This window comes from Fundulus heteroclitus, chromosome 19, assembly GCF_011125445.2.
Source record: "Fundulus heteroclitus isolate FHET01 chromosome 19, MU-UCD_Fhet_4.1, whole genome shotgun sequence".
Lineage (NCBI taxonomy): Eukaryota > Metazoa > Chordata > Actinopteri > Cyprinodontiformes > Fundulidae > Fundulus > Fundulus heteroclitus.
Genome location: NC_046379.1, coordinates 8034056 through 8095003, shown reverse-complemented (window position 1 = coordinate 8095003; position 60948 = coordinate 8034056). Strand labels below are relative to the sequence as shown.

The window sequence follows — 60948 nt, the reverse complement described above, 5'->3', positions numbered from 1 at the left end:
CTGCATGACTGAATCAATAATTAATGTTTAGGAGACTGTAAACGGCAGGGATTTATTGAAAATAGTCAAAAAGAAACAAGTCTAATTATTTTTAAGTTCACATCAAAAAATTAACATTTAATTGATAAATTATATATCTTTTTAAATAAAACGTCCATGTGATGCCGTGTTTCCTCGGAAGTTAAACGGGAACTGTTCATGATTTTGGTAAAAATTCCACCTTTTTAAAAACTACTAGATCTGTGTGAGTCTTCCTCCAAACAGTTTGAATTTAAAGCAGCAGTTCTATTTTGACAGTTTATTGCTCCTACTTTATGAATCTGTAAATGTACATATTTTGACTTCATTGTTCCCATAAAAGCTGAATGTTCTTTCCTAGAATAACACCACTTTTTTTCACAAAAGTAAAACAAAAACAAAATGAATTACGTCTGTAAGGAAGAATAAAAAGCCTTCATTTAAGCAGGAGTGCAGTCAGTGATGAAGAGGAGGGTGGCAGCTCAGCTCTGACTCTGTGTCGGAGTTGTTGATGCGTGTTTTACTGAGTGAGTGAGTGAGTGAGTGAGTGAGTGAGTGAGTGAGTGAGTGAGTGAGTGAGTGAGTGAGTGAGTGAGTGAGTGAGTGAGTGAGTGAGTGAGTGAGTGAGTGAGTGAGTGAGTATGTGTGTGTGTGTGTGTGTGTGTTTTCATTGGTTGAGCAACAGGCTCGGCAGCGTCTTCAGGTCCATCTGAGGAAGAACCATGAAGGAGTAGAGCAGCAGCCACAGCAGCAGAAGCACGCACAGCTCCCAGTTCTCCCTCCACCTGCAAACACACAAAGAAATACTTCATCAGGACCAGAGTTTCAACAAAATCAGAGAAAAGAGGTTAGGAATATAAAATCAACAGAGATTCCCAGAGGATTTCACTGAAATAAATTATCCTTCTAACATGTAAAGCCCTTAATAATCAAGCTCCATCATATATCAGAGCTCTGATTACCCCGTATGTTCCTAACAGAGCACTTCGCTCTCAGACTGCAGGTCTGCTGGTGGTTCCTAGAGTCTCTAAAAGTAGAATGGGAGGCAGATCCTTTAGCTATCAGGCTCCTCTCCTGTGGAACCAACTCCCAGTTTTGGTCTGTGAGGCTGACACCCCGTCTACTTTTAAGACTAATCTTAAAACTTTCCTTTTTGATAAAGCTCAGAGTTAGAGTTGCTTATGTTACCCTGAGCTATCTCTGTAGTTATGCTGCTATAGGCTTAGGCTACTGGAGGACATCAGGGTCTATTTCTCTCACTCTGCTGAGTTCTACTGTTCTCCAATTTGCATTGCTTGTTGTTATTTCAACTTTTACCTTTTTGTTCTCTGTCATTTTTATTTCTTCATAGAAGGTACGCCTGGTCTGGCGTTCTGTTAGCTGTGACATCATCCAGGGGAGGCAGATCATCCGCTATTACCATATAACATAGAAACTACTCCTGGGTCAATGTGAGCTTCTTTGCTTTCTGTGTCTCTGCTCTGTCTTCTTTAACCCCCAGTGGGTCGAGGCAGATGACAGTTCACACTGAGCCTGGTTCTGGTTCTGCTGGAGGTTTTCCTCCCTGTTAAAGGGGAGTTTTCCTCTCCACTGTCGCTTCATGGATGCTCAGTATGAGGGATTGCTGCAAAGCCATCAACAATGCAGACGACTGTCCACTGTGGCTCTACGCTCTTTCAGGAGGAGTGAATGCTGCTTGGAGAGACTTGATGCAATCAACTGGGTTTCCTTAGAGAAGAAACTTTCTGACCAACCTGGAGGATCTGATTGATTTTGACTTTGTAAAGAGCCTTGAGATGACACGTCTCATGAATTGCCGCTATATAAATAAAATTTAATTTAAATGAAAACTCTCAGACCAGGTAGTGGGGCTGTTGTTAAAAATATCAGTGTTCAGACAGCTTCATTTTGCCCAATCTCAGATCCTAAAGAGGAAGACATTGTTCTAAATGTTTAAACTCAAAGGAAAGCGCTCATAGGGGCAGGAAAACAACTGAACCAAGGGATCATTAATTAAAGTGGCTAGTAGGGTAAGCATGGCTGATAGTCTTAGGGTACATTTCTATCACCAGGTATCTTAGTTGTTTCATGCAATGCTTGGTGTTTCCTGCAAGAAGCTAACAGCCTTGATCTGTGATCCAGTGTTAAGTTGAGGATCCTTGGAAAATCAGACTAAAACATCCCACAGCTCCCCTTTTTCCAGCCACACCTCTGCTCCTTCCTTTCAGCTAACCCATTACAGAAGCTTGTTCACCTGATCAACAATCCAACATGCTCTATGCTGCTCTGCATGGCGTTTAAAACCCTTCAGATGACTGCAGATGAACAGCGCGGCGCAAATGAGTGTGAAAAAGATGTCCTCACCATAAATCACAGTCTTCAGGTTCCGCCGTTCTAGATGCAGCTTTAGTTTTCTCCTGTCGGACGTAAATAATCATTGTTATTTATAAGACAACACTGCAGCAGAAAGGTCCACACAGGGGCAGTCAGGGGATCAAACTCACTGGGGACTCCGTTAGGTGGGCTCCCTTCCTGTGTCGGAGAACCGGAGGGATGTGGATCTCATCTGGTCTGATGGAGTCCATCCTGAAAGACAGAATTTGTGGGTTCAGCTCTCGGAGAGAGAGAGACGAGAGTGTCAGAAAATCCTGAAATCTTTAATGAGAAGTCTCTTTTATTAACTTCACTGCCTGTTCTGTTTATTTCCCTGCAGAACTACAGCAGCCTGATGGTTGTCAGAGGGTTTAATTCAGGTCTACTCAGTTTCAATTAGACCTGTGATGCTGGGGAATTGAGTTCACTGTTATTTCTGCCTCTGGAGGAATGATCCTTTGACACCTGCGAGTCTCTTTAAAACCTCAGAAAATCAATAAACTCCCTAACACTTCTAATACAAGGCTTCTTCTTTTCTTTTTTTTTTACAAAAGTTACAGGTATAGACATTTCTTCTTCCATTACTTTATTCTAATTTTGAATCCCCCACAAAAAAGAAAATCATTAAACCTTACATGCATAAATCCCCCTGCATCCTGTAAGACATGCAATTGTATTCATGCATTATATTGCTGCATTTCCAAGCCTCCTGACTGTACGCAGACTGAATTCCTCTCGGAGCAGAACCCAAAAGGCTGCAGCAGAAACACTACAGAGCCCTAACAGAATCAGAAAAAGAGGTCTGCTGTCTGACAGCCTGCAGGATTATAAACCTAAATCCGACCGAAGATGAGGAACCCGGTTAATCTGTGATGTAAGAATTAATTGAAGCACATTAACGTCTATAATCCTCATCTCCTGTCTTTAAGCTGTGGTGATTCATTCCTGCGGCCCTCTCGCATATCAGCTCGCAGCACATTCATGGGAACTTGTGAGCAGCAGACACAGAAGATTTGGGTCAGAACGGTCCCCACTGCCGTCCCTCGGGTCCGGTCTGGTTCTCACAGTACCAGAATAGAAGCCCTACCTAAGAGGGCTTCCTTCGCTGTCTGCTTCTGAAGCGTCGGTGCCCTGCGGCGCTCCGATCGTCACTCCGCACATCACGCACTGCTCCTGGGACAGAGGCGAGTCGGAGGGCGTCTGATTGGTCGGACCGATCACCTGATCAGAGACAGTGAAGAAAGACAATGACTAAAAAGAAGAAATCAGAGGAGACAGAGTCAGAAAAGCTCAGCAAAACATTTCATGGAGAACTTCTATTGAAAATCTTTTCAATGATAAGTGATATCAGAGAGACGGTTGATTTACCGCTGTTTTCTTCTCTGTCAGATTTAAACATGTCCACCAGGTTCAGTGAACCCACTGTGTTACCAAACTAACTCACGGCTCCCTGTACAACGCGGACACACCCGCACAGTCATTTGCAAACATTTGAATGTGGGCCAGCAACTAAACAAACTGCAAAGTTGACCTGGGAGCTCAAATCGTTGTCATAATAATTAAACATTGGTGTTCTTTGAATGCTACAGACATTCAGAACATCTCTTTCAGGAGCAACGTGATCCAAACTCAGGGAAGGGCTCTGAACCCGTCAGGAAAAGAAAAAAAAGGGAAATCTCACGTGATCATGCTCTCCTCCACTCAGGAAGTCTTCACCCAGCAGGTCCTCTGGTCCGTCTGAAGGCGGCGCCGGTTGGAGAGCGGAGACGCTCAGGACCGAAGGCCACCTCTGCATTTCGGTGTCAGGAGGTTCTGGAAGGATGGACTCCTCCTTGTCGGGGTAGAACAGATCCATGGGTTCTATTCTGTCTCCGACCAGGTCGTCTGTTGGAAAACTTCTGTCAAAGTCAGAGGAAAACCGGTCCAAGTGTCTGGGTAAATCTGCCGGTCCAGAACAAGGCACCCCTATCTGACCGTTCAGCTTCTGTGAATCTGGATCCAGGATGTTCTGAGAGATATCAGAGGAATCCGGGAGGTTCTCTGTCTCCCTTTGAGTCGGTTTTTCCTGGTGTCCATCTGAGTGATTCCTGCCGTCTCCGTCAGGGTTCTGAGGCTGGTCGTCGGTGCTGACCAAAGGACACCGAGCGGAAACGTCTCCATCTTCCAGGGCCTCGATCCCAGGAAACCGTTCCTCCTGTTTGTCTCTGTTATCCCTGTGGTTACCCTCTGAATGCGTCCCATGGCTGCCATCCTGCTGACCAGGATCATTCCCAGACTCCCTTTCTGGGTCTCCCAGTGTTATAGTGTTTTCTGGTATCAAACTGGACGGGAACTCTGGAGGTTCTTGTCCATCATCCTTACTGCAAACACTGTTTGGTGGATCTGGACCTTGAGAACTCTCCCGACCTTCATGCTCGTCCTGACCAAGTGCTCCTGGGTCAGATTCTATCTCTTCGTCCGGTTCCTCTGGCTCACTGGTGATGGAGATCAGAGGAATGGTCAGACTTGGTTTGAATGCTGTGCCACTGTTGGCTGCATGTCTATGTAAAGTTTCTGACCCGCTGCTTTCTTTACGCTCTGAGGAGTCTCTTTCGACTGCTGGGTCTTTTAAACTCTCTGACTTATTTCTAAACTCCTCTACTTCCTCCCCTGGAGCTCCAGTTTCCCCCCGATGCCTCTGCTCCAGACTTTCCGTTTGCCCGTTAAACGTCCCGCCCCGGTAACTTCCTTCTCTGCCCACTTCTTTCAGAGGGGTCTCTTCAGGGGGTTCAGTGGAGAAGATGGGCTCAAAGTGGTTCTGCCGATCAGGTTTCTGAACGAGGTCTCCAGAACCATAGCTCTCCAGTCCTTCTGCTTCACAACGTTCATCCAAAGTTTTCTGTTCTGTAGGAACTTTGTCCGTTTGAAGTGGAGTTTCATCTGCACGGTTGGTTTCTCTAGGACCAGTTGCCACGTCTGGTTCTGGGTCCCGGTACTGCTTCTCAGTGTCCTCCTGTTTCTCCTTCCCGTCTTCCTCTTGGTCTCTCTCAATCTGCGTATCAGTTCTGTCCAGAGAGCTCATGTGGTCATCAATGTACGTCTCGATAATGGACTCATCGGGAGCTCGGTCCTCCACGGAGGAGACAAATCCCTCATCGTATGGCGTCACCTCCACCGGCGTGGCCCGGTAAACGTCCCAGGCCATCCCGCTGTCGCAGAAAGAACTGTCACTGCGACTCTCACAGAACCTGTCCGGGTTCAGCTCACCCTCCATCCAGGAGTCCGGAGAGTTGATGGCAGAGTCTCCAATCAGCGACTCCGGTACCGATGAGGGTGAGTGGGTGAAGGACTGCTGAGGGGAACCAAAGTCCTGTAGGACATCGCTGCCCGGCGCTCTGGTGTTTACGTCCACCATGTTGGAGACGTCGACGGTTTGGGGGGAGTCCGATAAAATGTCCTCACTGGACCACGATCGAGTTGCAGCCGCCCTGAAACGCGGCTCCAGCACACTCCTGTCTTCCGACACCGAGGACATCAAGACTTTGGGTGAAGGTTTGGTTGAGTCTTTCTGGAACATGTAGGAACGGTGCTTCACTCTGCTGTAAGGAGCCCCATTCCTCATGTGCTCCTGCTCAACGTCTCGAAAGTTGAGCCTGCCCATGGAGACACTACGCTCAATCACCTGCGAGGGCTCCTCGGACTGTCAGGGGGACAGAGGCGTTAGCAGAGAAGTCTTCTTCAGTCAGAATCAGAACCTGTCAGAATCTGGAGTGACATTTTTCTTACCTCCTGTATGCCGGGGAAGTGCTCCAGGAACTGGGAAACATACATGATGATGGACTGCTCAACCGGTGGGCTTATAGCCAAGTCTACACAGGAAAAGAAAGAAATCAGAAGGTTTTTGTAAATTGTTTTTTACAAAAGATAAAAACAACGCCAAATAATGTCCAAATAATGTTTGTCCGGCCATCACAGATTCAATATAGAACAGATTTACCAATTTTTCACACCAGCAGAGTCACTTTTTTACTTGTGGAGCCTAAATGACTACTAAGGATCTGTTGGTAGATGAAAACTTCAGCAACACTTGAAGGTTCAGGAGCAGACTTTATTGACAGACCTAAGATTTCTCCCAAAATGACAAACTTTTGGGAAAAATCTTGGGAAAAATCTGTCAATAAAATCTGCTCCTGAATCTTCAAGTGCTGCTGAAGTTTTCATCTACCAGTTCTTAGACCCTCTTCATGCACCTTGAAAGTTGGTGAACTTATGCCAGAAACTTTAGGATCTCTACTAAGGATCCACTGAAAGACAATTACATTCAAACTCTTACATAAAAGCAAGCTTTAGCATTTAAAGTACGGGACACATTAATGGTGCTGTACAGTACTACTAACCAGGAAGTTACTATCAGAGACTGAAACTGTCTGAAAACCTTTCTGAACATTAAAGAAACCTTCTAAATGCAATTTGATTAATCATTTCTCATCAACAGTTCCTGATCTAACCAGTTTTTATTGCACCCGTAAAACATTCCTGTTTATGCATCACCAGATTCTTGCCCTGCGACGGACGCTGCAGCCGGGAGGAAACTGGTTCTGTTTCCAGCGAAGGAATACACTGATTTAGCTCCAAATGATTGATTTATCAGCAAGGATCCAGGTTTGACTAAAGTTTTTATCTTCAAGGACTTCTTCAGAGGTTCTTATTGAAGCCAGTCTGGTGAAACGTAGAAATACAACCTCTCGTTGATCCTTGCCCTATGAATACAACCTGCAGATTTCTTTTTTTTTTTTTTTTTTCCCCAGTGTCCTGTCTAGCAATATGGCAATAGGAATTGATGTCTCAATGCCAGATAGAGCTCGACAGATTTTGCTTTTACAAGTGGAGCGAACAGCTTTCGCCATAGTGCTCCACTTGATTTATGCTTGTAAATAGCTTTATTATGATTCCTGCAAGGAGAATTTCAAATTATATGGACATGACAATGGGAGAGTAAAGGAAGAACAAAAAGTGAAAGAAAAGAAAAAAAAGAGTAGAGGTGAAAGAAAGAGGAGATAAAAGGGAGAGAATGATAAAACCTTCTTTGTCTGCTCCATCACCTGGAAAGAGACACAAAAAGAACAGCACAACCAACAGTCATAAAGCAACAGATACACTCGAATAACACCTAGATGCCATTGCTAAATCATATATATTATTATGTAAGCTGACATGTGTAATGTGATATTTGAAAAAAGAAAGTGAAAGAACATAAATAAATAAATAAATAAATTATAAGATTACTGTATATAAGTGAACACTTAATACCTGGGACCCAGCACCTGTGGGAGATGTGAAAGTGCACTAGTTTAGGTGAAGATTATCCAGATCTCTGCAGCTGATTTCTGATAAAGCTGCAGAGATAGCAGCTCCTCTCTCGGACTCTTCAAACTGTGCCAACAAGACGACGCATTCAGGGACTCTGTTTTGGTTATCATGGGAATCTCATAAACACATAGCGTCATAGAAGTATAACCTGTTTCATCATCGTTTTGGCACTAAATTGAACCGAGAATGGAAACACTTTCTGACTAGCTTTAGTTGCCTTCAATGGTCCGGACCAACCAGCTGAAGAAACACAGAAACTGTGCGGGTTTGTTGTGACTGAGCCAGCGTTTTTGTTCTTGTTGGGATTTTGACTCCATCTTTTCATAGCATCAGGAATGTGTCACGGCGGGGGATTCAGGGATCAGATATGTAAAACTAGGATTTTTTTTTTTTTTTTTTTTTTACCTTCAGGCTCCAGTAGTCGCGGTATTCCCAAACTGTAGTGAGCTATCCTGAAGGCGTCCTCCAGGTTCTCTCTGGGAGTCCTCAGCAGGGCCTTCCTCATGTCCACCAGACTGGAGTCAATGGATTTAATGACGGCCAGGAAGGCCAGGCCGCTGGTCCAGCTTTTCCCAAAGTCCTGCACGGCCACCCCGTACCTACAACACAACAAGAGACCAACTCATTCAGTTTCCTCATCAGTCTGGGTTTTCTTCAGTCACAAAGGTTCACGGCCAGCTCACTTCCGAGTTCTCCTCTGGATCCACTGCAGCAGCTTCTTGATGGCCTTGCTGTTCTCCCTCATGGTGACGGCCGCAGACTGTCGCTCCTCTGAGGGCGTGCTGCCGAAGGACGTGTCGGAGTCGGAGCTGGTGGGGATGGATGACAAGCTGGAAGAGGAGGGGAACTGGCTCCGGATGTTTCCCGTCAGCTCTTTGATCTTGGTGGAGATGGAAAAGTTGGATTAGATAAAAAAAATTATGTCAAATCTGACCATGATCCAGCTTAAAGTTTCTTTTTTCCCTCTGCTTCTCACACCTAACTGGAAAGAACAGGTCAGAGGAGGAGAAGATGGGCCAGATGCCGGTGGGTGGAAAGACAGGAAATACCTGGAAAAAGAGGATAATGTTCCAGATGAGTCCAAGGATGATGGAGGAGTTTCCATCAGCGATGTCGGCTGCATCGATGCTCACCAGCTTCACCTGGGAACAGGCACAGATCCAGCTTTCACAAGACGACACACCAGACAGTAATCGGGTTAAGGACAGCTGAGTGTGGGACTCACGTTTCTCTCCTCCAAGAAGGAAAGCACCTTGGCGATGTTGTTGAGTCGGAATATTCGATGGGCGGACCTCTTGAAGCCGTGGAGCTATGAGACAGAGCGCAGTTACACAGCTGCTCAGGACAGGGCGGGTTTACATGTGAATGATTGCGAACATCAGAGTCTGACCAATTTGCAGCCAGAGAGCTCCTCGAGCAGAGCCATGAGGACGTGTCCATCCTGGATGTCCTGGAACAGATCCTGGATCTGCAGGGGCGGGTCACACTGTGGAAAGAGGGAGGAAAGAAGGGAGTTTTATTAAGTATTTGATGTCAAATCTAAACCTCTTCACATGTGTCCCAAATTCCAGTTTAATTACTGCAAAAACGTAACTAGAAATAAGTAAAATGTTCTTAAAATGAGTGTATTTGTCCTTGATTTGAGCAGGTAAATAAGATGATTTGTCAATGGAATAAGATTTTTGCACTTAAAACAGGAACAATTCATCTCCATCATCCTTTTTCAAGTGCAAGATGTCTAATTATCTTATTTTAGGGGTTAAAATACTCATTCCATTGGCAGATAATCTTATTTACATGTTCAAATCAAGAATAAATAGTTTTATTTTGCAGTTATGTCAGAGATCAGAAAAATCTGCCATTTTAATCTATTCAATTCAATTCAGTTTTATTTATATAGCGCCAACTTATGAAACATGTCATCTCAAGGCACTTTACAAAGTCAATTTCAATCAAACTATACAGATTGGTCAGAAAGTTTCCTCTCTAAGGAAACCCAGCAGGTTGCATCAAGTCTCTCCAAGCAGCATTCACTCCTCCTGAAAGAGCGTAGAGCCACAGTGGACAGTCGTCTGCATTGTTGATGGCTTTGCAGCAATCCCTCATACTGAGCAAGCATGAAGCGACAGTGGAGAGGAAAACTCCCCTTTAACAGGGAGGAAAACCTCCAGCAGAACCAGAACCAGGCTCACTGTGAACGCTCATCTGCCTCAACCGACTGGGGGTTAGAGAAGACAGAGCAGAGACACAAAAAAGCACAGAAACACACATTGACCCAGTAATCCTTTTGGATTAGCTGAAGACATGAAATTGCATTTTGTGGACTTCCTGATAGTAAAGATCTCCACTGTTTCAACAGGAAAATCATCTCAAATTGATAAAGTAAACAGCCACCTTGTTGTTAATCCAAACCTATCAATTAAAGCTACTTAAACTCACTCTCCCTCAGACGAGGAATGTGTTTACTGTTTTATATCCACCCCGAATCTACTTGTTAAAGTTTTTGTTTTTGTGTTTGTTTAGGGTTTTAAAAGATCCAACGGCATATCATCAGTTAGCACCAACCACCTTATTAGATACACTGCTCCGGTTCCTTTTTTCCGATCACATGGTAGCAGCACAATCCAATTAGGCATCTAGTTATGATTAAGACAACTTGCTAAAGTTCAGAAACAGCCGATCTATCCACGCACCCCCTTACTCTCAGCTGTGCATGATTTAAACCCTGCAGCCTGCCTAAGTAATTTTGCCCACCGTGTCCATCCATTTACGATCATACTGAACCCATCTACCAATGGCTGTCTCTTGGAAGTAGTTGGCTACTTCGAGGAAGGGTTATGCACATGGACACAAAGCTCAGACCACCTCGAACTGAATCACTAGATCTAAATGCTTTAGAGCTGGAAGGGGCTTTTAGACATCATGAATGTGCCCTGAACAGTCTGCAGCAACTTTCAGTATAGAGCAAAACCTCTGAATGTTTCTATACCATGAAGAATCAAGTAGGTTTTAATGGCAACAGGGGGGTCCCAACTTGGTGCCAGCAATAGATCTAATCAAGTGGCCAATACATAATTTAAACAACTCTAGATTTTAAAACATGAACCAAGCTCAGAGCAGCTGGAGTTGCTGCTACGCCCAGAGTTTATGGAGGCGCCACGTGACTCTATGCTAATGTCATTTGGACTTGTCTAAGCTGCAATTCATAACCCTGCACCTTAGACATCAAGAGTGAATAATTAAACATCATCACTGCCGAAGAACCAGCAGCTCAGCAGCTCTCAGAACCTGGCATTAAATCATCCCGCTCAGAAACATCCAGAAGCAGCTGATGGAGCAGCCCTGAATTATACAAACAGGAGACAGGGTGAGGCAACGATGGCTGCGGATTTATCACCGCATCAGAGAGGAGGAGGCCAGGACAACCCTCAGCCCTCACATGAACCTGCTGGGACACGGATGCCATTCGTGGTGAGGGGGGGGGGGAGGCGGGTTTGAGAGGCTGGAACGTTCCACGACGGCTGAAAACAAGTGTTTGACTGTTTAATTAGTGGGTCAGAGCTCTGACAGCAGGCCAGACACACAGAAGGGGAGAGAAGAGAGGATTGTTGTGCTACAAGAGACAAAAGAGACAATCAGACGCTGAGACTCAGTGTTCACACACTAAATGGGGGACAGAGACTGGAGAGGCCCGACGGCTCCTATTAATAACAGCAACACAGCGTAGCACAGCCCAAAACAAGCCACCATACGGGACAAGAAGAGACAGAAACTAAACTGTGGGTGGTGACTGCAGAGAATCAATACAACAAACACTATGTGACTCCACAGCTGGTCAGCAGGCAGTGGCATCTTCAGTTTTATCTTATCGGTTTTGCCTGAACGCAGCGCTTCACCCAACATTTCCTTCACAGCTAGACTGTATTTACAGAGAGGCAATTTTTCTGACTGTTGCAGATGTTAGAAAATGTGGTTGCAGCTCTTCCAAATACAAATTTGTCTGTTTATTACCTATTATGCTGTTTGTACTACTTATATATTTTTATACTTCTAATCCATTGTATTAAATTTCATTGTTCCAAGCAGTATAACTCTACATGAACATTTAAGAAGCCAGACTGTGTCAGTCTTTTCTTTTGGTTGGAAGGTCATTTCTATTAGATTCCTAAGACAACTCAAGTCCAGCCCAAAAATGCTGGACTTTGGAGTTAAATCGATGACATGCAGTTAATGTTTGTCAGAACTAATTCATCGGGACCAATTTTGGACAATGTTGCTGTGTTGGATGAATAAGTGCCCACATCTCTGCTCCCCTGTAACTTCTGCCTCCATCCAGACGGGCATTGTTCAGTTCTGGGTCGGTAACAATGTTCTGTTGTGACTCTGTTGACCTCTGTGTTTACAGTGGGGGGGGGGGGGAAATCTCAAACTTGGACCGTATTAACGATCAAAGTCTCCAGAACGACTGAGGTTTAAAACGAGCCATCATGGTATTAGTGTTTGTATCTGTAATAATAATCTGATTATTGATTATCCTAGATATGATTCAATTGAAGTTAATGTATGAACAGCAGATTGTGCTTCAGAAATAGATTTTAACCTGATTAACGTCAGCATGTAAATGCAGCCACAGATACAGCTGATAGGAAAACAAGGAAATCATTTTCCCCAGTGAGTTTGATGCTAGCCCGGAGTTTGACCCTCAGATATCTGCTGCAAAGAGTTAAGTCCTAATTTACAAGGTTTTTTTTTTCTGCTGCCAATTCCCCATTTTAAGTGTGTTATGTTTACTTCAGTCCATCATCTGGGTTAGGAAATGTAGGCCCTAAAAAAGGAAGCAGGGCAGAAACATGAATGTTGTGAAACATTAACACGGATCATCCTGGTTGAATTCATCTCCTGTCCTGTTGGTGCCATTTGTGCAGTTTCCCCACCACACCGACCTGCCTTTGCATGTTTGCATTTCCCCTTTTTAACAGGTCAGACAACGAAACCCAAATGGGCTGCAGGTGTCGGGTTACAGGCGACGCAGCCTGAACGGATCATTTTCAGCAGTTGGTCATTATGATGTCTGTAGAGGAGTTTCATGGTCCCCATGGCCGTCAGAGGGTCCCTACGCCAGCAGAGAGGGGGCGCTGCTTTTGCTGCTACGCTCAGATCTGGGAAGTTTCAGGACGGATTAACATAAAACAAAGCTCCCCTCGAGGTGGAGAGCGAAGCAGCGGAAACTGAACAGACCTTCTCTAAGTGCAGATTCATCCATCGTGTGAACGTCCTCTTCTGCACCACCTCTCTTTCCACTGAAACACACAAACAGGAAGAGGATAAGATGCTGCAGAAAGACAGAAGTAATACAGAGATGATGAGAATAAACAGAATTACAATAAATCAGCCACTTATAATAGATTTCCATTCCATTAAATCCATCTTAGAAAGTATACACGTGGAATCATTTGTATGTATTACTCAGAGACAGGATGTTTAAAAACGGGGTCACCGGCAGCCTCATTTTATGTAACTTTATTAGGAGTATATTGGTTGACTTGCATTCATAGCTCACTGTTACACTCACACATGAACAAATGCCTGTGAAATAAAACAACAGACGCTGTGGATTCACACAACAACCAATTACTTCTGCATCTGAGGACTGTAGTCTTTATTTTCTTTGCGTTTTAGAGATAAAATCAGACTTCCAGTGAATTTCCTTTGAGATAAACTCATTCCGACACGATGCAGCATTTCTGTTTAAAACAGCATTTCATCACTGAAATATAACTGCAGAAAAAAAAAAACGTTGGTTGAAATATTCATAAAATAGAAACATTTACATTAAAAGCAGGAGGAGAAGCATTTTAGAGGATTTTATTTTCATGTTTCCTGTGAGAAACTATAGGTCTCCCTGGTTTTTAGATCATTAAGGTCTACAGCGGGTGCGTCTTCACATTTAATAATGCCAGATGGTCGACCCAGGAGGAAAGCTTAAGTCATCAAAAATCTTCACACAGTATAAAAACAAAACATATTTTTTATCTAAAAGGCAACTTGGGGAGGAAGGAGCTATTACTCCAACAGCAACATCACAAGGTCAGATTTTATTTTGGAAATGTACACAGAAAGACTTTTTGGAGACATGTCCTCTGGTCTGATTAAACTAAAATGGAATTGACTGATCACCATAAATACTGTAATATGTAGAGAGAAAAGCCTGATAACGCCATCACAGCTGGGAAGTAAGGGGGTGGCAGCACCATGCTGTGGATGCTTCGCTGCTGGAGAGACTGGTGCACTTCACAGAACAGATGGGAACACGAAAAAAAAAAAACAGAATAGGTGGAAAGATTAAAGCAAAGTCTGAAGACGTCAGACAGGAAGTCAAAGCTTGGACACAAATGGCTGTTCCATTTGGACAATGACCCTAATCTTACCTTCAAATTAGTAAAAAGAGGCTTATGGACAACAAAGTCAATATTTGCTGAGCTGAAAAGTGCCTGAGCAAAGTGGTCAAGAAACCAGACTCATTCCCGTCAGTTCTATTAAGAGGAATGGGCCAAAAAAATATAATTTTTTTCAATGTTAGGAAAAAAGAATGACCTCAGAAATGTTTGATTAATTTATTTTTGGCACAAAATCTTGGAAATTAGCCCTTTCTTTGCAGTCTTGAAGCACTACTACAGAGCAGCTTGTCTTCTTTTAAAATCACTCTCCAGCAAGCTGTTTTTAGAAGCTTATGGTTGGATAACCAAGATGTTTTACCCAAGTAATACAGTTTAAAAGGCAATTCTTCTAAATATAAAGGAAGTGGACATTAAGGAAACTTCAGGCTTTCAAGAAAGTGACTAAAATCCTCTCATTATTGTGACATTTAGCAAACAAAAATAAGCGTAGTAATTCTAATTTATCTAACTAACAGAAAAAGTTGAGTCAAATTCAATGCAAGACAGTGAAACAAAAGTTTTGTCTTTTTATACAGTGAATGTAAATGCCTATTATCATATCAGGGAGATTTCCAATTTCCCAGAGCTTCAAACAGCAGCTGATGTGTTTTTCAGAAACATTCGCCCTCCTCTTTTATCTCTGGGAAGATGAATCAGTGCTACAGGAGGCCGGCTCATAAAACCAGAGTCCCTTCAGGACAAACTGAATAATCAGAGCACAGTTTATGTTTTAGTTTTAATGTAAAATCTGTGTTTATGGATCCTGGGAGCTACAAGGATGTATTTTTTTTTATTTTATTTAATTTTTTATCTCTGTCAGGGTGAGAAACCTGAAGCTCCGCAGAGCAGGAAGCGATGGGAGGAGCTCTGAAGCATCACCATGGCTGCACAGTCAGCTGTTCATTTTTCATAACTCCCCCCTCCCTAACACACACACACACACACACACACACACACACACACACACACACACACACACACACACATACACACACATACACACCAGGTGATAGGAGCTGTGGGCGTTGTAACGACGTTAGCGGCATCCTGAGCGATGGAGGAGCTTCTCTACTCTCCTGAGACAAAGATGCAGAGGGCAGGAAGGCGGCTGATGAAGTAGCGAGGACAGAACCGGAGGGCGGCTGACTAAAGTGACAGATGAAATCAGGAATAAGTTCGGTGATGAGATTCTCATGGCTTCCAGCTGACTCCGATACAGCCGGGGGAAATAAACCAGAATCACGCAGGACGACGACCCCGCTGTCACACAGAAACTGCAAACAGATGCAGGCTTTCAAACGGAAGCTGCAAAGAACCTGAACGCCTCCCCATAATCTGCAGCAACAGATCCAACTTTCTGGCTCTGTGGAAATGTCCAGTTTCTTACAGCAGGAACATTCAGAAAGGATCCAGCACACACCCTTCGCTTATCTGACCCAAATTCAACTCCAGGTTCTGCCCAAAAATCTGAAAATAAATCAGATTTTTAGAAATCAGAAACAAAAGGAAAAATCAGTTCTGCGTTCAAAACTTTGAAAAATCACTGCTGATATGAACAAGTCGAAGGTACCTTTATAGACAGTTTAGCTCCTATTTAAAAGACAGTTAACTTAGTCTCCTTTTGGGAAGCTTTCATTTGCTGTGGAGAACCTCAGGGTTGTTTACTGGGGACCATTTTAATATAAAGTTTTTATAAAGTTACGCCCAAGTCATACATTTAAACTTTGACATCCAGTTCAATGATCATGGGATGAACCGACAGAAGAGACTCATAAATAACTTGTTTTATTTGTCCTGTAATCAGTTCAAATCTGTCCTGAACCTTTCAGATCAGAAGAGACCTCCTCTACCCAGGTGCACGCAGGTTTCTAAAGCTAGCAGGTTCCCCGACCCTCAGCCAGACAGTCGATTGTGTTGCGGATTAAAGCCGGACACGAATAAAAATGTAATTCCTGCTCAGAAACACGTGATGTTTTTGCTTCACACACAGATAAGGTGGAGTGAGAACCTGAGAGCTGCTGCGGCTCATTTGTTTGCCATGCAAACATCGGAGTGCACATTTCTTTACGGCGCAGCAGGACTGCTGGCTTTTACAGCTCTGGACACAGAGGCTGAAACAAGGAGTAAAACGGCATGAGGAGGCGATAAACTGGGAGCAGGTCACACATCAGCAGGAGCGGAAACGCTTCCAGAGGTCCAGACCTCTGCAGCATGTCTCAGTGTAGATGCTGACTTCAAATAGGACCAACACGGGACAGCAACCAACACGTCAGGTCTTACAGAGACTTCCACGTGTTTGCCTTGTGTTATCAGATCTGATAAAGGAAGCTATTTATTAGCCCTCAGACAGGAACAGGTGCAGCTCTACAGCAAGGAGCGCAACAGTGTCGATCAATCACATCAACAATCTGACCCTGATCAGTTTAGATCAGTGAAGCCTAATTTAATCGGAGGAACCATGATTTGTATAATAAAACAGCAGAAATGCAGCCAGCTGTTCCCTAACAGACTGTTTAATCAGTCTGACTGTGAGCTAACAAGGCGAGTCAGAGTCTTCCCAACATATTTAACCCAGAAAGAGCCCCTAAGCGTCTGATTCTGGTGAAAGATTCTCCCTGAACGCCAGCATCCCCGCTGGTTTTCAGTTTATGTGGTGCCGAGGTGCGATTCCTCTGATTACAGTCTCTGCGAGCCACGTTTCAGCCTGGCGTCCCTGATTACAGGGCTCTCCCTCCTCGTTCCTGCCTACACGGGGACAATCCGACTCCCCGCCGCAGAGCTTCTCCTGCCGGGTGCCAATTAGAGCCGAGCGGTCGACTTCTTCCCGCCGTCCCCCCCCCACACAGAGACGAACCGAGTCTGAACGCCGACTAAGAGATGAAAGATGACGAGCGACACCGCTGGGAAGCGATCAGAGCGGAGGTGTGAATGTGGCTGCAGGAAGAGCTGCGGCGATGTTAAAATATTCATGAAGGATGGGGGTGGGGGGGTGGGGGTGGGGGGGTTGTTCCTGAACACTGCAGTGCTGCGTCGCCTCACAGTTATGTAATATCACACAGTTCACAGGGAGGCTGAGAGTCTTCATCACTCCATCTGCTCACATGTTACACTGAGTTCCTTCAGTCAGAGAAGGCTGAAATAATCATGTTCTAAACATGATAAAGTTTAAATCAGAGGAGGATAAGTTGCTACTTCCCCTCCAACACTCCCACACATCTCATACGGGTTTCTAATTCCCAGGCCTGTTCCTTTTAACACTTTATGTGATGCTCTTGAGTCAGAGCCTAAGCTGCAGACTACATGAATGTATGTTAAATCAGAGAAATTTTGATTTTTTTTAAATAATTCTATATTTTAATATAAATTACCGTTAATCTGCTGAGGCCCTGATCATTAAGTATCCACAGAATAAATTGGTCCATTGATGCACTGCTAAAAATGTCGACCAGCTTTTAAAGCCCAGAGTCAGAACAAAGTCTGCTTCAAGCTGAAAAACCTGCTCAGAGCCAGCAATCGATACAGAGAGTGGAATCTGTTCAGGAGTCAGAAATCATTAGAATCAATCATCTGATGTTTGCAGGATGTTTATAAAGAATCAGAATCTGTTTAGAAGAAGACAATTGTTCAGGATCCAGAATTTATGCAGGGCAAAGAATCAGTTCAGCATCAGGAATCGGTTCAGGAGCCAGCTCAGAGTCTCCAATCTAGGGTCTGTTTAGAATCAGGGAATCTCAGACTGGTGACATTTTTACTTTATTATTTGCATACATATAAGAAGTGGACCAAATGTTGTTGTTTTTTAAAATTCCTGTAGAAAAGATGGGCAACCAGAAAAACTGAAAAAAAAAAGGAAACCATAAACAGCAAACAGAGACACGGGTCAGTAACTGCGTTTAGGGATTATGGAAATGTTGTAAAGACGAACAGACGGAAAAAAACTGATGTTGAACTGATCGGCGGGTGACGCAGCAGATTTTCCCTCCTGCAGCCGGTCAGTAACGAACAGAAAGGCTCAGTCACTGCACTCCCCGCCCATATAAACACGTTTCAGTGTGGAAACATTGATGTGACACACTTTTAGCTCTTTAACCTCAGTCGATCAAACGAGTTGAGATCAGTTTGCGTCAGTCAGACCGTCAACAGAGACATGGCAGAAACCACGCAGAAACATCTGGAGCTGCTTCTCCCTCACCTCCACAGAAACTGTTTAAAAAGCCTGACTCCTGTCTTCTGTGTCCGTGCTCAGAGTTCAGCGAGCGGATAAAACAAACTGCGCTGGAGGTCTTTGACACGCTGTTCCCTCTCAGAGTCCAGGACCGAGTCTCTGCAGCAGCAGCTTTTTCTTTTTTGTTGGGGTCAGGTTGTGGCTTCATCCCGTCAGCTGACAGCAGCCTCGCTCTGCAGCTGCAGACTTGCGAGTTAATCCTGATCACATTTTAATGGACTTTTATCGCCACCGTAAACGCGTGCAGGAGTCCTGCAACGGAACCATAAACTCATGAAGCATAAACAGGGAGCAGAGCTGAACGCGGGACAGATAACGGCCCCTGCAGAAGCTTCCACGCCGATAATTAGAGTTACCATGTGGGAGGGCTGTTTATGCATTAGTTTTATGTTATGGCACGAAAATCTGCACAGAGATGATTCAAGGAAAAAACCCACGTCTAGGACATCAAACCTTGAGATCAAAGATGAGACAACCACCAGATTTAATGTCTAAAAATCATCTCATTAGCAGAAATAAACCTTCAGGAATAACCCGGACTGTCCTTCCTTAACTGCTCCTTTAGCGTCACCAGAGAGATCAGACAGGAAACCAGCTAACGAACCTGAAGTGTCTCCTGGACGCAGCTCAGAAACAAAGCTGAGCTGCTTCAGCCCAATTTCAGTCACCGTAAGACGACGGTTTGATCCGTCACATCAGACCAGATCAGAGAGGGCGCTCCGTCCTAAAGCGGCGGAAATCATCCCGGAGATTATTAGAGAGCAGCTGCAGCTGCTCGTTACAGCGATTAAAGAGGAAGCTAGGAGACAGGAGGGGATGAGATCCAGCGCGTTTGAATCAGCTGCTCCCAGGTGAACTTTCTCTGCAGACTCAAAGTCAGCATCTCAGGCTGACGAGAAGCAGAGCTGGTGGTGAAGGTTTATCTAAGCTGCAGGTCAGGCTTGGAGCATCTCCTCGAAAACACAGCATGGGATAGAATGCCTGAAAAAGTCTCAGAGTTAAGTTTCAGAGTCAGTATTAGGGATGCACCAATCATACTTTTAATGAATTATTTTAATGCATCTTGTCCAGTTCTTGTTGAGTTCTAAACTGTTGATAATGATTTTGACCGACTAGGATATTTGTTTTTAAGTACTATAAAGACATAAAAGAGAAAAGGAAAGCAGAGAAACATGAAGACAAGTTAGAAGATTACAAGATCATAGAAAAAATTTCAACTTCTGGCTGATTTGCTGGTGAATCTCTCATCAGTATTGGGGCTGGGCGACACAGTCGATAAACTGAGCTTTCTTCCACATATGTAAAATGATAGCATTGTGACTATGCAAATATTAATTCATATTGCAACCGTTACCAGTCTGCACCTAATTTGTTCTGTTTCTATTAGCACTTCTGAACACACATTTCAGGCATATTATACATTATATATTATTATAAACCGGTGTTCAAAGGAAGAATTACCTGAATATGACACGTTTGAACTGTGTGTTTGCAAAATGCAAAGCGTTTAGACAATGAATAACAGAATAACAAAAAATTAAGCCCAGTCGACCTTATCCACACCTGAAACCCAGTTAAATACCGAGCTGTTGAGCAACGTAAAAAGCGCCACATTCCAGGCAACCGTGAAACTAACACAACCCGCATCACACACAGCGCCCGAACTCAACATCTACACACTGGCACAAACACAACGTGGCCGACGCAGAAGGTTTTCATTTGTTTCTGGCTCGTAAGAAATGTTTTTTTTTTTTTTTCCCCAAAACCAAAACGGAAATTAAATTTCAGCTGAGACCAAAAATGGAACAAAACGAGTCTATTAAAAAAAAAAAAGGGGGGGGGGAGGGGGCAGGCTTTAAAACGTTATTTCTCACAAGGTAAGCTTCACCTGAGAACTCATCAGTCGCCTGAAGTGCTGGCAGGTTTTTCTATCGGAGACACGCACCGACGAACAGATAGCAGAAAATGAGCAAAGCTGGTTCATCGTATTCTAATTAAGATGTCTTGTCAAGATATTGTTGTCATGGAAACAAAAGTAAGAAACATTGACAGACACACAAGAAGTGCTCACCGACGCGCCGCCATATTTTTCTTCTCAGAGTAAAGAGTCACTGAGCTTTGAGCGTGTGTGTGTGTGTGTGTGTGTGTGTGTGTGTGTGTGTGTGTGTGTGTGCTCAAGTCTCATTGAAACCACCTGCTTCTCATAAAAAGCAGCATTCCAGTCCAGCCGTGAGCTCAGGGGCCTGACATCAGACACAAAGAGAGCAGCGACCTTTCCGAAAAGGCCGAGGTATTTTTAGAGTAGGAAATCAGGAAATGAAGTCATCGTCACATAGTCAGCACACTTTAATTCTGCGAAAGTCCGTCAAGCAGCAGGAGTTCGGGGGTACGAATCCGGACTGCCCGCAGCAGGACCAGTTTAGCTTGGAGGGACTCTTTACTTGAGCTGTTTGAAAACCGATTCCAGGTGTTTGAGATGCAGCGTCTGAACTTTTTGTCTGATCCGAGCCCAACATGTCCGCTGCTTAGCTTTAACCCGATGCGTTTGTGTTTGGTTGCTTCAGACTGATGTTGCCGGGAGAACCTGAAATCCTGGAAGGCATTTTTTTTTTTGGGCTGGTGCAGAATCACTGGCAAGATCAGAGTCCGAGACAGGTGAGATCATCACAGGTGTGTTGTCATCTTTCCCTTCCGCACATGCTCAGATGATCTGACCCGCTGAACGGCGCAGGAATCCTGAAATGTTTCTGTTTGGACATGCAGGATGTGCGCAGGCTGCACACAAAACAGCAGAAACAAAAACAAAACTCGCGCGTTTCGGCCTCTGAACCCGATCAACGTGTTCTTCTTATTTATGGCAGAGGAAAAAGCCCCTAGCTGAGGCTCCACGTGTCGGATCAGGTCTCATCGGGTTCCTAAAATAAAGGTTGGTTGTTCAGTTTCTGACAGATACCAGGCTAATAAGAAAGAAACTGGAACAGCTGCAGGAGAATTTAAGACCGGATGTAATAATATCTGCTTCGAAACTGATTGAGGTGTTAAACAGTGAACCTTCCCATTCATTCATTCATTCATTCATTCATTCATTCATTCGTTGTCTTCCACATATCTTTTTTAGGACAATTCCAAGAGGGAAACCCAGCCATCCCTCTTACCAAGGCCAGCTTCAAACTCATTCTGGGGGATCCTACACTGTTTCCAGAATATCCAACAGTGAGTTTCAGTTCAGTTTCCCCAGATAACAGAGCTTCTCATTTTATCTCTAAGGGTAAGTCTGGTACCCAATAGGAAAGCAGCTCATTTCAGCTGCTTGTATGCAGGATATTTTTCTTTCAGTCATGATTCATGACAGAATGGCCACCTTTAACAATGCAGGGGTCACCAACATGGTGCCCGCAGGCACCAGGTAGCGTCCAAGGACCATATGTGGGGCCCTGAAGCCTGTTCAAAAAAATAGCACAACCCTCCAGTGAGCTGCAATTAAAAGGCTATTTTATTCAGTCGCTCTTCCTTCTTAATCATACTTATATTTACATAGATTTAAAGATGACAAATGGATTAAAAACATATTTATATTCTGTAAAGTTAAGGTGAGCTTGGACTCTAGCAGTTCAGAGGTCAGTACTGGTAGCCTTCCGTGTGACACAGTACTGATGAAGTAGCTCTCAGTTTGAAAAAGGTTGGTGACCCCTGATCTAGAGGATGTGCCTCGAGGTTATTTTCAACACCATTCAGTTAAACAGGAGAACAGGGGTAAAAAATTCAGCTCAACCTTCAACAAAGCAAAATCCCTTCTTTGGAGGTGCTGTAACAATGTCAGAAATGCTCTAAAGGAGCAATGTAACAACTCATCTACAGAAGGATTGAAATAATGTAACTCCAAGAGCAGAAGGTTACAATGTAACATCTTCCTAAGGAAACAATTTAACAGTGGGACAACTCCTCTAAGCAGACCATATAACTATGTGTCTAAAGAAACAATATACCAATGTAACAACTCATCCCAGTAAACAATCTAACATCTATCACAAAAATATATAACAACTTGTCTTAAGAAAAAACATAAAATTGTGCTAACTTCTCTAAGGCAAAAATGTGAGAAAAATAACAAGTTCTCCAAATTAAAGCAACAAATCCCCTAACATATCTTACAAAACATTATAACAACTCTTCCAAAGAGACAATGCACAAACTCCTCTGTAGAAGAAAAAAAAGTTATAGCAGTCATGCTAATACCCTAAATCCTAAACTTAAAGCCTAAAAAACAATAGAGACAATACGTCAGTCAGAGACCTTCTGAAAAAATAAATCTACATCCCTGACATAGGAGCTGAAAATAAACACTGAGTGTGTTTTTACTGAACCAGATTTGTAACTACAGTGATAACAGTAATAACAATAACAGGTAAAAAGATAAAGATCTGTCTCAGGAGCTCACATGGACTATTAACTCCTGCTGTGGCGGAACGGGAAGAAAATCCAACGGCTCCGAGTTCATGAAGTTCAACAGAAACACGGCGAGCGAGAGCAATGTGCTCAGTTACAGAAGTTTATTCAGATCTTTTCATCATAATGTCACCATTGTCAGGGAACTTTTGTTTTATACACCATTAGTTAACTGACCCAGAAAAGGGGCAGTAAGCAGCTGATATGCATTCATATTGCACTTAACTGGTTGGTTAAATTTTTTTTTTATGATTTATTAAATCTGAAAGAGATTAAACAACAGCTGTTTATCACTGTCAATTTGTGTAGCTCCCAGAATGAAAAATGAAGCAGTTTAGACTTGAACCTTTCTTTTTTCTCTCTCCTGGATCATATTTTCTCTGCTAAACACTTTGTGTGCTTCAAATCGCTCGTTAACGGCGGTGATATTTTTGTGGAAGAAAGGTAAAACAGATTAATGTTTCTCCTGACTGCTATTCTCTGAACATTACGCTGTACGAGCTTCAGCCTGGATGCCGAGCGCTCCGCTGCTTCCTCCGGCTCCGGAGGTGGGAGGCAGATCTGCGTGGGATGCGTGATGCGTTCAGCTCTGATCTTTTCTTCGACTCGCTGTGTTACGCAACGAGTCCCCCGGTCAGTGTTCTCGCTGCTTCCACTCGTCAGATGCTTCAGCCCACAGAGCTGCAGAAAAACACGCTGCGAGGAGCTGTCGAAGAGTCCGCGTTCGCAGGAACGGGTCGGGGAATGTTCGGATCAAACGGGCCCGCGATCTGACACATCCCGAGCTTGATCTGAAACAAATCGCAGAATCTCGCTGCCTCGCCACATTTGGTGCTACAGGTGATGAATGAAACTGGTCTATGGACGCGGCTTAACCCCGCAGATCAGACAAAGATGGTAAACAGCCATTACTCATCAGCGCTGACCAGCTAGAAGTGTTGTTTTATCACCTCGCCGAGTGAACACGTCATGATGGTGATGAAGGGGAAACAGGAACAGAGAAAGCACAAACAACCAGAGTCTTAAGGTCTTAATATGTGCTAACATCACTGCACAGACTCCTGGGTTAATTTATATGAACCATCAATCAGTCAGTAACTTAAACCTTGCTCCTTCCTCCAATCCAATCCAGCTCTCAGCCCCAGCCCATCCACCATAAAACATGCTATGATTTTGCATATAAAGCATTGTGACTGTAAATGTGCACCCCACAACGCAACATGTTCAATGAGCGATGGTGATCCATCAGATTTAACGTCTAGAAATCATTTGGATTTTTAAGACAGTAGTCAAACGTCTTGGTTCTAAATTGCTGAGAACTGATCACTAGTCTACAGATGCTGAAAAAGCAGGACAGGAACAATTTACACTAGGCCGACTGGAGAACCGAAGACCTGCAAAGCAAATGCAGGAACCGCTTGATGAACTGACGAAGTTGGACAGGCTTACACTGCAAAAAGGGAACTAAAAGTAAGTAAGATTTTTTTTTAAATAAATGTATTTCTCCTTGATTTGAGCAGCAAAATGAGACTATTTGCCAATGGAATGAGTATGTTTACCCCTAAAATAAGATAATTATTTATCTTGCACTTGAAATAAGATGATGGAGAAGAACTGTTCTTATTTTAAGTGCAAAAATCTTATTCCATTGGCAAATAATCTTATTTACCTGCTTAAATTAAGGAAAAATTTACTCATTTCAAGAACATTGTACTTACTTTTAGCTCAATTTTGCAGTGTAGCGCAGAAGGACAGCTTTGGTCATATGATGAAGATGCTGGAGCTGCAACTAAATCTGAGTAAGACTGAAAAATCTTTACACCCTTTTACTAGTGTCCCATTTTGCCACAATACAACCATAAACATAAACAAATTGTATTACTTTTAAGTGAAAGACCAACACAAAGTAATGCATAAATGAGCAAAAAAAGAAAAGGTCAGGGAGAAAGTTAAAGCTGCCTTTGATCATCAAACAATATCCCAAGCTTTTCCCAAACACCTGAAAGAGCTCTGTTCAATCTATACTCTGAGAACGGAAAGAATACGGCATAACTGCAGACCCACCAAGACATGGCCGTCTAAGGAGAGCATTAAACTGAAGAGCAGCCATGATGCCCATGCATACTCTGGAGGAGCTACACTGATCCACGGCTCAGGTGGACAGAATCCGTTAACAGGACCGGCATTATTCATACACTCCACAAAATCTGGTCTTTAAAAAGAACGTCATAGAAATTCCTGTGGTAAAAAAAGCCATGTAGGGAACACCACCAATGTGGACAAAGGTGCTCTAGTCAAAGAAGAACAGAACTACACAAAACGAACAAACTAACTGAACACACTATCCCAACATTTTAAGAGAGATTGTGGCAGCATTGTGCTGTGGAGATGTTGTTCATCAGAGAGGAGTTTGTCAAAGTTGATAGAAATATGTATGGAGTTAAATCTATGAAAACCTTTGAAGAAAACCGGCTAGTCTTTAGACTGGAACAGACGTTTACCTAGCAGAAGGACAATGGCCTTAAATAACAAAAAGGTTTAGACCAAAACATATTTATGAATGGCCCAGTCAAAGTCTAGACCTAAATACAATTGAGAATCGGTGGCAGGACTTAAGATACTCTCATCCTCTCCAACTGAGCTTGAGCTGTTTTGCAAAGGAGAATGCAAAAAAGAAAATTGCATCCTCTAAATATGCAAAGCTGGTAGAGACATACCCCCAAAAGGCTTGCTGCTGTAATTGGAGCACAAGGTTGTTTTACAGAGTGTTGACGCAGGAAGACGGAACATAAATGCACATCACACTTCTTAAAATTACAGTTGTCCAAACATTTCAAACCCTGTGCACTCTCTTCCTCCCATATCACAACGGTGAGCTACTTTGTGTATCACTTAAAATCCTGACAAAATACATTCAGTTTTATGGTTGTAAAGTAAACAAAAATATTTGAAGTATGAATACTTTTGCACCGTACATATCAGCAGTATTGTCCGTTTTCGAGGCTGTTTAATTCTTGAGGAATCTGACTACTGGGCTTTTTTTTTTAGAGACGTCAACTACCTTCTATTCTAACAACCACATCTCTGCACTCTGATTTTCATTCTGCCGCTACAAACTTCTCCTGACCATGCAACCTGTAAGCACAGTCAGAATAACAGTGCACTATTATGCTTAGATTATATAAGTGGGACATTTTTCAGCTGATGTTGTTTGAAATAAAAGATTTACTATAGAAAAGCATCTGGCTCTGAGTATTTTCAGAGAGGTGTTTTAGTCCAAACTGCACAAAACACAAAGTCATGACCTACATCTCCAGACATAGAAGAAATTAGCCCTCCAAACCTGGTAAGAGAGAGAGAGAGAGAGACCAACTTTCCTTTATTTCCCAAATTGCTAAGCACCAGAGATGTTATCACCTCCGTGCAGATTTTCTGCACCATTTGAACTTTACAGCTTGAAATCTGAGGCAGGGGTGGGGTGAGGTGAGGTGTAACCCCAGCCTTTCGGCACACAGCACGGCACAGGTAACATCTACAAACAAGATGTCCGGGTAAAAGAAGGCTCCAGATTAATCCCACGGTTATCTCTAGATGATCCAGAACTTTCTAACGACTCAAGAGTGTGTGTCGGCTCTCGGTTTGGGGGGGGGGGGGTTTCCATGCCAACGGTTGCTCGGTGTAACGCTCATCAAAGCTTGTTGTGTTTTCTATGAAGCAAACTTCATCCCTGCCAACGTGGGAGTGTTATTTTTAATAAGGAAATCAGATTCCGGAGGGTTTTTTTTTTTCTCCCTCCCCTAAATCGGCCTGTGTTTGTTCAGAGAGGATCAAGTGTCTCCAGCTGAAATGTGTCTGAAATGATCATGTAGAGCAGGATTTATCTGTATAATCAAGTTGCCACAGATCAGAGATAAACTGGGATTCCCACAAAAGTTTCATATCGGTTTGTGTTTATTGAGCTGCGGGAACCACTGTACACTGACGCTCAGTGACAGAGACCTGTGAAAACTGAAACCCAACCACCTCTTCAGCTGCCTATACCTGACAGCTGTTAACCTGAGCACTAAAATCGGAACTTTTTGACCAACTTAACCTTTTATTCTGAAAGGAACGCAGCTTTATTTTGAAGGAAGCTAAGATTACTTGTATTTATGAAGTTAACGGGCTCTATACCTTGTCTAATTAAGATTTTGTTCAATTAACTTATGCAAAATACAATATTAGATTCATTTCACTTTATTATTAATCTAATATAAGGCAATTACATCAAATTCAAAGTTAAAATAGTTAAAATAAAAATGAATAGTATTTAAACAATTACAAAATGACCTTCTGCAGTTTGTTTAACTGTAGCATTAATCACAGGTATTTTGTTTTCTTTATCATAACAGAATTATTTTGTTCTCTGAGCTTTTGTTTTTATTCCTAAAACTAAACGTGGTGTAAATAGTCCCTCCGCCCATGGGCTGCGGAGGGATATCTCCAGTCCACGCTGGTGGTCGCAGATCGATCTGTGGGCTCATAAATTAGTAAACAGGTCACGTGCGGCGGATTATGGTTATGGGACCCTTGGTCGTCTGCTCCGGTCCTTGGTCCAAGTCCATTTCTCTGATCTGGACCCGCAGGGGGTGCTCAGTCCGAACAAATCAGCAGAACTCCTCCATCACTGAGCCGAACCTCTAAACTTTGTCACGCACGGTGCACGGTGAGCTGCGCGCTCCTGGGGGAGGAGGAGGAGGAGGAGGAGAAGAAGGAGGCTCCTAAAGCTCCTGTGTTGGTCCCCCTGCTCCATCCCGAACTAAACTTCCACATGCACGTTTTTATTTTTTTTTTATTTTTTATTTCACTGCGCACGGTGTCCCGGTACAGACCCAGATGCTCCTACCTTGCAGGTTCTGCACTCGGATGTCGCTGATCTGTCCGATAAACTCCTCCCGCTCGAACCAGTCCTCCCAGTGGTGTCCAGCCATCCGGACAGCGCCTTGGGAATCCGGGAGGGGACACGGAGCTCCGCGGCTGGAGGAGGACGCGGCTGCAGTCTGTTGTCCGGCCGGCCCACAGAAACGCAGCGGACTCGTTCCGTCAGCGCGCCCACATCTCTGCTCCACACTGCGGCTTCTTCCGTCTCTGCACCGCGCTCAGAGCCACCGAGCTCCGGGAGGGAGGAGGAGGAAGGAGCCGCTGCACCTGGTTGGTGTTCCCGAGGTGGGATGGAGCTGGTCCAGGGACCGCCCCCAGATCCTCCACCTCCGCCTTCCTGCACACGCACACGCGCAGCATGAGCCACACGTACACATGCACTGAACCAGAAGATGCGCTCACACGCACACAATGCTGGCTGCTGCAGGATTCTGACTTATTGACATATTTTCCCCAGCCAGCGATGGACATTTATCAGTCTAAAAGTCCAAAACTGCAGCTCCGCTATGGGTATCAGCACATTTCCCATCACACTATCACAATAGTTAATAGATTTATTAACAATAACGTGGCTTATTGGGACTCAGTATAAAAAAGTTTAGGTTCTGGAAGATCAATTAACAGCTTAATTGTCCATTTATGCGTAATTAATCAACTTAAAGACCCTGCAACACTGCAGCAGCAACACAGGATCCAATACTGAGAATTTAAATGAAATTAAATTAAATGGGATCTTCATTCATCACAGGCTATAATTTTTGTGAAGGTTCTGGTTTAATATCACCGGATGAAAGCAGGCAGAACATGGTGGGAATGTAAAACAGACTTATCCCCTGAGTCACGGCGACAGTTTTATCAAATTATTCAGTTATTCAGCAGGATGTTAGAATAAATGTAAGGGATATAAAAATCACATGAGTGATGTTTGAATGACGAACAGGGCTGAAATAGATCTGCTGCACTGAATGAAAACACTGTGATCGTGCAAAGATTTCTCTCTTCCAGATTTTGTTTTTAATGAGTCAGATTAAAGGACAGGAAGATGTCCATATTTGTCCAACAGGTTAAAGTCTGTATCACCTGTCTCTGACGTCATCACTCTACTCTCCCTCAACACTTTTCTGCTTCACGTCGACTCGTCACATCACTGTCATGAAAGTTAAAGACGTCCTGTCAGGGCCTGGCCCTGATATCTCCTCTGAGCTCGCTGGCTTTCAGAACCTGTAGCTGGGCCGTCAGGTTCTGCAGGGCTCATTAATGCCCAGCAGCAGGCGCACCACTGAGGCCAGACTGCTTCTCTTTAGATATTCATCCTGCTGTGTCTGACTGATCATCTGCAGCTGCAGAACAGACAGAAACCAATTTAACCGGGTCACGTTGCTTTGTCTGATCAATGTTGCAGCGTTATTTGTGGTTAATCTCTTCATTCAAATAAACCATCAATAAATCCTCCTCAGCTCCTTCATTACGAGGTGCAACTGTTTTAGATCCTTACTTTGTCACCCAAAAAAACAAACCAAAAAAAAAAAAAAAAACAGCACTGCTTTAACTGCTGCAGGATTTTTTTTTTTATGGGAACAAAAGCAAAACTCAGGAAACAGAAGTAAAAATCAGCAAAGAGATTTAGAAGTGCCTGAAAATGAAGCTGAAGAAAACTTGAGAATTTGTTTATATTGTAATCATATGATGAACACAGAATAAATAAAAGGGGCAACTTGAAGTATAAGTAAATTAAAATTAAAAAAGGCGGGGCAAGTTGTGCGACAAAATGTTGTTTAGCAGTTGTTTGTGTTAAAGCAATCCGCCCCGCTCGATGAAAAAACAACAAATTATTAAACATATTTTTAAGTGATTAATTATCAAATCAGAAGTATCTTTGTCACACTAGAAATGAGTGTGGGGTGTAGATTGGATATCTCTTGTAATTTTAATGTAAACTCAATGTTTTTACAGCAGTCCTGATGAGCACTGGCCCAAAGTCTTAAGAGCCTTTTGATGAATTGTATTTTGAACTGCACTTCAATTTAAGCTCACTGGTCACCAGAGAGTCGTTAAACTTCATTTTCTGATTGTCAATGCTTGACCTTCTTGTTGTTGCTTTTGTTTTGCAATTGATTATGAACATATCTTGACTTCCAGTTAATTATGAGCCAAAAATAAATTAAATTACATGATATAGTGTGTCATACAATTCCATATATGCACGTAATTTCCTGGGAATGACCAGAGACCACATACATCACACATTCTGCATTCATCCATGCAATGTGGGGGTGTGGGGGTCACTATTCAGGTCTGTTAAACAGCAGTCTATGGGTTGCAATCAGAGGGACAAACACTATAACAGAAAAAAGACTTGGCTTTTATTTGCTTTTTTTAAACTTGTTTTAGAAAGAAAAAAAACTAATTAGGCTCTTAAACCAGCTCAATCAATATAAATTCCAGATAAAGAACCAATCAGTTATCCTGACTTGCTCTCGCAGTTTGGTTGAAATCGTTTGTCTGCAATCACAAAGATCAAATCATTTTTTTAATCAAATACAACTATGTCCTGGGTTGGGGTGGAGAAGGACGTAAAAAGGAGGACAAAACAATCATGATGAAAATTTATTTTTGCTTAAAAAGACTTACAAAATGAATAAAACACAAGGGGAAGAGGAGACCAACAGCAGATTCCTAAAGCACCAATCATTTCTTGCTGATGATGGAGAATGAAAAGATCTGATTAGGAGGTAAAGGAACTGACTTTTAACTGCTGATATGTGTTATTGCTGATCATGGCATTATGTGCCAAAAACTATGTGACATTGGCGTGACTGACAACGCTCTGGGTTGGTTTAATAATTATGTGTCAAACAGAAAACTGTTCATATCAATGTATCCTCTCCAGGATTAATGGTGTCCATCTGTATGCTGATGACACCATTGTTTACTGTGAGAGTGCTCTCACTGTCTTGGTTTTGTCCAGCTGCAGTCTGCATTTTTGAAATTATCCAATCACAACTAAAACAGTGCAGACTGCTACTGAATGCAAATAAAACCAAGGTGATGTTGTTTTCCAGCATAAAGCAAGCACATGCCATTTCACCTTCACTTGTGTCCTTAGGAGGTTCCACTATTGAACTTATGTCCTCCTACAAATATTTTGGTATATAAGCTGATGAAAATCTAAGTTTAAAGGCTCACATTGATAATCCTTTGAAGAAGCCAAGGCAAAAAATAGGTTTCTATTTCAGAAACAAGTCATGTTTTTCTTTCAGTTCAAGGAAATATCTTGTTGCCACCACCTTTTTGCTTCTTTTGGACAACGATGACATTTTATATTGAAATTGCTCATACAATTATTTTCATTTATTTGATTACACCTTATCAGAGCTCCACAATTCATAACTAGAGGCAAATATATCACCCATCATTGCACTTTATATGTTTTAGTTAGTTGGTCATCACTGACTCTGCACAGAGTTTACCATTGGTAAATGTATCTCAATAAATCCATTCTCAGTTTATTGCCTCAGTATTTGTCCTCTTACATATCACTTAACACACCAGTTAGGTCTACAACCTCAGGATTAATCTCTGTTGGTACAATGTTAGGGAAAGCAGCCTTCTCTTCCTCTGCACCTTCAACCTGGAATCATCTTCAACAGGAACTGAAATTGTCGGCTCAAATTCCCCTGAGTGATGTTATTACTCATTAAAAGACTCTTGCAACATTGTCAGAAAGTTCTAGCTTTTTATTATTATTTAGCATTTTAAATACTGTGACACTTATATTTGTCTTGTATTGTTGATCTGTATGACTTCATATAAATGTGCAAACAGGTTTCTCAGGTGAGAACTTGTGTCTCAATGAGAAGAACTGTATAAATAAAAGTTGATTATAATGAAAAATTCCATGAGAACCAGATGAGGCTAATCAGGGAAAGACAACAAAACTGAATGAGAAACTAAACTGAGGAGCTGAGCAAAGTGACTAATAAGCATTGAACACAACATAGAGGGATTTAAAGGGCACACGTGATGATTAAACAAAATGCTAAAGACTAGAACTTTTAAAGTAAGAACTTAAATCTCTAAACAAAGAACAGAACATTGAAAGATCTAAGAATAACAAAACAAATGAGTAAACCATGTATGAAATGGTGTGTGTGACAGAATAAAAAAAATAACAGGACAAAATGATTAAAATACAAAACCAAAGTGACACAAAAACATGATGACCCAAATATCATGAACATGTTTTCTTGTTATGGGAGTTTTTATCTCTGGTTACACAGCAAATGAATATGCAAATGAGAACTAGAAAGAAACCTTTTGGAACATTTCTGCAAAAGTGTACTTGTCTGATTTCAAATGTAGTCATTTTGTAAACTCTGCAGAACATGAGTTGGTTTATGGCTGATCACCTCCATGTCACGCTGCACTGATGCAGGCCTGACTAACTTTTTAGAGCATATACAGTACAGTTCATGAACATACTTTTCAGTAACTCCATATTTCTATATTTAAAATCCCTGTTTTATTGGTCTCAGGTAATATTCCAATATTCTGCTGAACTATATTTTGAGTTCTGTCATCTAAACTGACGGTTTGAATTTATACGTCTGGATGCCAGTATATAGAATGGCTTTGACTTTTATGAATGGAATTACTGAACATGTTTGCTGCCTGCCAATGGTGACAAGATGCATCTCTTTCCATGCAGACCTTTCATTGATATTAAACGCACAAATGAACTCTACTGAGTTCAACTGGATCAGCATCACCCACCACGGTGACCTCCTCAGATCCAAAATGAGTCACTGTTACATTATGTTGCTGTGATTCATGAAACATGTACGCCTGGTTAGATGAACATAGTTTCTCAGGGATGACTCGTTTGTTTCGGATGTCTGAACAAAAAGACGTACAGATATGCAAAGGAGTGAACTACAAACATTAAATGCAAAACATTGAGCTCATCCTGAGGTTCACTTTACAGATTTAATACAAGGTTTAACCTGATTTGAACTACATCCTCATAGTCTGTGTGCTGCATTAGAGAGAAGAGATCAGATGCATGCATGCAAAACAAAAATCATTTCTAGCAGATAATAAAACCTTGAGCTATTGCCTCCGCCTGTGGTTTTGTAGCATGAAGCAAACAGAACAGTTTGTGTCAGATTAGTGTTATAAAACACAGATAAACCTGTTACACCGCTTGCTTCACTGTGGAGGAATGTGATTAGGAAAGGCAAATGAAACAATATTTTCCACGTCGATTGTGTGCTGCTGAATGAGGAAGATAAGTCCTGATATCGGCGGGACAGAACAACAAAGCTCAGTTCAAACTCTGTTCTTGTGACACGCATCAACAAAATCCAGCCAGTTTTTAATTCATCTCGTCATTTTGAATGTATTTTCAGTAATGAGCAGAAGCTGTTCTGAACTCTGCTGCCGGAAGATGAAGGTTGAGTGTTTGAGTAGGCTGATAATGAAGCACTTCTATACAGCATCAGTATGAAAAACAGCCCAGCTCAGAGATGACAGTACCGGTGATAAATCAGCTTCATTTAAAACACGGTGGTGTCCAAAGCTGTTGTCATGTGGGCTAAAACTGTCAGTTCAAAAGTGCTTGAGGGCCAAAGAATAAAAACAGCTAAAATTACAAAATTATATAGTGATTTTTTTTAACCTGCTCATCAATATATGAATAAATATTTTCATTTATTAAATTAATTAGATTTTTTTTTTTTTTTTGCAGAAAAGAGCGTAAATTACTGTAGATCCAAAAACTTTCAAAAAGGTTTGACACGTTTCTACACATTAAGAGAACATTTCTTTTGGCCCAGTTGAAAATAAAAATAAGAGAAATTAACAAATGTACATATCTATTCTTAGCAATAAGAATCAGATGAGGGTCATTCTTCCTAAGAAAACATTGGCAAAATGTTGCCGTGTTTAAGAAACATGTATAAGAGCATATTTCAGTAGACCAGAGTCTGAATATGAGAAAAAGTTGCTGAATAGATGTGGCCCAATTTATTATGAAATATTTAGAATGCCAAAAGCTTGTTTATGAAAAGACAAATACTTTATATTCTACCTAAAATATTCCATTGTAAGAAGGTTTGAATTTATCTGTGTTGATTTAGGTGTAATTAAAAAAAAAGAAAATGTCTCCATCTGCATCAACCATCTGTACAAATCTGCACAAAACCAGTCCTGACACACTTTGGACACCCTTGATTTAATGTTTCTGTTCTTTTCAGGTTTTAGAAAAGTTCAAGAAGGATATTAAGAAGGATATTAAAATATATTAAAAAAACAAGGTTGAAGGTATCGCCGCTACCTTCATTGTTGCTTTGACTGCACATCTGAGATAGTTTATAACTGTTTCTGACATTTCTACAACCAAGGAAGATATTTCTGTCTCTTCACCCACACCAGCCAGCAGACTATGAATAAACCAGATCAGAAAGAGGTTCTGCTGCATGTTGACCCGCATCGACCCTTAATCAGCCTCCAGATTCTCCTCAACAGCTCCCTGTTTTAGAGCTGAATCCGCTTCAGATGAGCCCACACAGCTGCAGGCGGAGGAGGAAGACACGGAACGGATTCACACAGAACGTCCTGGTACAGACCCAAGGAAACATGAATATTACTTTATTGATATGGTGCAAAATCACTGTATAACTCACTTCAACACACCGTAGAGGACTAAAAGGCGTAATTCAGTCCAAATATGTTGTTGTCAAATTCAGTTCATATCTTAATGTCAGCTGGTAAAAATTAATTAAATGAAGCTTGATCAATTGGATCATGTTATCTTTGCGTCAGAGGAGGAGGCATGTGGCTACAGCTGAGAGTTGATTTAAGATGAGGAAACCTTCAGCAGAACCAGAACCAGGATCAGGATAGGGGACCGTCTGCCTTTATGGGTTGGGGTTTAAGAGGATGGATCAGAGTTTGCAAAAGAAAAACATGGGGACACATCATCATCATCATTAAAAGCTACAGGTTGTTCAGAACAAGGCAGCACGGTTGGTACTGGGTTGCCACATTAGATCTAATGTCAACCAGATGCATTCCTACCTTTCCTGGCCTACGGTTGAGAACAAGTTGCTGTTTTATTATATTTGTTCTTGTTTTATTGGCTGTTTTATTTTACTTGTTCTTTTGTACTTCCTATAGTAACTTTTAAGAAATTACATTTTTGGAAATGTTAATATTTGTAACTGTTTTTTACTGTATGTTTTTAATGTGGACCCCAGGAAGACAAAATTACAAATCATCATCATCATCATCATCATCATCATCATCATCATCATCATCATCATCATCATCATCATCATCATCATCATCATCATCATCATCATCAGTGATAATCTATCTAAAACCATCTGGTGCATTTGTCCCAGCAAGCAATTAGATTACCAGGGGATAATTTCCATGGAAGAATTTGTATCTTTCACTGATTTGAATTTAAAAAAGATCTAATTTCACGGAGATTTCAGTCAAGATTGAGGGTTCAGTCATATTTCCTCTCACATGTCCGCTTAGACCTGGCTTCATTCTGCAGACTGAACTCATGTCGGTCCATTCTGTGTCCTCAGATGTCTCAGATTCATCACTCACTGACTTCTGATGTTATTCTGACTCTGAATGTTTTGACATCACTGTCAAATGTGAAAACTGGGTGATTATGAGTTATGAAAAGAGCTCTGAATCAGTTGTTAGATCTGTCAGAAAGTTTAAACTGTTGTTTTGATTCTGATCAAAACCTGGACCGAGCAGGTAAAGACTGTATTGTTGTAGTTTCCCTCCAGCTGCATCTTCTGAACCCTCAACATCCAGCAGGTTGGAGCTTCTTTTGACTGAGAAACAGGTTAACAGGACAGAATCACAGCTTGCAGGCTCACAGCCAATCAGCAGTGAGGACACACATGGCACCGCAGCTAAATTTAGCTGAAGATTTGGGTCTGAGACCAGAATTGCTGGACAGGTTTCAGTCATTTCCTCTGATTGAAGCTGGTTTCACATGAGAAAAAGAGGTCTAACTATGGAGTTAACTTTTTAAATAAAAATCTTTGAAATATGCAGATGAGCTCATGAACAACATCCTCTGCTGCTGTTGTCCGTCTCAAAACCTGAATTTATTTGATGCAACTGAGGCATACATTCAGTAGTAATAAATAAATGTTTCTAATCAGGGGCTCTAAATGTTCAAATGTCTGCAATCAGATTATTAAAGAAGTAATTTGTCGGCAGATTGGTAAAAACAGAAAGCTCCTCTTTCTGAGAGGCTGCTCTTGGTTTCTTTGGCAAATTTTGAGCTCCAGATGGCAGCACAGATCGGTGGGACCGGATCGGAGGCAGAGGAGGGGCTATCATAACCAGATCTTAATCACACAGACAGGAGACATTATGTTATATGGAAAACCACAACAACCAGTTTCATGTATTTAATCAAACGTAAAGAAAGGTAAATTAAATCCCAGGCTGCATGTTGTAGCAGTGGTTAGCAGGTTCTTGTAGCAAGGGGGTCCCAGGTTTAAATCCTGGCCTGAAGACCAAGAAGCGCTCCAAACAAGTCAAGGACAAAGTTGTTGAGGAGTACAAATCAGGGTGGGTTTATAAACCAATATCCAAATCTAATTTATCTACAATTTATCAATAAAAAGTACAGTAAAAATTTTAGCAAGGTTACCAACCTACCTGTATATTTTACAGTAAATATGTAAACCAGCTCACCAGTTTATAAAACTCTGGATTACTTCTTGTCTTTACATTATAATGTATATTTAACAGCTGTTCATATATATATCTATATATATATAGATATATATAGATATTAGGATTTTTGTGGCACTAGCCCCCTTTCTATTGATAGTAGGCTGACAGGAGGGAGGGCTGAAAGAGAGGGGGAAAACATGTGGCAAAGGACTGAAGCTGGGTCAGCTGAGGACTGAGGCCTACGAACATGAACCGCGTGCGCTACCCCTGTAAGTAGAACAGAAAATAGCTGTTAAATATACATTTAAAATTTTAAAATTAACCAGCACTCCATTGTTTTTTAATGTAAAATATACAGGTGGGCTTGTAAACTTGTTTACATTTTTACTGTATTATTTACATTTTATTTAAATTCTGGCATCCACAGCTGCCAAAGTTTTTCAAAAAAAAAAAAAAAAACAGATTTTTTTACAGTGTGCCAAGAGAGGGTGTACTCAGAACTCACAGACCGGGCCAGGAGGGCATTAATTAGAGAGGCAGCATAGAAACCAAAGGTAACCCTGAAAGAGCTGAGCAGAGATGGAGGAATGGCCAGCAAAATGTCATTAATTAGTGTTAAAAGAGGAAGGTATGATTTGAGTTTGCCAAAAGGCACATCGGCAACTCCCCTAATGTATGGAGAAAGGTGATGTGGTCAGGTGAGACTAAAACTGAACACGTTGGCCAACAAGGTTGGCACAAACCCAACACATCCCATCACTGCAAGAAGCCCATCCCCACAGTGAAACTTGGTGGTGGCAGCGTCATGCTGTGGGGATGTTTTTCAGTACCAGGGACTTGGGAACTGGCCTGAGTCAAGGGAAGGATAGATGTGTTATATACAGGGATATTCCTTAGCAAAGCCTGCCATCCTATCCATAATTTGAGACTGGGATGGAGGTTCACCTTCCAGCAGGACAATGACCTGAAGCTGCTAAAGCAACTCTTAAGGAAAAAAAAATACATGTGTTGGAATGGCCTAATCAAAGTCTAGACCTCAATACATTTGATAATCTGTGGTTAGAGTTATAGATTGCTATTCACATGGGAAAGCCATCCAACACAGAGGAGCTAGAGCAGTTTAGCCTAGACGATTGAGCAAAAGTTCCAGAGGCCAGATGTTGTGAGCTCAAAGAGACTGATCAAAAGCCACTTGCAGCTGGAATTGCTACAAAGGGTGACTCTTTGTGTAACAGCCAGACGAAAATTTAATAACAATATATATCGATCAATAGACGTGTGGTATGATATAAAAAAAGGATCAATAAAAAGTTCAATAGAAGAACAGTTTTCTTTCCTTTTGCATTCTAGCAATGTAGGTTAATATTAGTCATTAACCCTCCCAACCAATCACAAATGCAGACCAAGGTACGCTCTGTCACAAAGCTCCGCCTCCTTGAAAGAGTTCAGAGAGCGCGCGCTTTTTCTCTTTTTTAAGAATTTGGAGATTTGGTAAAATGTTGATTAAATAAAGGTTAAATAAAGTTTGAATTCAGTGTTCTTTATCTAAAAATAGGTAATTGAAAGAGGAATAAGTAATAATGACACATAATGGCTAAAATTGGTACAACAGCCTGCCAATGACGATGTAATATGCCGTTTCTAAATGTTGTGTTGCTGCTGTGAAGCCCCACTGAATTTTTACTTCCACAGGACAGGTAAATTATGTTGTATTCTGTTCTATACCGGGTAACTCTCATATGATTGGCTCAGGAACCAGGAAGTAAACACAGGCTACACTTAACTGAAGTAGTTCCGACCGTCCCTCCAGGTTTGAAACGAGGAAAACTTGACTAAGACTAAGATTGTTAATGAAGATGATCGATTGTCACCTTGGTGACTAATGAGATTGATTTTGGTTGATTTTGCAGTAAATTTCTTACTTATTGCTCCTTTAAGAAGCAGCATAAATGGCCAGGGGTGCACTTAAAATATGTTTTAAAGTTTTTGATTATCATTAATGTCGATCAATATGATTTCTATTTTATCAATATATTTTTTTCTCTATCGTTTAGTAATACTTTGTCCTATTTGTTGCTAGCTTTCCAATAAAAAAATGCAATTTAAAACCTGGAGGGATGCTTTCCAAATTAAATGGTGCAAAACTCTCAAAAAATATTTTTTTGAGGCAAAAAACAAAGAAAAAACTGTATGTGTTACACATTGGAGAACAGAGGGGGGCGCTATTTGTTCACAATCTCTCTGTTTTGCTTGCAAGATTTAATATTGGGCCATAAAAAACAATTACTCTCCTAAACTACTCTTCTTACTGGGTGATCAGCTCCTGGTGACTTCACCACCTGCAGCGGCCCAGTGCAGCTCGGCTCACACAGAAGTAAGAAGTTCTACCCGACTAAACCAGAATGGCTTGATCATCTGATCCAAAATAACCACGTAATAGTTTTTCCTGCAATGAGTGCGTTTCTATGTTGGACTGAGTGGGAAACTGACTGACCCAAATGCTCCTCTTCTGACATCCCTCATTCCTCTTCCAAACATTCAAACCAGGTTTAATTTAGGTGTTAGAGCTTAACATTATCTACAAAACACCTTTTCTTAAATTACAGAGAGGCTGATAGTCTTAATTGTATATTTTCATCATTTTAATAAACAGGACCCTGAATTTAAAGTTCCTCCTAAAAAACCCTCTTTAAGTATCTTAATTATTGAGCAATATGTAATGTTTTGTGTATTCCTTATCGGCTCATTAGAAAAAAGATGACAAATTAATTCTGGACCTCACTTGATCAGTAAATCTTCAATAATCACTCACTCTCAGTGAAAATGTCAAACAAATTTATATATATATATATATATATATATATATATATATATGTATATATATATATATATATATATATATATATATATATATATATATATAAAGACCTCTTTCCTCTTTCTTTTTCTTTAAGACTTGCAATAAAAATCATTTAACTGTCTGTAGTTAACATTCTTGGTTTATTAAAAAATTAAAGAAAATATCAGTTATGTTATAAAGAGTTGAAGTGTTCCTGGTTCAGCACTATAAGGTATAAAAATAACTTGAGATTCAGAACCACCTTTTAGACTACTAGGTCCCTAAAAATCAGAGCAACTTTAATAATGAATTTGAACTGAAACAAAGTATAGAGAACTTCTTTATATTACCCATGCATCAGTTAAACATGCAGCCTTCAGCTCCTTCAGCTACTTCTAAAATCTTCAGATTCTGTCATTCTGAGATTATATTTCACACACACACATAACACCTGCTCCGATACTGCAGGTCCAGCTCATCAAAGCTCTGACCCGACCCGGAGTTCACATTGAGTGGGAGACTAAAGAATGTGACCCAGCCACTAACATTCCTGTCTCTTCATACAGTTACTGCAGGTCCTGCTGCTGCTGGCCTTGATCAGATGTTTCATTTCAGATTATGTCTCCCTTAATGGTTTGACAATAGAAATGAGAAACACCTAACATCTCTGTAAATTAATTTATTGAGTTTCATCTGGACACCACGGTCTGTCCAGACACCAGTCAGCCACAGCCTGAGGCCGCCCTCTAGTGGAAATCTGTGGAAGTACAGCATACCGCTAAGTGCTTAAAGTCTATTGAAAAAATTAGTTTCCTTTCAATGTCAATGAAACCATCTTAACAGCACTGTGTAAACTAAGCTACAATATATACTGTTAATCATTCAGTCTCAATCAAAAACCAGCCAGTCTCAAACCAGCCAGTCTCAAATAAATCTGAAGGATGAATACTTAAGCTTTTAGAAGACAATAGAACAGAACAGAAAATAATTTATTTTATTAGCATACAATGGGGATACAGGCATGACATTGACAAAACACAGACAGGATATACCAGAGTTACACACTAGATTTAGTAATATGACAAAAAAGCTTATCTAAAGTTAAGTTCTAAAGCAAAAGAGAATGAACTTATCAAAAAGAGGAAAAATGTGCAATTACTAATTGGCAATATGATATATTCAGGTACCAGGTGCCACAGTAATTGATGAAGACAAGGTGTCAAATGGGTTGGAAAATGGATGGATGGATGGAAGGTGGCAAACACTTGAGGAAGGGAGGACAAGGCAACACATCCAATTTGGCACATTTCATGATGTATTCAGATGCACCTGTAAGTAGTTTAAATTTATTAAAAAAATGTATATATCTAAAATCATATATATATATATATATATATATATATATATATATATATATATATATATGTCCTGTTTGTCTCTGTGTTGCCCTGCGACAGACTGGCGACCTGTCCAGGGTGTACCCCGCCTCTCGCCCATTGAACGCTGGAGATAGGCACCAGCAACCCCCGCGACCCCATGAGGGATAAAGCGGTTCGGAAAATGGATGGATGGATGGATATATATATATATATATGTGTGTGTGTGTGTGTGTGTGTGATGTGTGTGTGTGTGGGACACCCCTACACTTCACAATGTAGGGGTGTCCCAGGTCACAATCTTGGTCCTGCCCTTTCTTCATTTTTGCCTGTGGTGCATTTCTAGTCTCACACAGTTTATTAGAAGTGCAGCAAAACAACTTCATTTGACATGAACAGAACAATAATAACTAAATAATAAATATTTACACACTGAACAATCTGTTTGTCTGAGAGGAGGAAATTCTTTGCTCTCAAAGAAGACACGCCGAGGAACCAGGCCAGACGGTAAATCCAGGATAAAGGGGTTCCTTGAATGTGGTGTTGAAGGTGTAGAGGTGGATCGGTTTTCCAGATAACACTTTGTAGAAGGACAGGATGCCAGCATCACAGTCTACATACACTGCTACTTTCCTAGCGACAGAGAAGGAGGAACTCATGAAGGACAGTAAAGAGTTGGGGGACGAGGATGTGATGGATGTCTTTCTGTCATCGTGCCAGACAGCGTAGCCATCACGGTTAGAGCATTCCAGACTCCATGACTGATCATTCCAGCCAAATACAGACTTTTCATTGTTTTCTTCCCTTTCAGTTCGTCTGTAACTCACTGATATATAAACAATCCCACTCCACTTAACCTCCCAGTAACAGCGGCCGCTCAGAGCATCTGTACACAGCAGCTGAGGCCAGCGACCTTCAAATCTTTCTGGATGATCAGGGAATGCTTCCTCCTCCTTCACGTGTGTCACCTCCTTGTTGTTGTCAGAGAGTTGAAGTTCTTGGTTTACAGTTTCTGGATCGATCGTGAGTTGACAAGAATCTGATGGAGAGAAAAAAACACAAGTGGCAGGATCAGTAGCGACTTAACAGGGGCGCTAGAGTGCCACCCACATCAAAATGGCAAAAACAGCACAGAGACAGTAAACATATTAAAACGTAATCATCACATTCTGTTGTCTCATAAAATGTTTCTGACTTCTGAGTTTCTGGAAATCCCATTCCATTTTGAATTTATTTTGGTAATTTTTTGTGTAAGTCTAATTACATTGGGATTTTTCTATAATGGTGAGCGGCCCCCGCCAGATGAGTGTGCATTTATGTTTTTAAACTTCTGGGTTCCATATGACCGAAACCGGCCTCTAATTGATTTTTATTGAATAATCTTCTTGGGGTGTCCACATCAAAGGGCGCAAACTATCAGTATTCCTGTTAGTAAGATGATCATCACTTTTTTAATCATGACTTTATCCTTATCTTTTACAGAAATTATACGTCATTGGTGGTTGTTATATTTGTCAGGGGATATTAAAATCATATCACAATTGCAGTTTTCAAAATAGCTATTTATTTCCAAAATCCTGCAGCAACAGAGGGGAAAAGGGGCAACAAATGTAACTTTATTAAATGTCTGCAACACCATTCTGGGACACAGCAGAGATTGTTCCTCCTTCATAGACCTTCTGCTTTCAAGCTATTCCAGTTGTTCACAGAGAAACAAGCCATGAAGAAAAATCAGAGTAATTTGATCAGAGTTGTAAGTAAATACATTTGAAACCCTCACAGCAGGGGGGGGGGGGGGGGGGGGGGCATTGTATAAGGCTTGTTGTCCACAGACAATTGCTCTCATTTGCTGCTGCTACTTTGGAGCAGCACAGGGAAGAACTCTCTTCATCCTCCTTTGCTAAGTGGAGGACCTGACTGGAGTTCAGAGAACTGCAGGCTGGATCAAAGCTAAGTCTGCAATCTATCTTCTGTGAGCGGTCTCCTCTTCTGCAGCCAGGCCAAGCTGAGAGGAAAAGCTGATCTGAAATCGGCCGTTGTAACCGGCTCAAAGACTCACAAGAGCAGCTACGCCAGGGAAGCCGAGTGAAGGCCTGAGAGGCACTGACAGGTTTGGCAGAGAAATAAACAGGGAAAGATAAATCTTTTTTTAAAATGATTTCACGGTGTTAGTATTAACCCAGTTAGCGATTGATCGCTACAGCGATGCCTAGCTTCCTAAAGGAATAATCACATCAACAAAATAAGGTCTCCTAAAGGTTACTGATTTTACTGAGCAAATTGTTCTTTAAAATGTTATGTAATCAAATAATGTTTTGTTTAACTAAGGATTTGCATGTGAATGGGTTGAAACACATATCAAATGTTGTTCTGAATTAGTTAAGCTTTAACCTCATTCCACATTCTTTAAGATTAACTTTGGTTCTTTAACTCAGATCTGCAGTGAACCAGGATTCACTGAATCATTCTGATGATGGTGAATCCTGGAATTATTTTGTCCTTTTTTGTTTCCTTTGTGTGTACATAGTTCCTTAGCTTCTTTTTATCTTAATTTTGCTTAGTAGTTATAGTTAAGTTTCACTAGCCTAGTAGAGAGGATATGTTGATAGAAATATAGTGTTAATTCAGATAAACAGCATTCTATAGTGGTGATCTCTGGATGTTCATTTTATTTCTCTTACTAAATTCTTGAACTTGGTTAGGGTTAGACGTCGTCACTCATTTATTCTATATGTGTGCAGAGTTTGCCGTTAAAAGAACGCCAGTGCTCAAATAATCCCTTTCAGCCACTACTGTGCAAGATGAATCACTTACTGACACCTCAGAATGAGATATGCAACAGTATTAGGATGCTTTACTTTGTGCTTCTTTGTTGTCTGAAATCACATGAAAAACATACTTACATTTCCTCAGACCTGGTGTCATCCACTGGACTCCAGCAGGTTCCAGCCTGAAAGGGGGGGGGGGGGGCATTAATTAGTCTCTTAGACATTACAGAAACATCTAGAGACACAGGTTGTTCTACATTTAAAGACGAAAAGCAAAACGGGACCTTTCTCTTATCATGTGGACATTTCAGTAGTTTGAAATCATCCTTTTCTTTTCATGAATTAACTTTGCCAAAGGAGATATTAGGAGACTGTGGTTCTTCGTCCCAGCTAACAATTTGCTTTTATGTAGAAGAGACCGTCCTGTCCCTGAAATTGTTGTAGCAACATTTAGTGAGGCTTGCTTATTCTCATTCAGTTTCTCCGACTGGTTTATATGGAGATATATGTGAGGACAGAGGCATACACAGCCTGAGACTTTGGGGAGAGGTAGAGGAGAGTTGTAAGCCGGACATTGCTTTGTCAAGTTTTTCAGAGGTGATGGACCAAAGCAGCAACAGGACATCAGCAGGAGTATGTTTGATGGAGATATTTTATTGAAATAGCAACAGGACATGAAGAGAGCAAAGAGATCCAGGGGTGACAACAGACAACCACATGACAAGGGAATAGAAAACATAGACAATATAGCTATGTTGAAACAGAGATCAGGTGGTGTAATGAACAGAACAACAAAGAGGTGCGGATCATGATGCTTCTTTTATTATTGTAGAACAGCGTCCAGTGTCAGAAACCTGCATGATTTTGGTGTCTCCCTGGTTCAAAAACATCTAGATTAAATGAATGGTACATTAATATGCTGATAAATTGCTGTTGTGGAAAATTTTATTGATGTATGTAACTCTGATTATATCTTGTCTAGACACACCTGCATAACTTTCTCGTGTGAAAGAAGCTCTCACAATAACAGAGTGAATTATTGTTTTTTTCTTTAACCAAGGACTCAGTTGTGCTAGATAAGAACTGGATCGTACCAGTGGATGCACTCCTATGAAGGTTACTCCCACTTCCTATGTTAACCCAGAATATATAAAGGTTTAGTGTACCCTTTTCCTCTCACTCTGTTTTCTGACTGTGTTGGGGGACAGAGACCTTCAAATGCTTCATGCCTTTGAATTAAAACTTGCAAAGACAAAGATGCACCTTTCTCTTGATTAAAATGAGTAGTGCCTTGCTTATTTGATAACTATTAATATCCACCAGAGTATAAAGTGAGGTATTGGATGTACCTCTGTACAAACAAATAACAAAAAACTTTTGTTTGTTTTGGTTTTCTGTCAGAAACTATGGTTGTATTAGTTTTCTCCTTACCTGAGAGTATCGAGGTGCCATTGTGGATCTGTCAGTCCAGCTGACAGCTGGTTTACACCTGAGTCTCCTGGATTATTGTACCTCAGATCCAACGTTTTGAGACGGGAGTTGTTGGAGCTCAGGGCTGAAGCCAGAGAGGAACAGCCGTCTTCTGTGATCAAACAGCCTGACAGGCTGCAGACACACACAAGATATATATATATATATATATATATATATATATATATACAGGACCAATGAGTTGTACAAAACGTGATTTGTTGATTGTTAAATTCTATTAAATCCATATCATCATTTTAATATGTATTGATGCATTGAGACTTAAATTGGAATGGGATCAGGGAAAACTGATAGGAGAAAAGGTATGTTTTAAAGTTACTACAGCATGGGAAAAAAAGCTGTGGCCTCTTAACAACTTAAATACACTATCTGAATGTTTAAAATAATATAGTGTTGTTTAGTATTACATATAAAAGTCTGCTGTGAAACAAAGATGTTTAAATAATATGAGACCTGTAACAGCCAGAGGTCAAGAAGAAATCCTTACTAAAGACCGGTGAGTTTGCAGCCTGGATGCTTCAGTCCAATAGATAAAAGCTTCACTCCTGAATCCTTTAGGTCGTTGTTACTTAAGTCCAACTCTCTGAGACTTGAAGACTGGGAGCTGAGAAGTTTGGATAAAGCTTCACAGCATCCCACTGACAGATTACAGCCACTCAACCTGAAAATAAAAAAAATAAAAATTAAATTTCTGACAAAGTTGACAAAACAATTTAGCCCTCAGCTGAACCTCTACATATGCAGTAAAATACTTGTGATGCCTTTTATGTTATAGTAGTTTATACAGGACAATATCCTCCTGTAATCCTCCTACTGCAGCAGTGCAATCATCTCCCTTCCTCTCACCTGCTCTCCAGCCTTTACATACTGATAATAAAATACTTGTTCTGCCTGCCAGTGTATGATGTGTACAAGACCATTGCAGACCCAAATTCCTTGTAACTTTCAGCAGTCACTGAACAATCTCTCTCATGCACCAAAGTTAGTTATGGAGTTCCACAGGGCTCATTACTTGCACTGATTCATTTCAGACAGTTATATTATATTTAGTAATTTATCAGAGATTGAATATCCGGCGTTATGCTAGGTGTAGTCATATACAGCAATATTTATTTTACTTGCCACAAAGCTGCACTTACAAAGCTTTATGAGAAGCATTGACTACCGGCAGCATCCTCAGAAGAACCTCCTCAGAAGCAGAGTATTTCTTTAGGTCAAACTCCTTCAGCTCTCCTGATGACAGTAAGATGAAGACCAGAGCTGACCACTGAGCAGGAGACAGTTTATCCGTGGAAAGACTCCCTGAACTCAGAGACTTTTGGATGTCCTCCACCAGAGAATGATCATTTAGTTCATTCAGACAGTGGAAGAGATTGATGCTTTTCTCTGTAGACGGATTCTCTTTGATCTTATTTCTGATATAATCAGCTGTTTCATGGCTGGTTAGTGATCTACTTCCTGTCTGTTTCAGGAGGCCTTTTAAAAGACTCTGATTGGTCTGCAGGGACAGACCCTGGAGAAAGCGGAGGAACAAGTCTAGATGTCCATTTGGACTCTGTAAGGCCTTGTCAATTGCACTCTGGTGAAGATATTCTAGATGCAGTTTGTTAAATAATTTAAACCAAAACAAGGAACTGTGATTTTCATCAATCAGGTTGACACCAGAGTTGACGTAGGTCAGATGAACATGAAGAGCAGCCAGAAACTCTTGAACACTCAGATGGACAAAGCAAAAAACCCTGTCCTGGTACAGCCCTCTCTCCTCTTTAAATATCTGTGTGAACAGTCCTGAAGTCACTGCTGCTGCTCTGATATCGATGCCACACTCTATCAGGTCTGAATCATAGAAGATCAGGTTTCCTTTCTGCAGCTGATCAAAAGCCAGTTTTCCCAGAGACTTTATTATTTTCTTGTTTTCTGGATTCCAGTGGGGATCAGTCTCAGCTCCTCCATCAAACTTGACTTTCTTGACCTTTGTCTGAACCACCAAAAAGTGGATGTACATCTCAGTCAGGGTTCTGGGCATCTCTCCTCCCTCTCTGTTCTCCAACATGTTCTCCAGAACCGTAGCAGTGATCCAGCAGAACACTGGGATGTGGCACATGATGTGGAGGCTCCTTGATGTCTTAATGTGGGAGACAATCCTGCTGGCCTGCTCCTCATCTCTGAACCTCCTCCTAAAGTACTCCTCCTTCTGTGGGTCAGTGAACCCTCTGACCTCTGTTACCATGCCAACACACTCAGGAGGGATCTGATTGGCTGCTGCAGGTCTGGTAGTTATCCAGATGCAAGCAGAGGGAAGTAGTTTCCCCCTGATGAGGTTTGTCAGCAGAACATCCACTGAGGTGGACTCTGTAATATCTGTCAGGATCTCCTGGTTCTTAAAGTCCAGAGGAAGTCGGCACTCATCCAGACCATCAAAGATGAAGACAACCTGGAATTGTTCAAAGCAGGAAATTTCTTTGGTTTCGGTAAAGAAGTGATGAACAAGTTCCACCAAGCTGAACTTTTTGTCCTTCAGCACATTCAGCTCTCTGAAAGTGAACGGAAACATGAACTGGATGTTCTGGTTGGTTTTGTCTTCAGCCCAGTCCAGAGTGAACTTCTGTGTTAAAACTGTTTTCCCAATGCCAGCCACTCCCTTTGTCATCACCATTCTGACTGGTGCATCTCTTCCAGGCGGGCTTTTAAAGATATCTTGACGTTTGATTGTTTTTTCTGATTTCTGTGATTTCCTGGATGCTGTTTCAATCTGTCTGACCTCATGTTCTTCATTGATCTCTCCACCTCCTCCCTCTGTGATGTAGAGCTCTGTGTAGATCTGGTTCAGAAGCACTGGGTTTCCTGCTTTAGCGATCCCTTCAAACACACACTGGAACTTCTTCTTCAGAGAAGATTTAAGTTTGCCTTGAATGATTGTGCCAGAAAGTTCTAAAATATAAATCAAATCAGATACCAAAATTATGGGTCTCACATTTTCATAAAGTTGTCATTTACTATTGGCTTTCTTAACAGAAATCCTCATACTTCTCTGCAGGTTGTCAGCCAGCTCCCCGTGCTTCATCTTCCTCATAAAGTGCAGAGTGATGTTAAATAATGCCTCTCTGCTTTTCCGCTGTTCTTCATCATCATGGTTCTGCATGACCTCATCCTCCCTTCGATCTTCAAAGCATTCTGAGCAACCTGAGCTCAGAACCGTTCTGATCTTCTTCAGCTCTTGCTTTACAAAGGTAAAAATACTGTCCTCCACTTGCTGTAACAGAATATCATGAGAAAGATGCATAAGACTAGAATCACTGAGGAAAACATTGGATCTAAATTGGAAAGAATGAAAACCTTAGAATTGCTCTACAGAATGCATATTAAAGTAACCAGAACTGATATAAAACTAGTTGCACATTTACAGACCATAAATATGGAGTCCAGCTGTGTCTCATTGTAATGGGCAGACTGACCACTGGGGGCATCAGAACTCTGCTGGTCCAAACTGTAGAAGAATCATGAAGAATTTGGTCAGAGTTTACCTTAACGTTAAGTAAAATAAATACATTTTTCATGCTTTGTTATAGATATTGTTATTTTTAAATTCTATAAATGCAAGTGTAATTAAACAAGAAGATTAACGGTATGAAATAAAGTATTAGAAGCAGCTCACTGGTGGATTTATTTTTTTTTTTTTAGAATAGCCTAGTGGGCACCACATGTGGTCCTCGGGGGCTCCTTGGTGCCTGCTGGCACCATATTGGTGACCCCTGGTCTAAAATATACAGACTGAAGTAAAAGTCTACAGAGAGATATAAAACAAAACTGTCTCCATATATCAACAGATTAATTAAGAGATAAAGACCAAGCTCTGTTCTCACTACCCCAAGCACTGAAGATCATGCTTATGCCGGGTTCACATGGCAAGATAATTTGCCAATATCTTCCCCTTCCGACACGCCCCAATTATTGAGGTGGCTGTTAAAATAATTTTATGAGATGTTCCAGCCGTGTGACATGACCGAAGAGTGATCTAGTCTCTGTTGGGATATTCAACATGTTGGATTGTCTTGGCAACATGGGCGCAGAGGTTAGGGAGTTTGTCCTGCAACTGGTGGGTTGCTCATGAGATTTTGCAGAACATGAGCATCTTATCCCCAGCTACCCTCCTCAACCCTAAATTCAAAGTCATAGGTTTTTTCAGCCAGACTAACGCCACCCAAGCAATAGGGCTTTTCTCAAATGACGTCAAATTGCTAAATTTAGAACAGGCCAGCATGCACCATGGCCATATTAGGTTCGGACAAATGTTAAAGCTTGAATAGTTTACTTATATGACTCAAATGGTGAAGCGAGATCTATCCTGAATATCTGTCCCGGAAGAAATGTAGAGAAATGTCAGTGTTGTAAACAAGTTTGTATGTGTTGCATAGTCTGTTTATTATAAGTGGCCTTACGCTTGTTCTTCTCTAAAGTTGCTTGCAACCTTCTTGAGTCTTTGGCTGCATTTTTTTGGGCTTGTTTTTGAGCGTGAAGTTCCTTTTTTGGGCTTGGCTTTTTTTCTGACAGAACCCGTTTTTTAGCCTATTGTGCCGTGCAACAAAAGCTTTTTAGCTGGGCTATTATCAACCCTCCATCCTTCCCAACAACTACTTTACAAGCAGGAAAATCCCGTAGTGTATAAATACCACCTAAATACATACATTTGTGATTATTAGAAGCAGCCTCTGTATTGCACTGTGGTGGTTTGCTTGTTGGGCTTCTTTTGGACTTGTTTTCATGGAGCAGGTCACTTGTTTATCTCAGAAGTCTGTGGGTGTGTGTGTGGAGGGTGTGTGTGAAGAGACCTGAGTGTCTGATTACAATGGAATGATTGACTTTGTAACTTAAGAAAAGGAACTGTTTTTAAGTTTGTTTTCTACAATAAGCCCTATAGTAATTGAAAGCATAGTCCTGTAAATGTACCATGTATTTAAAAGTAACAATTAGGGATTGCTGGTAGTGCAGTGGTAGTGCATGTAGCCCACGTACAGAGGCCTCAGTCGTTGGCTTGGCTGACCCAGGTTAATTCTCTCTGTCACTCTCACTCTCTCTCAATAAAATAAATTGTTTATATATTTAAACAATCAGTGGTTGTAACATGCCACTCCTAAAGTTCATTATTACTGCATTATTATCAAATTAACCGGACATAGTTGTTAAATATGCATTTAAAAATGTAAAGATAATAAGTAGTCCACAGTCTTATAATGTAAAATGTACTTGTGAGTTGGTAAACTGGTTTACATTTTTACTGTATTTTTTTTTTTATGGAAAACATCTGGCAAACACAGCAGCCAAAGTTTTTCGTTAAAAACAATAAAATTTTTTTACTGTGCAGAAAATCTTTGATTGTTGAAACCGTGTTTGCTCCTTATTCTCCCATTTGCAAGGTCCTCCAGTAGTGCAAACTGCACAGCATTACTCATGAGTGTATTTGACTGTTTACAGCAATTAAATTGATTCGAGTGAAATTGGATGCCAACTTTTTTTTACAGATCCAACTTTTGTGCGACTTAACATTACAAGCAATTTTCTTCAATAATTTTTTTTTGTTTTTGTTTGAAAGAATAGTTGCATTTGGTATGCTAGTAAGATTGATGCATCCTCATGTTACTTGAAATAAATACATTACATACATTACACACATTAAAAGTTGTTTTTGCCAGATTGGGTCTGGTTCGGCTAGAGATTTCATCATGTTAACAGGGATTTCTTCCTTTCTGTTACATCCCTACAAAGAATGACGGATTGCTGTAAAGTCAGTCACTTGGTACAATAGGCCGGGCTTCCTTAGTTGGACAGCATTTTATCAACTGGCATTTTAAACTCAATTCCAGTGCATTGAATTATATCTAGTGAAAGAGATTGTTATGCCATTATGACATGACAAACTGCAACTCCCAGCAGGCAACACAGTCGGGACTACAACTTCCCTGCCGCCTACAGCTCCAGTTACACCGGAGGTGGTGACTGCCCACAGATCAAATTACACCCCAAGAGTAAAACTGCAGTGGAGCCAAGAGCTCGTTCTTTTGTGCAGCCCACTGTGTTGAGAAGATGTTCAGCTGAACTTCTGTGTGTTGTTTATAGGTGGTGGGCCTTTGATAGAATTCTTGGCAGGACCAAGTTTGCTGCATCACCTTTTCCTCTGTGTTGTGTACTAGAGAGGTCTAGACTCTAATTTAACGTTAATTCATCTTTAATTCAACTGGGCAATCCCCATCTCCCAGTTAACCAACAAGATTTGTTTGTTTTGTTTTAGCCAAACAAAACCGTTGGACCAACCAAGGAGTTAATTCTTTGCACTATGATCAAACTGGAGTGCATGTAGTTTAATTTGACTCTACATCTTTGACTAAATTAGATTAAATTTGTTGATAAATTTGTAAATTAGATTAATTTTTTTATTTATTTATATATAAACTGAACTGAATGAATAATGTAAATATAACTTGAGATGTTATAATTTCAAAATATAACAAACTATTTAATGAGGCTCAAAACCAAACTCAAATCATTATGTAGACAGTACTAACGCCTGGTCCACCATCTTGCCACAAAGGGCAATATAGAGTCATCAAACACTTATTGGAATAAAAAGCTTTCACACTCACTCAGTTTACACAGTTACAGATGGCTCACCTCTCTGGTGGAGAACGATTTTCAGAGTTCAAGTTGATGTAAAAGTTCTTTGACTTGTTGCTCCTGAAGGACACAGCGTCTGGTTCACATCTGTGTTCAGCTTCAGATTCAGTTTTCTGATCCACACTGACAAAAACAGTATTAAAACAGTAAAATGTAATTTCTTTAAAAAATACATATTTTAAAAGGAATAATAAAAATAATTATCTACATACAGAATAATCCAAATTACTGTCATCAGAATAATAAACTACAACAGTTCTTTAAAAAAACACTTCATTCAGTAGAATTTACTTATGATTTTTAAAATACAAAGAATAATTAATTATTTTTAACACAAACAAATGTGGGCCGATACCAGGTCCTGCTTGACAATAAAATCAGCACTTCCACAAAGCTCATCAGCAGAAGATGCATGAAGTGCGGATGTTGTGGAAAACATGGTGGACCAACAGTAGATAGCCATAACATGACTGACTGGAAACTTCACACTGGATGTCAAGCAACTTGGATTATGTGTCTGTCTCATCTTGCCCTAGAATCTTAGACATTGGTTCCCAAATTAAATTTTGATCTAAAAAAAGGATTTTGGACCACTAAACAACAGTCCAGTTACTTTTCTCCTAAACTGATGCTTCTCACATTGTCTTTCACTCAGAAAAGGATTCTTCTTTGCATAATCACTCCTGACGCATTCAGTCCAGCCTCTGTGAACTCCAAACTCCCCCAAGTTCTTGGATGGGTCTTGGTGGACAATCCTCTGAACTCTGTGGTTATCCCTGGTGTACCTTATCCTGATGTCTTCTGGACATCTGTCCAGTCAGCACTCTTCCCCATGATTGTCTTGCTCCCTGACCGAGACTGAGATACTATATAGAGGCCGAGGAAACCTTTGCAGTAGTTTTAACGTAATTAGCTGATTAAGAAGTGACATTATGAGTTTTCAATATTTTACTTTGTGACAATAGTCTAATTTTGTGAGAGACAAAATTTTGGGTTTTTGTTATCTGTAAGCCAGAATCAGCAGAATTACAAGATGCACAGCTTTAAATATTGAACTGTAGGAGTATTCATCTACAATGAGTTTCAATTTCTGAAATGAGTGACACATTTTCTTTAACTTTGTCACAGTATTCTAGTATTTGACATATACAGAGTGTATACAGATTGTATGCAGATCAACTTTGGGTTAAGTGCATCTACAAATCTGGACTCAAACTTATACCTTCACTACTACTCTTCTCACTAACTTTCCCACTTCAAGAATGCAACTTATAACCTTCAAAAATGCTGTTAAAATAAACAGTGTCATAAGAGAGGTAACAGTGCTGAAATTGTTTTGGGTGAGTTAAGGATGCATCAGTCTGGTCTGACTCAGATCTGGGTCACCAAAAGAAGTTGGATCAGAACACTTTTGCTGTGATGGGGATAACTCAGGTTATATGGTTTGAAGAGGGAGAGACAGCTTACCTGTCTGAGAAAGACTGATTTCCTGATTTGAAGTTGATATAAAAGTTCTTTGACTTGTTGCTTCTGAAGGACAGAGTCTTTGGTTCGTGTTCATGTTCAGATTCATCTTGCTGCTGCATCCTGACAAAAAGAATATTAAAACAATAAAATGCAGTTCAGGTTCGGGCTCAGCTTTTACTGTCTGGTTGATTCTGTGAGAAAATAAATAAGGGTTAAAACTAAATAACTGTTCATAAAGTTTAGTTCCTATTAAAACTTTAAAAATATGACATTCCAAAAAAATATAATCATATAGAAATGATCTTTTAATGATTGTAGAAAGGAAATCTCAATGCAATTCCGTATAATAATAATAAAAATAAAGAAAACAATGTTAATGATGAAAATCTTCACATAAATCTAATATTCAATGAAACAGCATCCTCTTCTTTTTCCTTCTGCTTTCATCTCAACCTATTTCTACCAAGTACTCTCTTAAATAATCTGATCTGAGGTTTAATTGACATTTCTAATTGACTAAAAAAACTGTTGTTGCTAAGTAATAGAACTGGTCCTGAAACACACAACTTGACTAATAATTATGCACACAGTGTAAAGACAGTGATAGCTGACAGTCTGACCTCTGAATGTAGTCCTGGCTGTCCACTTCCCCACACAGAGGGGTTTCAGAGGGAGGGGCACCCTCATCCGTGTCCTCACACTGATCCATGTTGCTGAATTCACAACCACATCAGCCCACAAATAATTTCACCTGCAGAGGGAACACAAAGCACTGATCTGCAAATAAACTGTTTATCATGTGCAATCCACATCAGGAATAAAATCAGACTGTAAGTTTAAAGCCACTGAAATGGGAGACTTTTACATGCCCCCAAGGGACTGCTCATATCAGCAGGGGGTGTGAAAATTGCAATGTACCAAGCCCCCTCAAATTTATCTTTCTATTTATCCTTGGACAGTGAAAGCCTCCACATTGGAGAGATCAGTAAGCCTGAGCGCAGTCCAAAGTTGCAGCTAAATACAACCTGCTGTTACACATCAGAACCTAACCAGCCGACTGCCTTGGAAACAGGCTGCTTGTAACCTTTTTCTCAGCTTTTGTGGGAGAAATGCTAATCTGAAGCCGCCTTCAAACTGTAAAGCCTCCAGAGAACGAACACAGCCACGCTGGGTAGGCCACGTTGCAACCCCCCACCAAAACCACCATAGGCTGAGTGCAGGGCCTCACAAGAAGTAGCTACACCAGGGATGCTGTGCGGAGGTCCCCGTGTTCCCAGCACGAGTGCAGACCGTTGGAGTCCGGTTCACAAACAAGGACTTTTCTTTCCCCCCTGAGCCAGCCGGTTCCTCGCCCCTGGCCAAAGAACCAGTTTCACTCTGGAGTAATTCACTGCAACCGGATGCCCCGTCGCCACAACCAGAATAAGACAGCGGTTTGACAGAGAAATTATAGGGAGAGTTGTAGGGGATTAACAACTTAAAGTGGTTTACTTAGTGTGTTTTCTCTGTGTTTTAAAGCTTGACCAAGCTAAGAGACATAGCTTCTGTTAGTGTTCTAGAAACAAAGCCATAAAAAAATACAAATTTCTGGATAAAATAAAGGTAATACTGCTGAGGTGATGGCTTTAATAACCAAAGGATGACAAATGCAACATAAGTTATATTTATCCTTTAATTCACTGATGTCCATATTGAACATTCAGGAGACCAAGTGGCAAGGTTGCAAAGTTAGAAGCTCAGGATCAGTGTTCAAGCTGCTCTACCATTGTGTGGATAGGAAGAGAAACGGTATAAGAGTTGTATGGAAGGAGGAGTTTGTACTATCAGATAAGGTGATGAGTCTGAAGTGAGAGACTGAAGGTATGTTAATGTTGTTAGTGATATGCCTTCCAGGTATAACACTTTGGTGCAGATTTCAAGCTGGAGCAGGAAACAGGTGATGAGAAAGTGATGGGTTGGCATTGGCTCCATCTGAATACCCTTAATAATAGCTTATTGGTCCTGCTCCTATCTCCTGTTCCTTAACCTTTCATGGGGTCAACAGAAAGAACTCTATTGTGGAGAGGAAAGGAGCTTCGGACTGCTGGGCTGATTTCCGACAGCCTTTAACTGCGTCATTAAGTGGCAAAAGCAGTACTGCTCCACTTGTAAAAGTCAAATCTGATGAGCTCTTTTTGGCATTAAGACAACAATTCTTATTGCCACATTGCCAGACAGGACACTGCAACAACAACAAAAAAAAGATAGATATTTTTTTGAATAATGATAATGCATTTAGCCACCGGGCTGGACTAAATTGTTCGGCTGGCCGGAACCGGCCCGTGGGCCGTATGTTTGACTCCCCCCGCTATAAGGGTATTCGGATGGACCCTTGGTATCCAACACAGAGAGATGGTGTGTGACGTCATACCATAGTCCATCTAAAATGGTACCTTCAGTTCTTCTGAAAATTATTTTTTGGTTATATCTAAAATATCTTCTTTTCCTGCTCTCAGCAAAGGCGGACGCTTTTCTGAACCTCTCCTCCGTGGACCTCTCCTGCTTGTCTCTATGTCTGCATGTTGTGTAACTCTCTCAGAGCCTTTTTCTGCGAAATCATCCAGAAAAAAAACTACGGATTTGATCAGCTGGTTGCTCAACGCAATTGATAAAATATTCTCAACGAGAAGACCAGGTGCGGGGGAGCTGAGCTGTCCAGCAGGGACACATGTTGCCGGATACATCATGGATTCCCAGGGATTGTGGAAGATGGTGTGTCTGTCTATTTTGTCCATCGAGGACGTGGAAGATGCGTACATAATTGGATTTATGATAACAGGATTTCTGCTTATTATCTGATATATCAAGAAATACAGAAGATCTTGGTAGCAGTTTTGGCCATGGTAAGGTTGCCAGGAGTTTGTGAGTCACCCAGACTCAGATCATTAGTGAACAGCATGGCATGCTGGATGCCATAGTTGCACAGTATTGCATGCTGGCTGGGGCTGAACTGAATGGCAGAATGGTAAGACCTGGGAAAAGTCAGCAGAAAGTCCAACAAATTCGGCTGTTTGGGGCTTGCCATGAAGACGGACCAGCAAAGTCTTGAAGGCTGACACAAATTTCACAGTCAGCCTGACACAAAACAATCTCCTTGTTATTGAATCTGGTTCCCTGATAGCTAGCTGAATACAAATTATCCTGGATGTTTTGCATACAAGACACTCTCACCCCAGCCAGACCCACTCATGACACTTGTGAACTCGAACAGTTACCTTCTTGACTGCTGATAATACACCATCTAAGACTAAGGCTGGAGGGGGCAGCTGGAGAGTCATGGGCCCATACTGACACGCACTCATACATGAACAAGGTGATAAATACACCCCCTATGACTCACCGCATTCGCTGTGCCTGATTTTTTCCCCCCTGGGGCTGGAACCTAGGTTGGATGCGTGCTAACGCATCCAACCCCCACTCCAACCGAAAACCCTCCCACCAGAAATATGTCTGCTTATGATGTTGTCTGTGTGTTTGCTTTTTTTTTGTCCTGAGGTTCTTTTTCTTGAATTGATGTGGTAGGAAAGTCAAACCATAACTGACCTCCAACACTTATTGAATAAGGAAATGGTGAAGTGGTCAGGTTCCAGCACTTTATTTGAGAAACAGAGCGGAGATTAAATAGATGGAAGTAATCACACCCAAGGGTCCGGTCACAGCCCGTCTGCCCTGTTTCTGTCTCCCCTCTGCTTTCGCCTCTCACTAATACCTGACAGCGGCCTTGCCATGAGACAAAACAAAGACAGTCACTATCCCGCACAGCAAATATGCCAACACTGACCTTGGCAATCAGCGGACCGTGGAGCTGATATGCAGCTCTCGTGTCTCCAGTACTCCCATGTCCGAGAAGCGTCAGGTCATAGTGACTTTAGGATAATAATCCAATAACAATTGATCAAATTGTCAGAGAGACAGTGCAAGTAATGCACTCTTTTTTTCTCCTCAACCATCCTAATGTATTCCTTTCTCCACTCTGCAAGAAAGAGGCGCCTAGCAAAGCTGTGGCTGCAGTCTCCCGTCTATCCATGAATGTTTTTCTGTTAATGGGCTGTACTGGAACAAGATTTCCCCCACGGGGGACAAATAAAGAAATTAATTTCAGTTCAATTCAAAATAATGATAATTCGCTTATTGCTCATTTAAATACACCATCCAGGCCAAAATAAGGCTGCTTTTTTCAAGATGTCTTATTTTCACAAGAAAGGAAATGTTATTTCTTGATCACGAGAAAATTAGCCCATTATTATGAGATACTGGCTTTTGTTTGCTTGTAATAAGATAATTTTCGAAGCACAAGGGACAGTTGCTGTTGTGCTGTTGACTTTCATAAGATTTTCCCATTTTTTAATCAAATCATGTTTGTATTTGGTTGATCAGCTCTACTTCAAATTCTGAAATATTTGTATTGTTCTAAGCTGGACTGGAACAGCATGAAATTTGTAAAGGTTTCTGTGGTCTGTTTGGTAACTTCATTTGTTTATTTTGCTCTATTAATAGATTTCATGTTGAAGTTATTCGTTCATTAGAGGAAGTTACATAAAACATTTTAAGAGTAACAAGAGAGTTATTATTACTTACTTCTTTGCCCGGAGAGCAGGTCCAAGCAGGTTTTTCCTGTTTTGCTAGTGTGGTTTCCCTTCCAGGTTTTATTTTGAGAGCTGCCACGACGTCGATATTCTCTCAGAAACTTTGTTGTGTCAGATAGAACCAAAGCCATTAAACACATTCATCAACGAAAAGTTAAAATATGTATTTATACCTACAAACTCTATAGGTAAACGTCACCCGGCTGTTGTGTCTAAATATAATGATGCTCACAGTTGTTCTAAAACGTAGATAGAAAGTAGATAGAAGTGTAAATTAGCCTTGTTAATGAAGGAAAACAAATCAACTGGTGAGGGCATTTTTTGATTGATCAATAATACAATAATGTTAAAAACTTCTCTTCGAACGACAGACTGGTGAAACTATGTTCTGACATAGTATGAATATTTCCAAATCAGACAAAGCTCCAAATTTCAAAGTTAAGTATGAAACAAAGCAAACTTCCAGTTTGTTTAGTCTTAAGTGTTGAAGAGAAGAAGAAACTACTCACCACTCAGTGTGGGCCCAACAGACAGTGACTCAGGTAAGCCACTTACGGGAATTAGTCAGTAACCTGAGACGGAGGACGGCACAGTGGTAGGAGCTTCAACGAGAATCGTAGAGGAAGTTGTTGAGCAAAATTCCCAACATTTTTTGTACTGATGGTAAGCAAAGATGGTGTTCAAAATTTTTTCCCAAACACAAAACGGTGCATGGTTTATGCAGTTTGATGCGGTGACAAATGTCAAAACTTTTATTTGGAGAACTAATACAATTTCTGACTGATGGCTCAGCACAGGAAAGCCAGTTCCTCAGGAAAAGACTAATCTGTGCACAGGAGAAGGCCTCAGATTTCAGCTTTAAAAAATATGCATTTTTTTCCCCCCAGTGTCCTGTCTAGCAATGTGGCAATAAGAATTGATGTCTTAACGCCAAATAGAGCTCGACAGATTTTGCTTTCACAAGTAGAGCAATCAGCTTTCGCATAGTGCTCCGCTTGATTCATGCATGTAAATAGCTTTATTGTGATTCCTGCAGGGAGAATTTCAAATTATATGGACACTACAATGGGAAAGTAGGAGAGTAAAGGAAGAACAAGAAATGAAAAAAAAGAAAGAAGAAGAGGTGAAAGAAAGAAGAGATAAAAGGGAGAGAATGATAAAACGACCACCGTCTGCTCCATCACCTGGAAAGAGAGATGCAAAAAATACAGCACAACCAACGGACATAAAGCAACAGATACAATCGAGTAACACCTTGATGCCATTGCTAAATCATATGTATTATTATTTAAACTGACATGTGTAAAGTGACATCTGAAAAAAGAAAGTGAAATAAAATAAATAAATAAATAAATAAATTACGGGCTTTCTGTAAATAAGTGAACACTTAATACCAGGAACCCTGCACCTGTGGGAGTTTGTGAGAGTGCACTAGTTTAGGTGAAAATTATCCAGAAGGAAATAGCTCAATAGTGGTTGTGGAGAACCAAAGGCCCGCCTTCCCTGAGCACCGAGGCAGGAGTCAGGGGACCCATAACCCCGGACTCCCAAAGGGGCCCCCAAAACAGGGCGCCCAAGAGGGACCAACACAGGAAATCTGCAACCCCACCCCACAAGGAAAGAGAACAGACGACCCCGAGGAAATCCCCCAGCCACCGCAATGCTGACGCCCCGAGGAGCCGCGGGGGATGAGCCCGTTGGCTCTGCCGGCAGCCAGCTGCGCTGAAGTGGTACCGGCCATGGGCCCTCAGGGCCAGAGGCCCCAGGGGCGCCCTGCCCCCGCGGCTGGGGCCCTGGCCGACCCCCAGGGGGCCAGGCCCCGCGAAGCAGCCACCAGGAATGGGCCGCCGCCCACCCTGGAACCCGCCCCAAACACGAGGACTGTCAATGCGTCAGCGGGCCAGGGCACCTGCCAGAGGGGGGCAGGACGTGGGGGGATGGGCTCCGCACCTAGCGGAGACTTGAGATGTTCTTGGGAGAGGGAGCGGACTGGACCCGTACCTGAAAAAAAAAAAAAGTCATTCACACCATCCCTCCCTAGTGACCAACCAGAACCCCCCTCACCCCCTAAATACCTAATAAACCCCCTCCCTCCCCCACCTTACCCTAGCCACACCTGCCCCCCACCCCTTTCTGGGGAGAGCAGAGGCATCAGCCCCAGACCCGCAAGCCCCGCCCGAGGGCGACGCGCCCCTGGGACCCCAGGCCCCGAGACCCACCCCGGACCCACCCAGCGGCAGCACAGCTACCAGGTCAGTAACCCACGTCCGTAACCACGTAGCTCCCCAAGAACGCCACAAGCGGCTGCTGTAGGCCGCCGGTAGGCCTCCCAAGCCCCTCCCAGATGGGGGCAACAGACCCTGGAGTCAGACCCACCAAGCGCCTCACTACGAGTGCCCCCCAGAGCCCCAGGAACCCCTCCATCCAGCCACTGCGCCCTGCAGGAAGCAACCCACCGCCCCCACTCCACTAAGTGATGGTGCTGATCAAAGGAGCCCAAATTCATGATGATAGTTTTCTTTGCGATACATAATGCAGTGAAAACCATGTAAACTATTTATTTTACATGTGTGGCAGCTGAGCATCTCAGGGAGGCTGAGATGAGCGGTTGAGATCTCGCGAGAGCTGTGAGCATTAACGCGATCAGGGGGAAAGTCACGGAGCTCATCGAGGGGATGATGCGGCTGTCCGGCGAAAATAAGAGGATGAAAGACTCCATTCTGGACATACAGTTGCGAAGTATGAGAGACAATCTCGTCTTTGCAGGCATCCCGGAGCGGCAGGAGGAGGATTCCCGAGTTGGCAATACGTGAGTTTCTCCAGCAGAAGCTGAAAATCCCGGCGGATCAGGTAAAAAAACATCACCTTCTATCGCGTTCACCGGCTCAGAGGTAATAAACCCAATAAAATCCGACCTCGTCCGATTGTAGCTAAATTTGAGCATTATAAACAAAAAGTGTTTGTTAAAAGCCAGGGCCGAGAATTGAGAGGAATGGATTTCAGTGTTAATGACCAGTTTCCTAAGGAAATCCTAGATCGTAGGCGAGTGTTATTTCCAATCAGGAAAAAATACATTAATGAAGGCGTCAGAGCTACCGTTGCTGTTGACAAACTTTATATCAATGGTCAGTTGTTTAGGGATCAGAAGATCACCCCTTGATTTTATTAGATGCACAAAGGGTGGATTTATAGCTTGTCACACTTGGGGAAAAAAATGTGTATAGATC

At 41.6% G+C, this 60948-nt stretch overlaps 2 protein-coding genes across 2 annotated transcripts; both read right to left on the bottom strand.

The window, feature by feature from the left end:
- Positions 1-611: 611 nt before the first annotated feature.
- clmn (calmin) lies at positions 612-28110 on the bottom strand. The gene is made up of 13 exons (XM_036150580.1): positions 27734-28110; positions 12979-13040; positions 9131-9226; positions 8966-9049; positions 8790-8882; positions 8424-8620; positions 8146-8339; positions 6157-6239; positions 4073-6070; positions 3479-3612; positions 2523-2604; positions 2383-2435; positions 612-803 (listed from the first exon to the last, which is right to left on the bottom strand). Exons 1-13 carry the CDS (start codon positions 27816-27818, stop codon positions 686-688), a joined length of 3279 nt encoding a protein of 1092 aa, XP_036006473.1. The 5' UTR covers positions 27819-28110; the 3' UTR covers positions 612-685.
- Positions 28111-40950: 12840 nt separating this feature from the next.
- LOC105921052 (NLR family CARD domain-containing protein 3) lies at positions 40951-57956 on the bottom strand. Its single transcript, XM_036150988.1, has 11 exons — positions 57714-57956; positions 53717-53847; positions 53097-53216; positions 51627-51752; positions 48369-48447; positions 47988-48213; positions 46100-47891; positions 45448-45621; positions 44901-45074; positions 43605-43651; positions 40951-41740 (listed from the first exon to the last, which is right to left on the bottom strand). Exons 2-11 carry the CDS (start codon positions 53803-53805, stop codon positions 41175-41177), a joined length of 3393 nt encoding a protein of 1130 aa, XP_036006881.1. The 5' UTR covers positions 53806-53847; positions 57714-57956; the 3' UTR covers positions 40951-41174.
- Between the last annotated feature and the right edge of the window lie 2992 nt (positions 57957-60948).

Bases quoted from the DNA above. Each gene is read 5' to 3' on its own strand.
- clmn (XM_036150580.1), bottom strand. From the start codon at position 27,818: ATGGCTGGACACCACTGGGAGGACTGGTTCGAGCGGGAGGAGTTTATC. The intron at 8,621-8,789 runs GTATTTCCTGTC...ATCTCCACCAAG, and splicing joins ACATTATCCTCTTTTTCCAG to ATCAAAGAGCTGACGGGAAA. The intron at 2,605-3,478 runs GTAGGGCTTCTA...TCTGTCTTTCAG, and splicing joins AGCGAAGGAAGCCCTCTTAG to GATGGACTCCATCAGACCAG.
- LOC105921052 (XM_036150988.1), bottom strand. From the start codon at position 53,805: ATGGATCAGTGTGAGGACACGGATGAGGGTGCCCCTCCCTCTGAAACC. The intron at 53,217-53,716 runs GTCAGACTGTCA...TCTTTTTGTCAG, and splicing joins AGCCAGGACTACATTCAGAG to GATGCAGCAGCAAGATGAAT. The intron at 45,075-45,447 runs GTAAGGATTTCT...GTGTGTCTGCAG, and splicing joins TGCAAACTCACCGGTCTTTA to CCTGTCAGGCTGTTTGATCA.